Source organism: Pipra filicauda, unplaced genomic scaffold (genome assembly GCF_003945595.2).
Source record: "Pipra filicauda isolate LSUMZ 115617 unplaced genomic scaffold, ASM394559v2 scaffold344_size1527164_pilon, whole genome shotgun sequence".
NCBI classification, from domain to species: Eukaryota; Metazoa; Chordata; class Aves; order Passeriformes; family Pipridae; genus Pipra; species Pipra filicauda.
In genome coordinates this window covers 270994-338742 of record NW_024104470.1, presented here as the reverse complement: position 1 = coordinate 338742, position 67749 = coordinate 270994, and the positions used below count along the sequence as shown (strand labels likewise).

The 67749-nt window shown below is 45.1% G+C and overlaps 5 protein-coding genes and 1 long non-coding RNA gene across 20 annotated transcripts; 3 read left to right on the top strand and 3 right to left on the bottom strand.

Moving 5' to 3' along the window:
• The first annotated feature begins 7047 nt into the window (after positions 1 to 7047).
• Positions 7048 to 12376, top strand: LOC113989455 (leukotriene C4 synthase-like). Of its 2 annotated transcripts, none has more exons than XM_027724027.2 (6): positions 7048 to 7106; positions 8751 to 8922; positions 9727 to 9826; positions 10866 to 10936; positions 11168 to 11249; positions 11623 to 12376. In XM_027724027.2, the coding sequence occupies exons 2-6, from the start codon at positions 8865 to 8867 to the stop codon at positions 11747 to 11749; spliced, it is 438 nt and encodes a 145-aa protein (XP_027579828.1). In that variant the 5' UTR covers positions 7048 to 7106; positions 8751 to 8864; the 3' UTR covers positions 11750 to 12376. The 2 variants fall into 2 exon arrangements, with proteins under 2 accessions (XP_027579828.1, XP_027579833.1); XM_027724032.2 differs by lacking the exon at positions 7048 to 7106 and adding an exon at positions 7630 to 7688 and having other exon boundaries at positions 8848 to 8922.
• Positions 12377 to 19693: 7317 nt separating this feature from the next.
• On the bottom strand, positions 19694 to 21081 carry LOC113989476 (proline-rich protein 2-like). 3 transcript variants are annotated; one of them, XR_005564641.1, is made up of 2 exons: positions 20956 to 21081; positions 19694 to 19999 (listed from the first exon to the last, which is right to left on the bottom strand). XR_005564641.1 is itself a non-coding variant. In XM_039384287.1 (2 exons), exons 1-2 carry the CDS (start codon positions 20915 to 20917, stop codon positions 19992 to 19994), a joined length of 354 nt encoding a protein of 117 aa, XP_039240221.1. In that variant the 5' UTR covers positions 20918 to 20923; the 3' UTR covers positions 19694 to 19991. The 3 variants fall into 3 exon arrangements, 1 of the variants encoding a protein (XP_039240221.1); XR_003541280.2 differs by lacking the exon at positions 20956 to 21081 and adding an exon at positions 20380 to 20547; XM_039384287.1 differs by lacking the exon at positions 20956 to 21081 and adding an exon at positions 20572 to 20923.
• Positions 20741 to 36965, top strand: HNRNPH1 (heterogeneous nuclear ribonucleoprotein H1). 8 transcript variants are annotated; one of them, XM_039384282.1, is made up of 15 exons: positions 20741 to 20821; positions 21375 to 21506; positions 27675 to 27734; positions 28560 to 28697; positions 29563 to 29718; positions 29918 to 30061; positions 31564 to 31702; positions 32699 to 32877; positions 33125 to 33196; positions 33270 to 33409; positions 33588 to 33723; positions 33878 to 33961; positions 34095 to 34145; positions 35157 to 35249; positions 35835 to 36172. In XM_039384282.1, the coding sequence occupies exons 2-15, from the start codon at positions 21458 to 21460 to the stop codon at positions 35957 to 35959; spliced, it is 1566 nt and encodes a 521-aa protein (XP_039240216.1). In that variant the 5' UTR covers positions 20741 to 20821; positions 21375 to 21457; the 3' UTR covers positions 35960 to 36172. The 8 variants fall into 8 exon arrangements, with proteins under 8 accessions (XP_039240216.1, XP_039240217.1, XP_027579881.1 ...); XM_039384283.1 differs by lacking the exon at positions 20741 to 20821 and having other exon boundaries at positions 21211 to 21506; positions 35720 to 36965; XM_027724080.2 differs by lacking the exon at positions 20741 to 20821 and having other exon boundaries at positions 21214 to 21506; positions 33297 to 33409.
• On the bottom strand, positions 22075 to 27694 carry LOC113989475 (deoxycytidine kinase 2). Of its 2 annotated transcripts, XM_027724086.2 has the most exons (7): positions 26741 to 27694; positions 26075 to 26190; positions 25423 to 25616; positions 25057 to 25204; positions 24704 to 24819; positions 23179 to 23278; positions 22075 to 22368 (listed from the first exon to the last, which is right to left on the bottom strand). In XM_027724086.2, the coding sequence occupies exons 1-7, from the start codon at positions 26838 to 26840 to the stop codon at positions 22345 to 22347; spliced, it is 798 nt and encodes a 265-aa protein (XP_027579887.1). In that variant the 5' UTR covers positions 26841 to 27694; the 3' UTR covers positions 22075 to 22344. The 2 variants fall into 2 exon arrangements, with proteins under 2 accessions (XP_027579887.1, XP_027579886.1); XM_027724085.2 differs by lacking the exon at positions 22075 to 22368 and having other exon boundaries at positions 23008 to 23278.
• Positions 36966 to 37822: 857 nt separating the features above from the next.
• RUFY1 (RUN and FYVE domain containing 1) lies at positions 37823 to 53351 on the bottom strand. Of its 4 annotated transcripts, none has more exons than XM_027724072.2 (18): positions 53034 to 53351; positions 48296 to 48469; positions 47857 to 47974; positions 47064 to 47165; positions 46619 to 46742; positions 46151 to 46209; positions 45365 to 45430; positions 44682 to 44751; positions 43700 to 43801; positions 43342 to 43458; positions 42830 to 42997; positions 41998 to 42095; positions 41416 to 41535; positions 40494 to 40623; positions 39976 to 40070; positions 39476 to 39524; positions 39209 to 39286; positions 37823 to 38556 (listed from the first exon to the last, which is right to left on the bottom strand). In XM_027724072.2, the coding sequence occupies exons 1-18, from the start codon at positions 53299 to 53301 to the stop codon at positions 38413 to 38415; spliced, it is 2082 nt and encodes a 693-aa protein (XP_027579873.1). In that variant the 5' UTR covers positions 53302 to 53351; the 3' UTR covers positions 37823 to 38412. The 4 variants fall into 4 exon arrangements, with proteins under 4 accessions (XP_027579873.1, XP_027579879.1, XP_027579878.1 ...); XM_027724078.2 differs by having other exon boundaries at positions 38413 to 38556; positions 52976 to 53306; XM_027724077.2 differs by lacking the exon at positions 53034 to 53351 and adding an exon at positions 49187 to 49288 and having other exon boundaries at positions 38413 to 38556.
• Positions 53352 to 54758: 1407 nt separating this feature from the next.
• On the top strand, positions 54759 to 63354 carry LOC120323793. Its single transcript, XR_005564639.1, has 4 exons — positions 54759 to 54977; positions 61944 to 62020; positions 62867 to 62949; positions 63212 to 63354. It is a non-coding gene; the product is annotated as an uncharacterized LOC120323793 (long non-coding RNA).
• Positions 63355 to 67749: the final 4395 nt, after the last annotated feature.

Sequence of the window (67749 nt, the reverse complement as noted above, 5' to 3'; positions counted from 1 at the left end):
GCTCTATTCTCTGCCAGGAAGGAAGGGGATAAGCAAACCCTATGTTTTGAAGGATCCAACTGTGCCTCCGGGAATGAGACGTGTCTCCAACGCTTCTCAACAGTAGATCCCAGCTCCTGGCAGCCCTTTGCCAACATCCCCAAGAAGTGCAGGCACTTCTGAGACCCCGGATGCCCAGTGTTAGTTGGAAATGATGAAGAGATTTCCATCCCTGATTGCTGGGAGCAAAGCAGCCAGGAGTGAAGGACTTATGGGATTTGCTGCTGCTTGTATTTGTGATAAACATCTCCTAGGAAAGTATAAGTGCTGGGTCTGGAGGTGGTCCCGCGGCTGCCTGGCCTCTGGAGCTCAGCAGGAACAAAGGGTGTGCTGAGTACTTTGTCACCATGGAGTGCCCCGGCTACCAAGCCCTGCTGTGCCCAGGGATGGCAGTGAGTCCTCACAGATGTGGCAGTAGGATGAAGAGCAGGACCACGGCCAGCCCCTGCTTCCAGCCCATTGTATGAAGCTGTGTGCAGCAAAGGTGACCTCAGCAGGTCCAGCCTGGTTATCCTCCTGCATTTTCTTGCATTGCTGTGGCTGGTAAAACCAAAATAACATTACAGTGCTGTGTGCATTCCCTCCCTCGTTTGAGTGGTTACAGAGGAAAATTTCCTTTCATTAACTTGTTGTCAGTCTGAGCCCTTGCCTGAAAGCATCTGGTAACGGGCAGAAGGTGGGCACTGTGGAGATGTACTGGAGGTTTCTTTCATGGAAGTATCTATGTTTATATTGCATCTGACCCAGGAGGTCCCTGAAGTGTAGAGTGAACCTGAGACACAGACTGTGAGGTCCGTGTTATCTTTGTAGACATCTGAAAACCCTTTGGATGGGAAGCCGAGGCTGTCACATCACCGGCAAGTGCCCACAAGATCCCTGAAACCCTTCTTGGCATCAGACCAAGGGCTCTGCTTTGGAACTACTTGTTCATGACAAAGTGGAGACAAGGGACCTGATGACTGTATTAACACCAAGCATTTCTGCCCATCCTGACTTATTCCAAGAGAATAGCAGAGCCTTTCCTGGGCTTACCTACCAAGTGTGGGCCTTGCTGCCACTGCTGTCTGATTATAGGGGAGTGAAAGGAAACAATGCTTAGAGTTATTTTAGAAATCAAAGAACCTTTTTTGAAGCAGATCTAGGCAAGAACATGTCAACCAAAGAGGACTTCAGTGAGAATATGGGATCCACTGGGTTTTCTTCCAGTTCAGAGTAATGCCAATGATCAGCATAGCCCTAAGGGTGTGGTGTTCTTGCCGTTCTTTACTGTCCTGAGCTTAGCTTCACCCCAGTTTTCAGTTCAGCTGACTGGAAAGCTGGAAATTGTAAAAACCCCTAAACATGGTCATTCTAATAATGTTTCCAGGGGAAATGGTGAGTCAGGGGTTGAGGAGCAGCACTGTGGCTGTGTGCAAGTGCAGTAAGTGGTGTAGTATTTTCTGTAGTGATAGGAGATGCTGAAGCTGTCTAATGTAGAAACTCAAGGGAGTGCAGAGGTGGGGATTTATTTCAGAACTCTCTGGCTATTAAAGCATGCAGAATTTGGGGGATGAGAGGCTTCCTTTGATATATGGGCAGATAGGGAAATGAAGGTAGTCTAGTCAGTCATAGAAATGCTTGGCATGAGAGGGAAAGGAATGGTTAAGGTTACACAAGTGGAACGTGACAACCTTTGCTTTCATTTTCAAGTCAAATAGCTCAGTGTTCGATCTTATCACTCAAGGCTTGAATTAGTCATGTGGTATCATAACTGAAAGAAATAGATCAGATTATAAAGGCAAACTGCTACCAAGCTCAGTGAAAACTCAAAAGAATGAGGAGGAATGAAGAGATAGATCCGATTAAGATTAATAAAAACATCAACTGTGCCTTAGGGAATGTTGGTGTTCTCAAACACAAATTCCAGAGTCAAAAATATTGTGCTTTATTTTTTTCCATCAAGAAACTGGACTGTGCAAGAGCTTGAATTCTTTCAGAGTGTGCTAACTGTCCAAGATGAAGAGGCTGAGCTGCCCCTTTGCTTGCCTGCATATAGAAACTGTGTGTTACAACTATCTAGTGTCAAACAAACTATCCAGTGAGTATCAAACAAGCTCACTATTTTGATTTTACATTTCCAGTTCATTTCTTTCATTGATTCTAAATGTTTCCCCCATTAGACTCTCCTTTTCGCAAATGCATTTACATGGAACTGGAATCAGTCGCTGACTTATTTTGCACAAGCTCAGCATTTGCTTCCTTTATTATTTTAATCTAAGACTTTGTCCTTTGAACAGGTACATTTTTAATCTGTCCATCAATTCAGTGATGAGAGTCTTTCCTTTTGTTTCTGCTGGACAACCTTCATCCAAGGTAAAAGTGAGATGAGCTGTGAGCTTTCTGCAATTCTAGATAGATTTTTTGTTAGAGGATGTTTCCTGGTACTTTTTTACAAGGTAGCAAAAAGAATCAGAGATCCTCCTCTCTTTATGAATATAAAGATGTAAATCTGAGGCAAACTCAAAAATCTCCAGATGAAATTTGACATGGAACATGTTTCTAATTGTTTACTAAATTTTTTAAGCTGATTAAAGAGCAAGGTCTGCTTTACAGCTCTTCACAGATATATATGTGTGTGTGAGTATTTATATATTAAAAATCTGTATCTCTATAATAAAAAAATGAACTGATTTTCACTGGAGTAAAAAGAAGTGTTCTGCAGATAGTAACTGACCAGGTTAATCTATTGTAAATATTGTACCTCTGAAAATTATAGGTGGAGATTTTTCTGCTTGCTTAATAACCAAACACTGGTCCCTGATAAGTCCTGTAGCACTGGACTGGATCCATTCTGGATCTCTGCAGGTGCTGAGTGAAAGCACTAAATTGCAATGTAAAAGGGTGTCCTAGTTAGGACAACTGAGACCAGTTCATCATGGTATGGGTGTAACCCAAAACTGTGTATTCTATAGCCTTCCATGCCATTTCCCAGAAACTGTTGTCAATAGACTATTCGCACCCTCTGCCCACAGAGCCTGACTCCTCAGGCTATAAACGAGGTGTTAAGAGGCCTGTGAGATAGGAGGATGCTCTTGTCCTCACACCCTTTGTGGAACTCCCCGCCCTGAGGGAAGCACTGAACATTCCTGCCTGAACTGGGGGATATATAATCTTGGAGTTTTGGAACATTTTTAACCCATTCGTGGGATCCAGAGGAAGACTGCAGCTCATCGCTCTCAACCGGACTTAGACCACCACCCTATACTGGACTGCAATCACCCCTTTTGACCAGACTGCAACAGCTCTCCCACCAGCAGGTTCTTCCCCTCTCCCTTTACTTTGGACTCAAGCGGGGCCCAAGGAAAACCACTTTGTTCATGCCCCAGGGTACTGGGTTATACATTTGGGTTTTGTGGGTTAAGACCAATTGTTTGTTTGTATGATTGTACTTACTGTATTATTGTAATAAATTGTTATTCTGACTTATAATCTCTCCTTTGAGTTGAGTTCATTTCCCCTGCTGGTTAACTCTTAAACCAGCACAAAGGGCGATGACCAGCACTGTATCAGGGCTTTCAAATACCAAAGATCAGGCTCCTGTGTGCTGTGCTCAACTTGCTTTGCCACACCAGACCCCCAATAAAAGCCTGCTCCGATCCTGCAGAGGTAGGAGACAGGGAATGATGTCCTGAAGGCTGGAGCCTGTGTAGACAGGAGGCATCGAGCACTGACTTGGGCATTGAGAATTTTCTTAATGGAATTAAGAAAGGATTTTCTAACCTACAGCCTGTCTGTCTGTCTGTCTGTCTGTCCTGGCTTCCCACGAAACAGCTCCTCACTGCCTGCCTCTGTGGGCCAGCATCCTCATAGCTGGGGAAGCTGAAGTCGTTCAGAAGGTACTGGAAGAAGACTGGTGCTAGGATGGGTGCTTGGTCCCAGTGGCACCTCTGGGACTGCTCTTAGCCCGGCTTTGCAACCCAGGAGCTGGGACAGAAAAGGAAAGGCTCAGAAGGAGTCTTCACTTCTGGTACCTTAAATGGTGCCCCCTAACTTGAGTTAGGGTAGGAATTATCTGCCCTTGCTGGGGGACAGCACGGCTGGGGCAGCTTCACGCAGCGTCTGGGCTCCACGTGAGGCCAGAGGAGTCACATTCCTGTGCACCTCTCCCCAAGGACTGTCCCCAGCCCAGCTCTCCCTGCAGCTGCCACTACTGTCGAGTACTCACAGATGAGCTTGACCTCGGCCAGGCTCTGACGCACAAATGCTACAACAAAGGATAGTGAGCAGAAACCCATCTGCTCCCACACCCATATCTTGACCTTGAGACCCTTGGTCTGTCTCCCTGGTCCTGTGCCAGCAGGAGATGTGGGGGCTGGCTCTGTTTCATTTCTCCTTTGCAGATGGGAGAAGGAACAGAGCCTGTTTGTGTTCCTCTGGACTCAGTGATTTACGTGACCTGGGCAGCCTCTTCACTCTGCTTGCGCTGCACTTGCAGCCTCACAGTGTGTGTGCCCCTCGCCGGCACCATCCCCAGTACGGGGGCTCTGCTCCCTGCCCAGCACGTCACTCGGGGCACCTTCTGGGGGCATGACAGTGGAAGAATTAAAAGAAAAACAGTCCAAACGATGGTCTGCTCTCATCTGCAGCATTTGCCTTTGGTTCATTCCAAAGATACATTTCAAAACTTTTTGACACCTCTGACGTCAGAGGAGCTCTACAGAAGCATCCGTCTGTTTCCCAACACATCCAGCTGTGCTGCCTCCAGCACCTTCTGCCCTTGCATGAGCTCCTCCGTGGGTGTCATCCCTCGTCCCATGCTGATGGCTGGACACTCTGTGGTCTCACCCTCTGTGGTTGTCCAGCTGAGCTATGGCCCAGGGTTATGAACAGGGTGACACAAGGCAGGACACTCAGCAGGACTCAGGTTCCACTGGGTGCAGTCCTGCAGCACTAAGCAAGGAGAGAAGAGCAGGTCCATGAGGACCTACTGCAGACCTCCCTCCAAATCACCTCCTTTCCCTTAACCCCATGTGGGGCAGGACTCTGGTGTGAGAAGTCACCATAAGGCAGAGGGACCACTGCCCTCCTGATTGCCCCATCCCTGCAGATATGACCTTACACAGCAATACCTCCCCACTTCAGGTGAATTCCCCTGACTCTTTCTCTGTGTCTGGCAAGCCAAGGGTCTCTCCTTCACAGGAGACCTACCAGGAACTCCAGTCTCCTCCCTGGAAAATGTTTCCTTAGAGCTGCCTGCACTCTGCTCCTCTCCAATGCCCTGCCCAGTGCTCCCTCATAACCAGGTAGGGCTGGCCAGCATTTGGCTTTCTGTACAAACAAGATAGAAAAGCTAAATTGTTCTATTTCTTCCCCTCTATAATTTAGAAAAAGAGAAGCTCTGCTCCATGACCCCTCTTCAGACTTTGATACATTTTGATGTACTCTGTAGCCTTGTAATTTTTCCCCCACATCATTATAAGATAATACTAAGTGTGTGTTAACATAAGAGCTGCCAAAGATGTTTGAAAGGCTTGTTTGTCCCTCTGCAAAGGGAAATCCTCCCCCTCCCTGCTGTATGCATTTATCGCTCCAGAGATTTATTGTTCTTCGAACTACTCAGAAGTGCAGTTGCCTTTCTGGCATTGTTCTGTTTTGTTTATTTGCTATTTCTGACATTCTGCTGAACAGAGAGTAGGAAAATTGGCAAAACATATGAAGAAGACTTTCGTTGTGTGACAATAACACAAGGCAGGGCAAGAGAGGGATTTAATTAATATTTTTAACAGATGTTGATCATAAAAGAAGGAGAATTATTCATTTGCATGTATCAGTACTTTTGATGACGGGTTAAGTGGAGAATTTTGGCATTGCTTTTGTACTGATGTGTCCTCCAGTCAGATTTAATATGCACAGAGAAAGCTCACCAAACTCCATTAGAAGAAAGCTTTAAAAAAAAATGTCTCCAAACTATCCCTAACTTAATGAGTACATATACTCATTTATGTAGTTTTCCAAAGACTCAGCTTTTCATCTTGCTTTTTGGAAAATTACTTTTAATGTTTTTCCTGTTTAAAGTGAATCTTTTCACCTTTACTGGGATGAGAAGCTCTGTAAGTAGGTGCTTGGCAGTGGTCCTGCTCCATGTAGTAACATTCAAACTGCCCAGGGATTGGTTTAGCCCTCAGAAATTTTGCTATAACTAAATATTTGAGAACATTTGTTTGACCTCTTTGATATGCCACAGATATATAAATGTCAGGAATATCTGTCTGAAATCAGTCTGGATAAACAGCCTAAGGCACATCTCTGATACACACTGAGTTTGTATTCCAAGGGATAAGTTGCATATAATGCCAGGCAGGATGTTGGTGACAAAACCAACCACCTGCTCTTTTACTTTGTGAAAGGAGGAGCCTCCGTATAGATGCACATCTTAGGGAGGCATGGTAATTCTTGTCATGCCAAATTTTTATGGGAAACATCTCAAATCTCTCAGGAGATCTGAGCCAGCCTGCACCTTGCTGGGAGCCCTGGCAGGAACTGCAGAGCAGCAACTGTCCCCACTTCCTGGGAATGTGCAGTCAGCTGTGTCTTCCTAAGGGGTGAAATAATGAATTGGCTTTTTCTTGCTATGTTTTGAGCCTGTCCTTCCTTTTACGGCTGTAAAAGCCAAGAATTCTAGGAAAATCTCAACACGTGTTGGTCTGAGTTAACAGAAGCCTTCCTGGGTGTGGGGAGGTCAGGAGAGCACATCCCCAACCCCACCACCCTACCCTGAGGAGCTGTTACTTGAACAGACTGAGTTGCTTGAGGCTGAGCTCTCTTTATCTCTCTCAAACTAGAAAAACACTTCCTGTGAGAAGAAATTCTTTTGAATGAACCCTCCCATCTTTTTTTCTAATGTGCTGTTAGAAGGACAGTAATTATTCTTGCAAGCAAGTCCACAGTCACAGATTTGGATGTACTCAGTGGCTGCAAAAGAATTCGAAGGGAAAGGAAGCATAAGTACGACCTAGATTAGAAAATACTTCCATATTTGTACAATACGACTGGAAGGACGAGGCGCCTTCATGCTTCGCAGCTGAAGGGTAAGTTGCCCATCTGCAAAATATTCCCCCTTCCACTGTCAGGAAGCTCTTGGGCCATTTTACGCTCCTAAAATACATTTCTAGGGGATGTTACTGCAGATAACAGTGCTGAACTCAGCACTGCTGGCTTCTCCTTGCTCTGCTGCTCCTGGAGAGTAAGGGGTGCTGCAAACTCTGTGGATGTTTAAAACTCCTCTAAGCCTTTTGTGTTGATCATTTTTCTTCCCAAGGTTATTTTCTAATCCCTGTTGATGTTGCAGTCCAGCTCACAGTGTTTCCCTACGGTGGTAATTAATGAGGAGGCAGAAAGGATTATTGGCTGCAGGAAGAGGTGACATAAGCAACCATGGGCGCAGAGAAATGCCTCCAGGGACAACTCAGTGGGAGGTGCGAGGACTTTGGTCCACGCCAGTCCAGCCTCCCTGTGGCAGGGCCATATTCACACAGTGTAACTTCCAGTGCAGAGCTGGGAAGTGGGAGACAATGTTTCAGTAGCTCTTGCTCAGAAAATCCACCCCAAGGTGCACCTGGGACTTCAGGACTTGCCTTTGCTTAGGAGGAAATTTGGCCGTGTCAGCCTTGGTAGGTGAGGTTTTGCGATGTGCTGTTGTCTGCAGGGTGCTGAGGCTGTCCAACAGTGACAGTCCCCCCCTCGAAGGGCATTTGGCCCTGGGAGGAGGGTACTTGTGCAGGAGGTTTGCCTGTTCTTGCTAACACCAAGTGAGAATGGAAAATAAGCAAGTTCCGATGGTGACAACGAGGGACAAGAAAAATGTGCCCTTCGGGAGATTAAAACCAGCTTGAAAAATTATGCGTACAAGGGAGGGAGGAGGAGGGGAGAGACATCTGTGCTTGTTTATTCATTCATATTTCTGCTGACCTTTATTACACTTAGACTATGCTAGATGATGATAGTAGAAGTATTTTGTGTCTAATGATGATCTGGAGGGTGGGTGTGTTCTGTGTCACCTGTACAGCTCCTCCTGGCTCAAATTCCCTTACACTCCACTGTCATCTGATGGAGGTGTAAGCTCAGATCTTTTTAGTTCAGTTGTTTTGCTTTATATTTTCTTTTACTAGTGGGCTGTGATCAGACAGGAGTAGAGAGAAATCAAACATTATTAAGCACTTTGAGACCTTTTGCTCTTTTTGAGCTAACACACGGGAGTTCTTAATTTCTTTGACAACTAAGGGGTTTTATTCGACTCTGTCTCAGCGCTGTGGCCATAAGTTGTTCTCCGTGCCCAACACATGCTATCCAGAGTCTATCTAGGGATATATACACAGGGATACGTACCTTGGAACACTGCCTGTTCTGGTGCTCTGGTGAGGCACAACAGCCCAGTTGGTTCCTCATGCAACATCAAAGAGAGGGATGTGCCTTGGCCTGCATTTTAAAGCAGATGCCCCTGGGGGAGCAGATCACCGGCCTTTTGAAATTTGTCCATCCATTCAGCTCCCAGTTCCCTTATCTCTGCTCTCTGCTTTTCCACTTCGTCATAACTCATTCTGGGAAAAGGAGGGCAGGAACGGGAAATACTCCTTTAGACCTGTCTCCACTGATTTCCATTTCCACAGGGCAAGTCAGACTCCTCCTGGGTGTGAGTACCACAGACTAAATCTTCCCTTTGTTTGTTAAATTAGAGCAAACCTCTGCTGCCAGCTACCACAGCCAACTGCCACATCAGCAAAGACTAAACCTGGCCAGAGGAGCTTCTAAGCAAGAAATCACATTTTCTAGGGTTTGGAAGAGTCAGTATGTTGGATCAGATTCACCTGCTTGCTGCTGTGACAGTCCTGGGAGTCCTGGAGCAAGGTAGGGACTATCAGATGCACATGCTCAAATACTTGCTGGGTCAATCTACTGCAACTCCACTGATTTTCTTTCAGTTTCGTATTTAGTGTCTGCTATTGCACTGGCACTTTGCTGCTTTTCAGACAGTAAACTGATATCTTGTCTGGGTTTTGGAAAGTATTCAACCAAATGAGTGCCTGGGAAGCCCTTCCTCTGAAATGGCCTGCCTCCTTCATTCGGGAATTTCTTGGTTGATCTACAGACACGTAGAATTTCTTTCGTTGGGTTTACAGCAGTTCCTGAAGTGTGTGTAGATACAAGCATACAAAGAGCTCTGCAGTGTGGAAATGTGGAAGGAGGGGCTGTGATGGGCCACACGGAACCACCCAGCCATGGGTCCACATTGCATGACAATTTAATTCTGTGTCTGGGTGACTTATCTGTGGCATCAGTTCTGTCCCTCCTCGGTCAGAACTTGGAAAGAGGAAAAAGCTAAAAGATTGAAAAGAAAATTGTGAGTAACAAAGTGCATCAGAATTGTGTAATAGTTTCTATGGAACTGAGGATATCTTAATTACACAGGAGAGAAAGCAGATAACACTGGTGATACATGATTGCATACTCTTCACTTCACTGTTGCACTGGGTCATTCCTTTTCCATACCTAAAAAGCAACTGGGATTTTACTCTAACTTTCTCTGCTATGATGGGTTGTGGGGTCAGGAGGAGCATGCAGATCTTTTTCCCCCGACATCTGATCATCTCCTGACCCCACTGTGCCCAGCCACAGGACTGACCATGGCTACTTTTCTCTCTTTTGCTGCAGCCTACTTCTTCCTCCAGGTGATCTATGCTAGGAGGTTGTTTGGCATTTCACCTCCAAAGACCTCAGGCCCACCTGAATTTGAGAGGGTCTTTCGAGCACAGTAAGAACCTCCTTCTATCTGATGTTTGCCAGATCTCATGTGTAATGACACTGCTTTTCCCCTGCTTTGCCATTCCTTTCTCAGGACTGTAATTCAGCAGTTACTCACCTCCCTCGGGGTTAATTAGTGGGTTGAAGAGCCAACATCAAGACTGGACTGGCTCTCGAGTCCTGAATCAGCCATTGCTGATAGAAATCACGTAGGAATCTGCTGTACAGTGAAGGGCTGCTAAAGTCAGCTCTTGGTGCCTGAGACTTTGGCTGGTTTTAGCCAAGTGGTGTTCAAACCTCAGGCAGCTTCAGCCCTGCTCTGAATCCTGCTCACTGGGAAGGACAAGCTCCCAAAAAGATCTCATTGGGTCTGGGATGGGGATGTGGGGATTGTGGTGCCACTATCCATCATCTCTGCCTGACTTCTGTTCTAGGGCTGCAGTGGGGAGGGAGGCAGAGAGGGAGGAGCTTCCACTTTTGCTGGAAAACAAGCCACTGGGCAGCAGGAGCAGGATCCCCTCAGCCATTCCTTTCTCTGCTCCTTCACCAGCCTAAAGTCAGCCTCATCCAGCATCTTTTGGCCCTATTTTGTCTTCAGGAGGATGGGGAATGGTGTATGAGCAACCCAAACAGCCGTGTGCTCCCTCCCACTCCTGCATGAAGCCAAGCTGCTCTGGCCTTACCTGCTTGAGGGGCAGACCTTCCCTGCAGCTCTTCCCTGGGGCTTTGGGACATTGATAGAAGGGTTTGGGTTGTGGCATTTGGGAAGGGGGAGTGGGGGTGGTTCACAAAGCCTTTCTGTGCACAGTCTGACCTGGGCATCTTTTGCTTAATTTTTTGTGCCCTGGAAACCCAGTTCCTTCCACTGTCTAATTTCTGTGAATAAAGATGGGACAGGAACTGTGGGGAAATGTGCAAGCCTGGAGGCTTCTTATGGCAACATCTCTTCTAAAAAACAATAGCCTCCAGCATCTGGAAACTGCTAAGGGAACCAAAAAAGGAAGAGCTTCCTTCTTTCCCTTGTTTACGACCTTCCTCTTTCCCTCCAGGGTGAACTCCTCTGAGTATTTTCCAATTTTCCTGGCACTTCTGTGGCAGGCTGGACTCTTCTTCCACCAAGGTGAGAATATCCCATTACCTGTTTTGTCACTGGATCTGTTCCCAAGTACTGGCTCAGTCCTCAGGTCCTGCTCACCTTCTGAACAATAAGTTAAGCAGTAATTCTGTCTCTGAGGGAGGGTAAAGCCAGAGGACACAGAATCTCTATTCCTTTGCTTTGGGCTACCTCTGTAGATCCAAGTGGCTCCAAAAAGCTTTTGGAGCTGGTGACTGTGATCTCTCTTAACCACAGGTCTGGCTGCAGCTTTGGGTCTGCTCTATCTCTACTCCCGCTACTGCTACTTTACAGGATACAGGGCATCATCTTCAGAAAGGTAAACACCTCTGCTAGAGCCTGGAGTGCCTGGTAACCCCTGGGGAGTTGTATTTGGGAACATAATGTGCTTTCAGGAAACTCAGGACTCCCAGATGCTCCGTTTTGGGGTTCCTGCGTGGCTCAGCCTTGTCTATGATGCGTAATGAGGGCGTGGATGAAGGGCTGGGGGCAGCTACACACATACGGGGCAAGGCTGGAGCTGCACCGAGCCCTTTCAGGGTGTGCTCCCTGGAGGCAGGAGCAGTGCATGGCACCCCACAGAGGGGACAGGGGACAGCCAGGGGCTGCCTTCCCACCCCACTTCTGCAGAGAGGAAGGGACCATTCCCGGGCAGGATACTCGGTCTCAGCAGGCTGCCTCTCTCCCACCAGGCTCACCCCAATATACTTTTCTGCTGGAGTTCTCTGGATTCTCGTTGGAGCGTCAGCCCTGGGTATCCTGCATTCCTTGCTCTCTCACTACGTGGGGCTGAACCTCCTCCAACTTCTCACAGCGTGACCCAGTCCTCTGTCCCTCATCAGTGTCCTCACCTTGGAGTTCTGCTCCCTCCTGCACTCCGTTACAGACTGGCTGCAACTCACACAGCCCCCAGCAACAAATCCACCCGCATCTGAGCTTTTATCACCTCCCTTCTCCTGCCCAGCACCAGCACGAACTGCTGAGCTCTTCAGGAGGTATTTTTCCCCCGAGGCACTTCTGTGTGCCAAGTGCTCCATATCTGGCAGCTCCATCATGCGAAACACCAACGATCCAAAACAAGGAGAGTTTTAGGAAAGCTGGACACATAAAAGCAAACTCTTCTCAGTCTGAGTTTCACAGTGAGCTTCCCCAGGGAATGGCCATGTGTTCCCTGTTCTCCAACAGCCCTGCCTGCAGCCAGGGCACTGAACAGATTCATGCCAGTTTGCCGAGGCCCACACCTATTAAAGGCATTTGTTTGGAATTCAGTGTGGGCTGCGGCATAACAAAAGAGGTGAGGGGTAAACAGGAGCAGCCACCAACATGTTGTGCAAAGGTCTGTTAGTACCTTCATGCTGCTCATCAGCCATTGCCTATGAGACTGCACAAACTCATCACTGCTGCGTGTGTGACTTCCAACACTGCTTGGCAACAAGGTGCACAATTAAAAAGTCACTGAACTTGCTGTTCTAGGTGTCTCTTTGTGAGTCTTCAGCTAGCAGGGAACAGCAACATGAGTGTTTGAATGCAAGGTGGCTGCCTTGGTTTCCCTGATGTGCAGTCCAACACAGCCTGCAACCTTGTGTGCCACAAGAGGAGAGCTCTGAGGAGGGAGAAGCTGATTTTTGGAGATGCTGAGCTCACCGATTGGATGCTGAGCCGCTCAGCATCAAGAAGTGTTTTCCACTGGGTAGTTTGCACAGTGCTCAAGTCCCACCTGCATCAGGAAGGGCTGGATTTTCACAGGAGTCCACCATTCACAACACTGATGCTTTTGGCCATTGGTGCGTTTGGTGCCCTCCTGTTAGTGATACAGCTCAGGAAACACCAGCAGTGCTGTGTGTCGTCACAGGGGGAATTCACACCAAACCCAGAGAGCAAAAATAACTGCATGAGCATGCTGCCAGTCTAACCACACTGTAAAGCCTGCTGGTCACTCCTCCCTTCACCAGCAGCAGGCATATCTATACTGTAAGAACAAAAGGCAGGGGTTTTTTTGAGGAAGTGATTAATTCTTCACATTGTTTCATTTCCTTCCCTGCATTTTAAATTGGCTTACCCAGCAAAACCCCCAGTCTATTTTGCTTTTGAGCTCTCCCACCTTGGAGTCCTGCCACTGCACTGAGGCTGGCAAACACTGCAGGGGAAGGCTTAAAGCCAGACAAAAATAACTGTACAACACTTGTCTCTACAAAGTTTTTGGTGCAGCACAGCCCCATCCTCACAGGAACCCCTGAGTGTCACAGTGAGATAAACTTTTTTCCTGGCATCTTTGGTGACACACTTCCAAAAAGGTTGAGCATAGTTTAACCCTGGCTGTGCCTTAGCAAAGTCTGGGGCTAGCAAGGGAGGGACAGACATACCATCTGCCCCCAGGGAGATTTCACTTAGCCTTTACATTAACAGGTCCCACCATCTCCTGAAGTTCATCCCCAGTCTTCACCTTTTTACCAGTACAAGTCACCTCCCAGAGGGTTAATAGAGAAGGACCAGCCCCAGCTACTGGTGCAGGTCCTGACTCCATGTCAAAACCCCGCTGTTTGGGGTTAGTCCAAGTGGGTGCTCAGTGGTTCTGCAAACACAACCTCTGTCTTTTATCCTACAATCAATTTTCTAAGCCTGCTGTATCAACCTGGAGCCACTACCCACCTCAACCCCGCTTGTGTCCACTCTGTGTGTGACAGGGCTGCAGAATGACTCAGAGGAGGGAAATTAATGATTCAGCAGTGAGTTGCAGCCAGCTTCTCCCCTTGGATTCACGGAAGACCATTAAAAATCCTGTCATGTCGCAGTCAGGCTCTGGCCTTGGTATCTGCCATCGCTAGTTCTGCCATAGAAAACCTGCCAGGCTCATCATTGGCCCTTCAAGCCACTGTCAGAGGGGCCATTTCGGGTGCCCTGAGCAGAAGGAAAGCTGCTCCCCTCCACTAGGGCTGCTGTCATTGCTCTGCTTCTTCATCAAAGAAAACGGCTTTGCACTAGTCCATGGTTCAACCATGCAGGCCACGGTTTTGGCATTTACCCAGTTCACAGTCTGCTGCCCAGCACGGTGTGCTGGTGCTCTATGGCACCAGTTTGCCCACCTGCATCTGCTGCAGAGGTGCTGAGGGGCCAGTGGGCTGGCAGGGGCTGTGCTGGGGGGCTGCCCCTGCCACCCCGGGCCACCGTCCCGCTGGTGTGAAGGCCACCCCATGAGCTCCAGTTTAAGGGTGATCCAACCGCCACCAGCACTGCTGCACAGCCCGTGTCCAGCGCCAAGGGTGAGGGTGCCCCCGCTGCCCCGCGATGGGGGCCAGACCCGCGCAGCCAGACCCGCTCCCCCACGTGTTTGTGTCCCCGCTCTCCCCGGGATTCCTGTCCCCACTCCACCTGGGATTCGTGTCCCCACTCCCCCCCGTGTTTGTGTTCCCGCTCCCTCCGGAATTCCAGTCCCCGCTCCCCCGTGGAGTTTATGTCCCCACTCCCCCCGGGATTCGTGTCCCAGCTCCCTCCGGGATTTGTGTCTCCGCTCCTGCCGCCCCGGCCCCGCCGCTTCCTCCTGGGGCCGGGAGAGGGCGCTGGTGCCCCGCGGCTGCGGCGGCGGGCGGGGGGTCCAGGGGTGCCCCGGAGGTCCGGGGGGTCCAAGAGAACCGGCCACCGGCGGCTCCGGGCCCGCCGCCCGTGCCGGGGCACCTCCGGCCGCACCCGAGACATGCCCGGGGCAGCGCTCCCCGGGCAGCCGGCACGGCCGCTGGCACCCAGGCATGGCCCGCCTGCTTCGAGCTTGATCCGTGCTGGGCCAGGCTCTGGCATTAAGGTTATTGGATTGGGGGAGTCCTGGAGCCTCGCAAGAATCTCCTGGAGACGCTTACGACACGCATAAAGAGCCCCTGCAAGCGCTGTGCGGATTCCCGAGCTCCTTCCTGCTTCCTTCCCTTACAGCTGCCAGTTCATTGTCAGCAATAGAGGAGAGCAAAAGGTTTGGCGTGAGGTATTTGGAAGCAAATCCACCCTGATAGTGCCACAGGCTCCCAGGAGAAGCAACCAGCCGGATGGGAGGCCGGTAGAGAACAAAGGAAACCCGCAGAACCAGCGAGAACTGTTTTTTTAATCACGAGAAGCGCAGAGGCTGAACTTGTAAACAACTCTCCGTCCCCGTGGGGCTGCTTGCCACGCGAGGGGCGGTGAAGGCACAGCATTCCATCCGGGCTCCCGGCAAGTCTTGTATCCTGGTGCAGAACTTTGTAGCTTATTATCTTGAAAACTTCAAGGGCGCCCGCGTGTACTTTCCTACCCGTGACGTGTGGCCGGTGCCGGATAAGTGCACAGACAGGTCTGGTGCGAGCAGCAGCGGGTTTGCACGTGGCCACCAGCACCGAGATACTGTGCCCTGGGACTGGGGAAAAAAGCACCCGAGCCCATGGAAGAGTTCTCCAGTCCCTCCGTAGCACGGCGTGGTGGGATAGGTGGAATTTCCCTGGAATTTCCATGGGAAGCAGCACTGCTAACTTTCTTAGGGGAGGGAGGTGTTTGGGAGGGGAACTCCCGTGAGGCTGGGAATGGAGGGTGCAGCTGGTGGCCATGGCTTTGTGGCACTGGCATGTCACCCAGGTTTCCATAGCACCAGCATCCATAACACGGGGCCAAGGAGAGGGAGAGAAGTAGGTCAGACAGGGCTAACAATACCCAGACGTGTCTATCTGCGGCTCAGCCTGATCCAGGAAAGGGGGTGAAACGGACAAGAAAGGAAGAGAAAAAGAGGAGGGGGGGGGAAAAAGGAAAATACAAAGTATCCGCAGTTTGAGCAATGCTTTTCTTTTCCTCAGAAAAATAAAGACCTTTTAAAGCCACCTTTGTGTATCAGCGCTGAGCAACCGAGACTAGCACCCACCTCCTGCCCATCTGACAACAGACTACAAGGGAATTCAAATGCTAATTTGGAGCCAGGCTTCTCAATGGGCCTTTATTTCTGTAGCAGCACCAGGATCAGAGCTCTGGGGAGGCAACCGGCTGGAACTGTGAGGATGCAGACTCCAGAGAGGGACTGTGGGACACTTTCCTTTCCCCTCTCCATTCCTCACCCTCACTTTGTTACCCCTTGTCTTAGTTTTACTTGTTCACATGCAAGTGACTTCAAGGGAAAAAGAAAGGCAGGCACAGAGGAGCTGTTCAAGTGAAATACCCTCAGTAGTGACCCATTTTATGTGCTGAGTCTGCAGAGGCCTTGCCGTCAATGTCCCAGCATTTTGGGGATTGCCTGTTTACAGTACAGTCGTTTCGAGCTCTGTATCCATCAATGCCAAAACTAGGGAGAACATTATGGGCAGTAAGATCCAGAAGCCTGTTGATCCAAGTAAACATACGGACACACAGATCTGCTGGGGATGTAGCAGACCAAGATCAGAGGAAGGAGTGCTTTGCTCAGGGGGAACTGGGGGGTGGAAGTGCAAGAGCACAACCCTCGCTGGAGAGACAGAGAGGGACTGGGGTGGCTGTGGCTGACCCGTGTCATACCTGCGGTTTTGAGAGCACTGTGCTTGGCTCAAACACCATCACGGAGGAGCCACAGCAGTGGATGGAGCACAGGGTGTTTCAGACAGGCCAGTGAGAGCAGGCCCCTTGCCTGCAGGCACGTTTGCCCTTCACATTAACCACAGGCCACAGCCCTGTGCAGTGAAAAACATTCCTGCATTTGATAGTGGGGTAAAATCTAAGCAAACCCAAAGCTATCTGCCACTTCGTTAGCAGACTGGGAGGAAAATCCACACCTTGAGGATACAATTTGCCTCATCCTCATCAGTTTTCTACTTCCCAGCAATTACCACTTGTAGGAGAGCACCAAGAATTCACCTTTCGCGGGGTAAGGGCAGAGCCACGGTATATATAAGGTGAGCAGGCCTTAACATGCCCCTTTGAGAATGCCCTCCCTCCAAAGGAAAACTCACATTCCTGCTGTGGTAGCTTAGGGAAGAGCATGCCCAGCTCTAGCCCCTACCGATGCTGTACCAGACTCTGTGTTCAGGGACTAAAGGTAAAAGTCAGGTAGGGAGAGCAAAAGGGCAGCACTCAGGAGGACTCACTTGTGGAGTGAGAGAATAAAAGATCAGTGCCTGAGCATGTGCATCAGCCACGTTGCTTTGACATTACACTGCTTGACAAGAGAAAGCTGGATGACCCCTAACTAAGGCAACATTGCCTGCAAGGAGTGGAAAGTCAGGGATCATCATGCCAGCGAGGATAAAACAGTGAGCTGCTGTGGTCAGTGCTTCTGAGCCTGCAGTTGGTGAGGGGCTAAAATAGGCTGTATTTCATGGATGTGGGTGGCCAAGATAACAAGAGCTCTGGACTGTTATCTGCCCTGATACAGCTCCAACAGCACACTCTCAGGACACCGGACTGAGTCACCCCAATATGAAGTTTTTACAGCTTTGCAGCTCGTTCTCCTTCTGGGAGGGTGTGAGGAAATGCAGGCAAGGCTTGTTGGGAGGAATGGAAATGGCCACTTGCCCACCACTCCCCTGGCAGCACACGGATTGAACTGCTGTGAATGTTCTGCCTGAGCGAAGAAACCTTTCCCGGGAGCAGCCTGATGAGCTCAGCACGGAGCTGCACGGCCAGATGGCTCCCGGGCCAGAGCTGACTCACGGCCACACAGCCCAGGCAGGCAAAACACCCCGGTACCTGCAGGAGTCACCGCAGCACTGCTGCACCCGCGCTCACAGCCAGGCAGCCCCATCGGGAGAAACCAAAGGTGTCCTGCCAACTGCCATAATTACGATGTTGCAGAACCGAAACGGTGACGGCCCGAGTTACAGGAACAAGCAGAAAAGCACCAGCCTGATGAACTCCCAACCCAGCCCCGAGAAGGCATGACCACCGAGGGAGCAGAACAGAGGCAACTCTTCCATTCTTGCAATGGCAAAAGATGGTGAGCACAAGCTGTGGATATGAAGGGAAGGGTGATGGATTCAAACAGTGCAGCAGTGGCCTCACAGAGAACTAGGGACTTGGGTATCTGCTTTTCACTAAAGCAGTGTTTATCAGCCTCTCCAACTGTTTTCCAGACTGGCTGGGCTTCTTAGTGAACTACAGATCGGGAAACAAGAGCTCTGTCCACTCTCTGCTGGGACCACCATTTTCAGAGTAGTGAATAAAGGTAAAAAAAAAAGAAAAAAAAAAAAGAAGTGAAAAGAAAGAAAGGTGAAGTGTAGCCAAAAATCCACTTAAATTGTCCAAAGCAAATGTGGGAGGGAGGCTGCACTGGCAAAGCTGTGAACTGGCAGCATTAGTGGGTGATAAACATGGCCATGTTATCTAATGTGGCAGAACACACATCATGCATTTTTAATAGCATTGTTTAGCTTCTATTTGTCACAGCATCACAGCTAGAGGCTGTTTCTAAAGCCATGGGAAATAACAGAAAGGTTATAATTGAATTGTAGGGCTTTTGACTGGAAGTCATGCACACAGAAACCCACAAAGCATTGGTATAAGATTTCCGTGTATTCCCTGTTTTCAGATCTCAAATGAAAAGCAAGTCAGCTGCAGCAGTATTTATTGAGGGTTAATCAGGTCTGCAGATTAACTGTAAGATCCCGAATTCTAGGTGCTCATATGCAAACACGAGGCACATGCAACACATGTAGCTGAGACATGAAAAATGAAGTTTATGATGGATGCAGAACACATGGATAACATTAGCTATGGAAGAAAGGGAAGGTGCATGCAGTGATGATGGATAAGGGGTTCTGTCATCTCTTCAGAGCAGGTCTTTAAGCTCTGATCACTTCTCCCTGAAATGGCAAATGCTGACTCACAAAGAAAACGTTGGTAATTATTTTTGCATTGCAATAATGTCTCCAAAACCTACTCAGAAATGAGCATCTGCTTCACTCCCAGACATGCAAAGTGTCTCCATATGGTTGGATGCCTATGGAAACCTTGAACCAGAGCTGCAGATTCTCTCCACTCTTTTCTCTCCGAGGAAAGAAACATAATCAAGCTAACAAAGAGAGCCTGGTGCCTGAGCAGGTAGAAGGCTTCAAGAGCTTTACTTTGGTACAGCTTAACACTTCACATGCACCCTGAGCTTTGTGCATACATCTCTCTGCAGGTTGGACTGGGCCCCCTGCTGTGGGTCAGTGTTTCCAGCCCCACGCTCCATGAACCTGAAGGAAGTCGGGGATGTTGCATGGGGGCTGTGTGACTACCTGGCACATCATTTCTCCAGCAGTTTCGAATCAGGAGGCCACGTCTTGGCCATTTTCTCCCAGATGGACTACAACACCCAGCAGGCTGAGCTCGGCTTGGATTACAGCCCTCCCTCCCCGGAGGTTGAAAGAGGCGAAATGTATCTTTTGGGAACGCGAATGGGAAAATGAGAGCAGCTCCCCTCCCCTGCTGTCTGGATGGCAGGTGTGCCTTTCCCCTTCGCAGGAATGAACCAAGGAAATTCTGAAGTAGAACAAAGCCCTCTCAGAGAAAAACACGTCCCCAGAGCTGCGGCGTGAGCTGAGACAGACACACTGGAGTTCAACTGGGTCTGCTGGAGAGGAAGGTGGAGGTGTCAGGCTGGCACCATAAAAAGCTGGGTAAACATGATGCCCAAGAAGAAATCGTGGAAGCAATAAACCTAATAAAATCCTGTATCAGTGTTTCCAGCAGGATTTTTATCTCCTGTCCCATTCTCTACAAGTGCTCACATGCCATGGGACCACCCCCACTTGCAAAAGCACTTACCATTCAGGGCCTCTGAGGAAAAGGGCTTCTGTTCTTAGCAGTAACTGCACTTGAATTGTTATTTATTTTCATTTTTCAAACACTGCATATACATTGGCTAATTATATCTCTTTGATGACTATTTATGTCTTTGCTTGCCTCTGCTGTTCACAGTCACGTTCTTCCCCTGGAAGTGCTTATACCAAACTTCCTGTTGGATGTGTCAAAGGCTGGCTGGATTTTGCCTAAGCTTCAAAACAGCTACATACTTGCAAAAAAGAAAACCCCTCATATGACCTTTCTTCTAACACTAGGAGGATATTCATGCAGCAGAACTCCTTGTCAGTGTGAACACAGGATGACTTTAATTTCCTAAGAGAAAATTAAAGAGAAAACTTACATCAGAATGCTCTTTGACTACAACAAACATAAGATCAAGAAAATATTGGGCAAACCAGGCTTTATTTATCACTGAAAATTAGATAGCAAGTCAGCCAATACAGTCCTCTTAAAGCCATTTAGCCGTTTGGATCATGATGCATAAACAACAGAAAACCCATTTTCTGTCCTTTTCCAAATGCAGTAATGGGGACTAAACAGTCCAGTCAAAACTAACAAAATGACACATAGTAAATGTACCCCAGCGTATGGTTATTAACAGACATTATAAGAAGCCAAAAAAAAAAACACCAGCATTTTCTTACTATTGAGGCTTCAGAGGGGATTAGCAAAGGGATTTTCTTCACACTAACCACTAAACAAAGCTGTGAGCAGACGCCACACCTCCACAGTCCTAAGGTCACCTCTTATCTGCTCAACCGCTCCCTTGCAGTTATTTTAACCTGAAGCCGTTCCAGCTCATGATTCCTTGTGGAGGGTTTCAGTCAGGTTGTGAGGGAGCGCACTGAGGGTGCAGAGGCCATGTGGGAAGTGGCCATTCCCACCTGCCACCCGGGGATTCCCAGCGGCAGCTCCAGCGCCGGAACTCCGCTCCAAACCCAGCCCCGCCACCCGCAGCCCCTGAGCGCGGCCCGGGGGTTCCTGTGGCACCCACACTCCCGTCCGGCCCGGCCCGGCCCGCGCAGGCCCGGCGGCGGCGGGAGGCGGGGCCGGCCCAGCTGACACGGGCGGCGGGCGGGGCCGCAGTGCGCGGAGCCGTCGATCGCCGCCGCAGCCCCGCGGCCGCAGCTCGCCGTGAGCGGGGGCTCCCAGGGGGGAGCGGGGACGAAGCGGGGCAAGGGGGGTGGATCGGCGGGGCGGACGGGGAGGGAGGGACAAGGCCACCGCCATGTCCGGGGGAGCGGGACGGGCGGGGGCGGGACTCGAACCGGCGGCTAGACGAGGGGTTCAGACTCGAACTGGGGCAGGCGGGACTCGCAGGCGAGTCCCCGGGGAGGGGGACTCGCGGGACCCCCGCGGCGGCCGCGCTTCCCCCCCCATCCGCCACTCCCCCCCCCGCCGCGCGCGCGGGGCCGGACGTGACTGGCCGTGTTCAATTTGTCACGCGGCCATTGGCTGGCGGGGGCGGGCGGCGTGTGACGTCAGCGCGCGGCGCGGCGCGGCCGGCGGCCATTTATAGGCGCGGAGCGGGCGCTGCGCATTCGGAGCTGAGCGAACGGCATCGAGAGCGCTCTGCGGTCGCATCGTCCCCCATCCCCGCCGGGAGCGCCCAGAAACCACCTAGGCCGCCACGAGCCACCTTCCCCGGCCGCCGCTGAGCTTTTTTTTGTTTCCGTTTGTCGCGCAGCGCCTGAGCGCCCCCCCCTTCCTCTCCCCACCTCCGCCCAGCTTTGTTCTTCTCACGGGCCCTGCGGGGAAGGCGCGGCCAAGATGGACCCTTGTCACACCGAGGAGACCGAGGGCGAGATCCCCGGCTTGGGTAAGGCCCGGCGGCGGCGGGGGGGGGAGAGGGGCCGGGAGGGAAGGACTGGGGGGGAGGGAGGGGAGGCCGGTCTCTCCCGGAGGTGCCGCGGAGGCCCCGCGATGGCGGCGGGGCCGCTGAGGGGGCTCGGCCCGGCCGCGTGCGCAGCTCAACCCCCAGCGTGCGTCGTGCGGGCGGGGCCGGGCCGGGGGGTGCTCTCCGGGGTCGCTGTCCCGCCTCCGCCGCGCCCTCCCTGCGCTGGGGGGGGGTTGGGTTGGGGGGAATTCGTGTGCGGGGGGGATTGGGGGAGGTGAGATCGTAAACGAGATAAGCGCAAATTACAGTTTATTACAGGTCTAACGTCCAGTCTTAAGTAGCGTTAAAGCCGGTGGGAACGGCCACGCGATTAAGCAGAAGTTGAAAGTAAAGGTTTTTCTGGACGCCATAACAGTCTCGTCTTAAAATGGTGAACCCGTGCCAGTTATTGCAAAACAACCCAGCTCAGCGCCTGCTATCTGTTTACTGGGTGTCAGCCATTGACAACCGCTGAGCTCCCCCGCGGGGACAAACAGCTCATAGGCAGTAGAACTTTTAAATCTTTATTAAACAGTGGAGAATACACAGGAAAAACATTATCGAAGCGCCCCATATTTGTTCGTTTTAGCTATACAGAAAACTATCAAACTCACACAAGTCAGACAAGGGAAAAAAACCCAAATGATATTTTTACGTTTTGGTCTTGCTTTAAAATAAGCTATACAGGTAATGCATTTGGTTAAAGTAAATTCTTGAACACACTGATTGTTAAGTCTAAATCTGGAACTTCAGGGACTTGTTTGAATTAATTTTCATCTTCTTAAGAAGTCAGGAAAGACTTGACCTGTCAAAACCAAAAAAGTATATAAAATATTTGATGTATTAAAAGCTGAAATACCAGGCTTTTCCCTTTGTTTGGAAACAAATAGTTTGTTACTATACAGTTTCCAAGGATGTTTTGCCCCTACATTTTTAATTCGTGGCCTGAAATGCTAGTGGCCTTTCAGAGGGGCAAGGTTAAAGGTGGCATGTCTGAGTGTAGTCTGTACAAAACTCTAAGCTGTTAATTGCTGGTTTCTATGAGGGTATAATAAGAAATACCTCCACAACTGAACATTGCACTCCCCTTCCTGGTTTATTTTGAGCTATTTAATGGGGGGGATTAGGTTTGGCTTGAAGGAGTCATTCTGCAGTAATCTCAAATTGATGACCCAGAACAAGATGGAGGAGGGTTTGGTAGAAGAGCACATCCCCATGCTTTTAAGGAGTTTTGGTTATTTATTTTTTTTTTGCCACAGCCTGGGCACACAACACACTGCTCCAGCATTTACTCCCTAAGGCTTGCCTTTCCTTGGAACTGGTAAACACCATTTTAACTCAAGTGACCTCTTTACTGCCACCTTGTTTCCTCAAATGGCTGTTTACTTTTCTTCCCAACTCTACTTGGAAGTCTCATTTCATGCATTTGGAACTCTTCAGGAAACTGAGCCCTGTGTATAACCTTTGTCAGATGTGTTGTGTGAGGGGGCAGAAAGATCTCGAAGGAGAATGATTTTTACAAGCCTCAAACAAGCATTTCATCACAAATTTTAAGCATGTAAATTGATAACTACAGAAGAAAAGCAGATACAGAGAAACAATATTTGCTACTTACCTTATCGATCAGGTACTCCTGTTTAATCTCATCATTTTTAAAATCTTCATTAACATCCAAAACTAGAATAGGAATCTCTTTAAGGTTCTCAAAATCAACTCTGTTAAATGGAAGAACATGGCATAAAGTATTGTGCATAAGACTTCAGCTCTTTAGTTGCTTTCCAAGGGTGCAGCATTAGTCAGATTACTACGTGCACCTGAGATGTTAATGCTGATGGCCATGACTTAAGTGTAAAGCCCAAGTCAAGTTTGTCCTTAATTGCTCTTGTGTAACCTAGTCAACATGGTATCACCACAACTTCCATAGATTTCACAAATCTGGGCTCTTAGTATCTATTTGTTATGTACAAGTGAGAGGAAAAGATAGTTCATTTTTTACTTTAGCTTTCTTTATCTCATTCTTTTTGTCACAGAATCAATCATCAGGAATTGATTCTGTAAGAGTGAGTACTTTTTTTTAAAGTATCACTTTCCCTGAGTCTTCCCCCACGTAATCCATTTACTAATATGCATTTTTAAAGCTCCCTTGCATGGGGATGGCCTCTTTAACAGGTTACAAGACAGATATTTAAAATGTCTTAGAGATAAGCAAGACCATCTTGGCTTCAGTTTAAGAACAGATGGGAGCAGTAGTTGTGCAACTGGATGTATTTTTCTCTTCAAGCAGTAGTTATTCTTTTAAGTGTGGAAATGGAGTAAGTGTGCTGAACAGCATTCTAACTTGTGCTTGCAGACTTCAAGTGATTCTGTGAAAAACACAGGAAATGCTTGCTTACAAGTTTGGAATGAGTACACAACATACGCATTCCCAAAATTCCCCACTATGTGCTGCCTTCTGTCTCCAAAGCATTTGGGTAATCCTACATCAAACTTAGGAAAGTAGATGTGACTGATAATGTACTTTTCCTAGAATTGTAGTGCTTCTCAGTCAGTAGAGTATTTTGGGCTCCTTTAGGGGAAAACTTGAAGTCTGCTTTCACGTTTAGAGATCCCTTAGATGGGAAAGCTGGTAAGAATAAGGAAGTTGGTGTGCAGAGATCACTCAGTTGCTGATTGGATTTCTTGTGTGTAACAGTGTCTGCCAAAAGCCTTTCTGATTAAATATTAATCCTGGCTTCAAAATAAACTAAACTTTGTTGAAATATAGTCCTGCAAGTTTAAAGGTAGTTGGGACCTTGCCCCCCCATGCACTGGAACACAAAGCTGCTTAGTAAGTGACTTCTGTGATTGGCCATTGAACACTTATTTTATCTGCCCTATTCCTGTGCCCTTTCAATTAGCAAAATCCATATCCTTGCTGGAGTTACAGCTATAAAGCTTCCTAGTTGGAGCTAATGCTTAACAAAGGTTTCAAATTAGATGAAGTGTTCCATCTTTGAAAACTGAGAAGTGGGTCTAAAAATAAATCCTTTCATGCGTGCCTGAGTGAAGCTAGACTTAAACTTTGGTTTTATCAACTTTAGTATAAAGCTGGAAGAACCTTGCCTGCAAGTTGAAACTTGCTACAGAAAATGGGTTCCTACCTCATAGTCCTTTCATGGAGCCAGGTTTCGTGTTTATAGTGGAGGTTTTCCAAATACTCAAGCTCAATTCCTTGTTCCTCTTCTCTTCCCCTCATCTGTAGCCTTTCCATGCATTTCTGGAAAATGAAAAAGAAGTATAAATGTGGTCATTAATCATGTGTTGTAGGTTAAATCAGCTCAAAGGATCAAGTGGTCCTTAACTCAGGAGGACTAATGCTGGACATTAGTGAGCATTAATTTTAAATGCTTGGCTGAACATAAACAAGTTAAGTCTGTAATAACTTTTTTGTACCCTCTTAAGCCCCTGGAAAATGAAGTTGGAACTGAAAAACTTTCACCTTCAGTGAGCATACCTGGGGTGTGGTTCTGAGGTAGATCATGCCATCCAGTTCTATATCTGATTGAAACTGATTCAAGAGCCATGTGTGCCAGTCCTGATAAATAGACCACTCTGTTTCATTAATGTTCCCAGACTCAAACAGGTTAGAAGCAAATACATATCTGCAATGAAAGACATCAGTCTCATGCCAGGAATGACAAAAATGAACTACCAAAACACTTGTCACTAGAACAGAAATCATGGTACTGAAAAAATGTCTGCCCTTAATCAAGCCTGCTCCCTGCAGGTATTATTTTAATATCAAGTGTTCTCCAGCTCTATGTCTTTAAAGACCTGGAGCTATTAATGTGAGTTCTTGCTGTGCTATGAGAATAATTACCTGTCACTGTACACAGATCTCTCAAAAAATTGCACTGGATGTTCTGCTTCCTGTAGCTTTGCTGAGACTGGTTTTAACTGTGCTCTTACTCGGCTCAAGCAAGCATAAGTCTGAAAGGTGTAAGCCCATCTTGTGGGTTTGTCGTACAGCATTTGAAGCAGATTTCCTCCGCTCTTCTGAGACGTTGAAAGTTCCTAGAAGGCAAGAGAAAAAAATTCAGTACCAGCATATTTGCAGGATTTTTATTCCCTTTTCTCAATCTGGAATTCTGGTTTGTTAAAGTGAGAATTCATACACTTGTGTTTTTTGTGTGTAGGGTAGTGGTTTTTTTTTTTTTTTTTTTTTGTAAGGAAAATGCTTAGGCATAGGATCAGACTTTTTTGTCAGGTGATTGTAGTAGTCATAACTGCTTCTTTAAGTAGGTTGTTTGTCGAGTTCCACATTTTAGTGTGATTCTGTGGAGTAGGGATATGATTTGGAATATACATTCAGTAGTATCTTGCCTTAACATTTCTGAGTGCCTGACCACCTGGTGTGATAGTGGGGACGACTCTGGCTACTGCAGACTAAGTACGGTTGGATTTGGCCAGAGCTCCCTCATCACAGAATTCCTTGCAGTTTGGTTGTCCTGACCCACATCCCGCACACCTACCTGATACTCATCCTCGGTTGTCTGGACATTGCACCACTTGGCGATGGGCTCGGGAATGATCTCCCACTCATCGCTGTGCTTCTCCAGCAGGCTCACAAACGTTGACTTCCCTGCAGCTGCAGGAGATATGAGAAGTTCACTGGGGGTTGATTAGAGCGGTGGTAGGTGACGGGTACAGGTGCAGCGGTGAGGTTTGTGAGGGGCAGTCGGTGCGGCATTCGGGGCGCGGGGCTCCCGGGGCGAAAACAGCGCTAATCTGCGGCACCAGAAGGGCCGCGCCCGGGCCAGGCGGGCGATAAGACACCGAGCCGACATTTTAGGAGTTTGGCGGCGGGCGGAGCTCGGCGCGGCCGGCGGGGGGAGCGCGGGAGCGGCCGCGCAGGCGCCGGGAATTGGCGCGGGCGGGAGCGAACGGGCAGCGCATCGCGGCGCAGCTCATCTCCACAGTCTCCCTGCGCCTCGGGGGCACCGACGGGCACCCGGCCGTGGCGGTGGTTTCCCGACGTGGTCCCGACCCCGTTCTCCCTGCAGAGCCCCTCGCTGCCCGCAGAGCCGGGCGGACAAGCCCCGCATTGCCCTCTCCCCTCCTCCTCCGCCATCCCAGCCCCTCGGCGCGCTCCTGTGCTGACCCCCCGGCCGGCCCCTATCCCGCGCCGCCGAGCTCACCGATGTTCCCCTCGATGGAAACTTTCCTGAGGCGCTTCTGGAAGCTGGAGTCGAGGGAGCCGGCCGGGCTCTGGCGGTGCCGCTTGGCGGGGGTGGACATGGCTTTTCGGAGCGGGAGCCCAGGGGGTTACTAGCAGCTCCCGCGCAGTTTTAAGTATCCCGCCCGCCGGTGGGCGGGATGGCCGCTCCCCGGGAAGAGGCGGAGGCGCTGCCCCCTCCCGCCGCCCCTTGTACCCCGCTCCTGCCGCCGCGGGATTCCGAAATGGGCGTTTGGCGGCTGAAATGGGGCAGGGCAGCTTTGTGCGGGAAGTGACTAACGCGGTTCCACTCACTGAGCAGATTTGCATTAGTGCAAACGACTGCGCCGTGTGCTCGATTTACAGAAGTATCCTGAGTATGCGGGGGTTTTTTGTTTTGGTTTGGTTTTTTTCACTTTTCAAAATTTTCCTCCAGCTGTGGCAGTTCGGTAGTTGTTAGTGGTCCAGATCGGTGTTTTTAAAGTAAATACCTCAAGGACTTACATGAGAGATGAGGCTGTGTAGGTTTGCAGTCCTTTTTGGTACTGACTGGAGAAGAAATATGCATGGATGAATGATGTTCATCCAGAGGCAGCTCTGAGCAGCTTCTGGGCTCCAAATAACCCGTGTCAGGGGCTTTATGGAGCCTGCTCACCTCTGGGCACGGGCCCCCTACTCCCCTGCGTGGGCAAGTTGAAACATGAGCTGCTTGTTCTTTCCAGTGGAAGGAGAGGGCATGGAGGATTCTTAGATGGTGAGTTACTCCTGTAACTCCTGCCTCTAACTATGAGATTCAGGGTGAAATCTAGCCAGGTCTGGTGTGTTTGGAGGAGACGGGAGGGAGTAAACTTTTCCTTTCTTTTATGATAATTGTGACCCATTGTCTCTTCTCTCCCCATCTCCTCCAAACACACCAGGCTTCAGTGACCGAAGCGAGCAGATTGTTTCACGTGGGGTAGCGTCAGCATTTGAAGCTGGTAAGTGCTAGTTCCCACACACCTCTCTGTGCAGCCAGAGCCCCCTCGCTGTCGGTGCGGGCCGAGTGTCGGCACCGGGACCGGCCCGGGCGGGCGGTGTGAGGGTGAGGGGAGGGCTGAGGGCGTGCGGGGCATGCGCAGAGCGGCGCTCGGGGCACGCGGGGCCGGGGCTTTGTTCGGCGCGCGGGCGGGCGGGCGGCGCGTGCGCACAGGCGCGGACAGGCGGCGGCGCGCGCGGGGTGTCCCGGGGGCGGGGCCGGGCCCAGCGCGCACGCGCACGATCCGGCCACGCTGCAGCCGCTCCTCCCGTGAGCGTGACTGGCGCGAGGCTCTCGGTACCCTGTGCTCTGTGCCCGCTCCACGCACGCGCACACACGTCGCTCTCCCCGAACCCGCCGCGGGCGCTGCGCCATCGCCGGGGGCCCGCGGGCCCGCCAGGGCGGCGTCCGGGCCCGCACTCTTTGTGCGGCGGAAGGCCCGGCCCAGCGGAAGCGGGAGCACCCGCCGCCATTTCCTAGCGCGCTCTCGCCACAGGCTCGCCCGCTCGCTGCCGCCTGACCGGGACTAGGCGCTCTCCGGACAGCGGATCAGGCTCGGAGCCCTAGAACCAGCGCGGAGCCCCACCATGTGTGCGTGCGGGGAAGGGGCAGGGCGCGGGCCGGGGGCGGGAGCGGCGCCGTGAGAGTGAGGCGGCAGCACCCGAGGCAGAGGAGGCTCGGGGAGGGCCAGGGCACAGGCCAGGGGGGCCGCCGGGCGCTCTGAGGGGGTGCGGGTGGCGGCCGTGCTGAGCACGAGTCTCAAAGGGCCCGTTCTGGTCTTCTCCAGCAACCACAGAAGCCGAGACAGAGCAGAGCCTCACCCCCAATGTGATGCTCAACACGGAGAGCAGCGAGGGATACGTGGTGAAAGTCCGGGGGCTGCCTTGGTCCTGCTCCACCGAGGAGGTGCAGAGGTTCTTCTCTGGTAAGTGGGACCGGGGAGGATGGGGGTGTCAGAGAGGGGCCGGGCTCTGTTGTCTGGATCCTGCATCCCTCCCGGGGACTCTGTGCCGGTGGGAACGCTGCAGGGAGCAGCAGCAGGAATCATTCAGGAGCCAATGAAGTTTGTAATGCAACAAGTACTTCAGGCAGGGCCCGGTATGCAAAGCCGTGCTTGTGTGAGCAGGAACTCCACACAAAGGGGCTTAGTCTGCACGTTGCTGGGATGGCCACAGTTGGCTTAGCTGCTTGAGCAACCAGGAAAGAGAAGCTTCAATTTTAAAGAAAACTTCAAAATTCTTGCTTGAGATTAAACTAAATCAGTTTAATTCTCTGTGTTGTCCTAACAGGCTCTCTTGTGTTCACCGTGTGTGTCCTTGCCCCGAATTAGTAGCATTCTGCAGTAATGAATTGTAGTGAGAAACACATGCTTTCTGCGGTGGCTGTGGATTTTAAAGCTGCTTCAGGAATTTGATGAATTGGACTTGGTTCTGCTTTAGTTTATTACACTTGCACTGATTGCTATTATTGCTTATTTGTTTTAAGCTGATGAGAAAGTTAAGATCAAAAGCAGATAGTGCATTTAACTTGAGGCAGAGAAGCCTTGAAAATGGATAGATAATTTGTAGTTGCCAATCTGTAGGTTTGACTAGAAGAGTAACTTAATTTTAGTTAGTCTCTTTGGTCCTTGTAAGGTTGTAACAAGAATACTGCTGGTTTTGTGGTTTTGTCATCTTGGTACAACTTGATAGTTGTTGCTACATTTTTCTCTTTAGAATATATGCAACTTGTAAAGTCACAATGTTCCTGTTATAACTAAATTAATTCTGACCTTTCTATTTTGTTTTCAGATTGCAAAATTCTGAACGGGGCTCTGGGTATCCGTTTCATCTACACCAGGGAGGGCAGGCCAAGTGGAGAAGCATTTGCTGAACTTGAATCAGAGGAGGATGTGAAATTGGCCCTGAAAAAAGACAGAGAAACAATGGGACACAGATACGTTGAAGGTTTGACTCAGTTGGTCTAGTAACTGACTTACATGTGTTTGTGCTTGATGGGTTTTTGGTTGATCGTTTCTTTATCTCTTTAAAATGCATGTGGAAGGACAAATGGACTTGTATATCATAAGTTGACTAGTTTCAAGGCAAATGACTTTTAAAACCGTTGCTTTTTCCAGAATGCATTAATTCTAAGTGCCTTTTACAGTTTTCAAGTCAAACAACGTTGAAATGGATTGGGTTCTGAAGCATACTGGTCCCAACAGCCCTGATACAGCTAATGATGGTTTTGTACGTCTTAGAGGACTCCCATTTGGCTGTAGTAAAGAAGAAATTGTACAGTTTTTTTCAGGTATGTGGGATAAAAGTAGTAGCTATAGCACTATTGGTTTATGCTAAAAAAAAAACCCCGACAAACCAAAGAAACGTGGATTGCCCTGTAGTCCTTCCAACAGTATTTATGGGTATTAAAACTAGATAAACCAATTTTTTATTAGTTATATGTGCTTGAGGGATCCATTGGATCAATTCCTGAAGTACCTGATCATAATTTAGGGAATGCCAAAGAGCTACTGGAATATATACTTAGTGGGACATATTGTTCCATGTAAGCATTGCAGAAAACAAGTGTCTTGCCTTCCGAATTAAAGTGAACAATTCAGGTGAGAGGATATTTCCACCCCCAGTCTCTGCTGCTTTACCCTGTCAGTGAAGGATGTACAACACCCCCACCTCCGGACTCTGTGTGAGGAGCAGGATCTGAGAAAGGGCAGGCATTGAGCCCATGGCTTCTTCCAAGCATAGATTTAGTACTGAATGAAATTCCAGAGAAAAACAACCTGTTGAACTCTACCCAAGTACAGATTTGCCCCCTTCTCTTTCTATGGGGAAAGAAAGAAACCCTTGATGTTGCCTAGCTCAAAGTTTTTGTGGATGAAGAGATAATGTCTTATTTTGACTAATTTTTTACTTTTTTTGCAGCTACCGTATGTTTTAGAAACTGGAATTACAAACTATTAAAAATGCCTAAGAATAAAAGCTATTGATTTCTTTAGGATTTCATTTTGATAGTATTTTCAAAATAGTAGATTTCTAAATGTTTTGCTATAACAAGATATAATTGAACTTAGTGTTTTGCTTTAAAATACAGTAGAAATATTTCCAATTTTACAACTTCAGGACTTGTTTTTTGTTTTCTGAATCGGTGATATGAACAAGCAATTTCTAAGCATGTACATTTTAAGCTGTTTTTTTCTTACTTGGTGAAGTAATTCAAGCTTTAAAAACTGTTAATGCTTAATATACAAAATGTGCCTCTTCTGTTCAGGAACTAATACTTTAAAATTACTTCATGATTTTTTTCTTAATTAAGCACTCCTAAAGATAAAAAAAATCAATGCTGAAACTTGATGTTTGCATAAGACTAATTATTTTATTTGAGTGACTTCTAGTAAAATTACCTGTTCTATATAAAGCTGTTTAATTTGCTGTGTTTGAATTTAAGTTCTCTTAAAAAGTTCATCTTAAATACTTTCACAGAATTGAAGAGGTTTGTAATAATATGTGAGGTTCTTAATGCACCCTGCATTAGATGCTTTCTCTGAGGAGTTGTTCCTGACTCTCAGAGCATTTCTGTGCTCTGCAGGGTGGGTTAAGAACCTGAACTGAATGGTATGTGATCGTGGAGCTCTTTGTTGACGTGCCTTTTTTTCTTCTGGTGTTCTAGAATCAACATACCATTCACTTAAAAGTGTTTAAATTCTGGTGTTTTTAAAGCTATAAGAAAAAACTCATGACTGGGCTTGTGATGTTAATATTGCCCCCCTACTGGGGTTATTTGTCCTTGGGTTGAAGGGTTGGAAATCGTGCCAAATGGGATAACATTGCCGGTGGACTTCCAGGGGAGGAGTACGGGGGAGGCCTTCGTGCAGTTTGCTTCACAGGAAATAGCTGAAAAGGCTCTAAAGAAACACAAGGAAAGAATAGGGCACAGGTGGGGATGGATGGTTGGTTGGCTCTGTCACTTTTCTTATGGTAAACAATTAAATCCATATTCTCTCTTCTGAAAGTGTTGACATCCAAATCAAAACAGCGTTTTGGTCCCTAACTCAGTGATGAGTGAAGCCATTGATTGCTATGTCTGTGGCACAGACTGTTTGGATCTACCCAAAACGTGCAAGATAAAATTGGGCTAAACTAAATTGTGCTTTGAAACCTGAGTAATAACAGGAGTGCAAAACTGATAGCTTGGAAGTGACAAAGTTGAGAGACTATGGCTTTAACTTCTCAAATAGCACCAATTCTGCCTTTAGCTCTAAAGACATGCACAGTACTCTTACTACCATAAGAAAATGTGATACTTTCTAAACTTGTTTTATAAGTTGAAATGTAACAAATTTACTTACTGTATTAATCTTCAATGTAATAAGCATAGCTTTCAAGAAATTGTCACAAAGGGTTTTTATTCTATTTTACTTGTGACTATTTTTCATTGAAGCATGCACCTTTTGCCTACGCTGAATCACTGAAGCATAGGCTGGGTTCACTAGTACGTGCAGAGCTTTTTGTGGCATCCTGATGGGTTAAACTCTTGGTGGAGACCAGGTTTTTAACCCTCTGTTTCCATTGCCTCAAGCAAAATGGTGCTGAGTTGAGTGGACGCCAGTCCCTCCTACGTTTTTTGACTAACACCTTAAATTGGGGGGAGGTGGGTGGGGAATCAGTATTGCTCCCCCACCCTTAAGGCTGGGATACTGCCAAGTATGAGGAGCACATAAACCCTTCAGTAATTTTAATTTCTTGAAAATACACTGATTTGATTGTAATGTAGCGTAAAATAGAATGTCATTGCCTACATAATGTAAGGAAACCTGGCTTAAAATTACCGCCAGTGTCAAGGCTATGACTAAATGGCTTGTTGTAATGTGAAGTTGTGAGGTGTTTGTGGAAGGAATCAAAGACTGACTTGTTCCTGTGGAAACACTCGTAGGTACATTGAGATCTTCAAGAGTAGCCGAGCAGAAGTGCGCACTCACTACGACCCTCCTCGCAAGCTGTTGGCAATGCAGAGGCCTGGTCCGTACGACAGGCCCGGTCTTACGCGCGGATACAACAGCCTGGGTAGAGGAAGTAGCTTGGAGAGAATGAGGCGTGGAGCCTACGGAGGAGGTAAGTGCACAGAGTCCGAGGGAGCTGCTCGTATGAAAAGCAGCAACACTTGGACCTGGTAGTGTCTTCCCTGCTTTGTAACTGCTGGTTTGTATGTGTCCTTGGCTTTAGTTCTTGTAGAAGAAATGAAACTTTGTAAGCTGTTGTTTGCAGTGTGTACGTGTGTATTTGGATCTTTCTGTAGTCGAAATGAACGTTTATTTGGATCTTTGTGTAGTTGAAATGAACATGTCCAATCTGTTTCTAGGTTATGGAGGTTATGATGACTACAATGGGTATAATGATGGCTATGGGTTTGGTTCTGATAGATTTGGAAGAGGTAAGAGATCTCTAATAGGAACAGTAACTGAACTTACGACATGTGTCAAAAGAAACTAAAATACATCTGAAAGACCTAGAATGGACTCTTTTCTCTGCAGGGATGTCGGACCACAGGTACGGCGACGGATCGTCCACCTTCCAGAGCACCACTGGCCACTGCGTCCACATGCGAGGTCTGCCCTACAGAGCCACGGAGAACGACATCTACAACGTGAGTCCCAAATGCTGCTCCCTTCCCTTCCTTTGTGCATGCCTTCGGGTCCTGTGGTCCTCGTTGGACATGCCAACTGCACTGCAGCTGGAGAGTGTTCCTTTGGAGAACAGGGCTGCTTGTAAACCCCAGCTGTTGCATCGGTGCGTTTTAATCTGTGTGACTGTTCTGTGTGTAGTTCTTCTCACCTCTGAACCCTGTAAGAGTACACATTGAAATTGGACCAGATGGCAGAGTAACTGGAGAGGCAGACGTTGAATTTGCTACTCACGAGGATGCAGTGGCTGCTATGTCCAAAGACAAAGCAAATATGCGTAAGTCTGGCTGCTTGGAATAGGTGGATTTAGGGAAATGACAGCAGTGCAGCTGTAGGGCGTGTGCTGTCACTGGAATGCCAAAGATTTTACTGCAGCTTCACTTGCAGTGAGACAAGCTGCATGGTCTCATGGCAAAACTTTCTTCTTTCAGAACACAGATACGTAGAACTCTTCCTGAATTCTACAGCAGGAGGAACTGGTGGTGCCTACGGCAGTCAGATGATGGGAGCAATGGGTATGTGTGACGATCTCGCTGCACTTTTAAACAGGTGCTTGCTATTGAAGGAAGCTGGCGCATTTTGTGCAGCTCCTGCTTATTCTGTGCCTGGATCAAAACTGAAATTCAACATTCTGTCTTAATCACACAGTCAAGGAATCGGAAGGGGTAGTCCAAGATTGGAACACTAGCACACTGGCAGGTATGTAAACCTTTTGGGAATATATTTGACAATTATTAGGTTAAATAAAATGTGGTGTGGTGTGGCTGGTGGGATGAGTGGCTTCTGGGAATGTGGGTGGTGCAAAAGTGGAAGCTTCCTCCTGTCCTTTTATTCTCTTTCCACCTCCCTTCTTGGGACATAGTCTGGTGATGGAGGATGTATCTGTGGCACGTGACCTGCCACTCAAGCTTGTTCTTGGTGGTGAGGGAGAAATGTATTTGGAATTGGGGAGAAACTGTCTGAATTGCTCTATCAAACCCCAAAATTGTTTAAAAATCTAAAATGTCTGTTAGTAACACAAGTCTATTGCTGTTGTGTCTATAAGGCAGATACCCTCTTGACACCCAGCTGGGCTGGTTTCTTAGAGGTGAAGGTGGGGTTGGTTTCTGGGGGGGCTCCTTTCTCGAGGGTGTGGGGGTGTGGGTACACTGCTGCTGTTGTAGTACTCTGATCACAAAATGTTTGAAGTCTAATATTGATACTTGAACTACAGAAGAGCTTTGTAGGGGTGATTTACAAACGATGAGGTGAAGAGCAGTTGTTAGTGAGCTTAAGTGAGCCACAGCAGTGCTGTGGTGCACAACCAGTGTGGAGCAGGAATAAGTCTGTTGGGACCATATACGAACTCCAGTTAATGAGCTGGTGCTCTTCTGGACAGGCAGCAGCAGTCCTGTGTGAGGTCACTTAAAGCCAAGCTTAAGTCTTTTGGGGTGTCTTGTGTATAATGCAGACCAATAGAACACCACACTGTTCTGTACAGTCCAGAGAAACTTCAAAAGTAAAAGCAATTTTTGAAGTCCTGTTTGACTGGAGGGGTGTCTTTAGAAACTCAGTCACTTTCCTTGAGTTTGTTACCTTGTATACTTAAGTTCCCTGGGTGTGAGAGAGGCTGTGGCAGAATGCTGGGGCTGTTGGGTGAGGGATGGGTTTGTTGATGATGAGCAGACTTTGACAGCCAAGTTCTTAACGTTTTTATCCTTGACTTGGAAGGAAGCCAATCCAGTTATGGTGCTCCAGGCAGCCAGCAGCTGAGTGGGGGTTATGGAGGAGGATATGGAGGTCAAAGCAGCATGAGTGGCTATGGTAAGAGCATTTCTTTGCTGGTTTCAGGTGGGCTGGGTGCTGCTGGCTGAACATGCCCTTCACTGGTGTTGAAGGGTTGTGCTACAGCCTGGGCAGCACAAGCCCTGGAAGACGTGGCTGTTGTGAATGTTAAAAATTATGGATAACTGGGGGGGGAATCTATTCAAAAGAGAAATGGGAAGGTGAGGGAGGAAATGTGGAAACTTACTCTGAAAGGAGTAGGAAATGCCAGTCTCCAGACTTGCATTGCTCTGATCACTTCCTTTCTTAGTCTAAAAGCTGGAGACCAGCTTTGTTTCAACACAGTACAAACGGGGGGGGGGGAGGGGATGTGGGAGGCTGGGTCCTCCCCATGCCCCCAGAGCGGTGCTAAAGCTCTGGATTGGGAAGGGGGTGATGCAGAGCTCATGCTGTCATTGAACAACCGGTGACTGACTTTGGGTACGGAGCTGTAAACTGACACTTTGCAGCGTTGGGCACGGTAGACGGTATTTACGAGGTGGCCCAGCAAGGACAGGCGTTGGGGCAAGGATGCTTCGAGTCGGCCTGAGGCAGCTGTGAACCTGCTGTCGGTTTCCCCCTCAGACCCCGGGAGCCAGGGCGCCATGAACAGCAGCTACTACAGCAGTGGGAACCGCGCATCCATGGGAGTGAACGGCATGGGCGGCATGTCCAACATGTCCAACATGAGTGGTGGCTGGGGAATGTAACCAATCGCTGACTTTTGGTCGCATCTTTTTTAAAAAACAAAAAAACAAAAAACTAAGTTTAACAGTTTTGCAATACGAGCTTGTGATTTATGCTTTACTGTAAGTGAATTCAGGATTGTTTTAAAACCCTTCAGGTTCAGTATTTTTGAACATACAGAAATGAACATTCATCTAGGATGTAATAACCAAGTAAAGACTTTAACTGTTAAATGATTTGGAGCGTTTCTCAAGTTAGTTTTGTTGTAGGAGTGTATTTAAGCAGTAAGCGTATTTAGGTTAAAGCTGTTTGAATTATGTTAAATGTTGCTCTTATACCATATTACATCCGACACTGTTTTGAATACATGTTGAAAGAGACATGCTTTTTTGTAAAGAACCAATATAGAAGCTGTGTCTGAAAATCAAAGTGAACATTTGGCATGTTAGTTCTAGTTTATTTCTTTTAATATCCTGTAAGGCATGTTAAAGCTTTTTTTTTTTTTTTTTTAAGTTAATGGGGGAAACATGTTGAGACGCAATACGGCTACTTTAGGATTTTGGTCTTGGTGTTCGTATAAAATTCTGAGGCCTTGATTTAATCTTTCATTGTATTGTGATTTCCTTTTTAGGTGTATTGCGCTAAGTGAAACTTGTTAAATAAATCTTCCTTTTAAAAACTGGAACTCACTCCTTTTTGACCTCCAGCTTCTTGTAACTACACTTGCATCTGTGTCCTGTGTGACTGTAGTGCTCTTGCCATGCAGCTGCCCTGAGCAGCCACTCCTCTTGCTGAGCGCTGGCCTTTAGTGTTACAGTGACAACTGGGGGTAGCAAAGGAGGCCACCCCGCTGCTGGGGGCACCCAGTGTGTGTTGGGTCAAAGTGCTGCACGGCTGTGCCCTGAGCAGGGGCTCTGGGCCCTAAAGCTGCTGGGGGTGGGGTGAGAGGTGATTCTGTACTTTCTTGTAGGCATCAGTGGACTCAGCAGCTTCTGCAACCATGTTTCAATAAATGCAACTTGTAAAACATCCTGCTTAAAGATGTGGTTTTGTAACTTAGTTACAGATTTTGAGCACTGCAACTTTCCCTGAAATAATACAGCATCTGCTTCCCTGCCTTTGCTGTAGTACCTGTGCTTGCCCTTAGTAATGAACCCTTTGTCCTAAAGGGTTACAAACCTGAGGTCCCTTTCTACAGTGAAGAAGATACTTCTTCTCCAGGGGGAGCTGTAAAGGTTGACTCCTGAGCACTGTGTGCTGCAGCCACAGCTGTGTCTGCTGTGGTAAAACCCTGCTTCCTGAGGGGGGATGGCTGAGGTCAGAACTGGCAGCTGGAGCCCAGCTCAGTGGGCTCTGCTGAGCCTCTGGCAGAGCTGGGGGATCACACCTGGGTTTGCACTGTTCTACATGGAGCCTCAAGGAGCTCTTCTGGAACCTGTGGCTCTCACGACATTCCTGGTGGAGGGTGCACATCTCCACGAGGGTGCTGTTGGGGACAGTGGTGCCTTCACCCTGTAGTTCCTGGGGTGAGGCAACAGCCCAGTGTGCTGGTGCTCCATAACACAAACTGCTCTGGGACCCGGCTGCAGCTGTGCCCAGGCCTGACAGAATGAACACCCCTGGGCTGGGGCAGAGCTGCCCTGCTGTGTCACAAGGGTGGGCACATCGAGCTGGAGTCACTGCCCCCTTTCTTCCAGGGAAGGGGGTGGAAGCTGCTGCAGAGCAGGGGCTTCATCTCGCACCTTCTAGAATACCACAGTGTCGGTCAGGTATCCCAGACTCGTTCTGGAGTCTTTAGCTTAAGCCCTGGATGTGCATGGCTGGATAAGAACATTCTCTTCTGGCATCTGTGACCAACAGCTGTTTAAAATCAGAACGTCTCTTGCTTTCAGTTTTTGCAAAAGGCTTTATTGTGTAACTACCACACCGTGGTCACAGCGACTTCCAGAACAAGTACAATGTGCAGGTTTTGACTCCGCAGTGAACTGAAGGCACATTCATCGACACTCCCCATAAAGCTCTTTCTATAGACAATTCATAAACTGACCTTTTCCTCTCTGACTTAGAGCAAATACAAAACTGTACATGAGCCAGGAGACACACAGGAGCACCTACAGTGAAGGTACAGAGGAACTGAAGTTCATGTGCAGAGACAGGGACGTCTACAGGGATGAAATAAATGTAGAAATGCCATATACAAATTTTAATACAAATACCTATAAAAATCAGAAAAGTGATTTTAGTTTCAAATAGAACTTTAAGGGAAATTACAGTCGATATAAGTTTCTTAATTATTCCAGTTGGGAGAAGCATTAGCTTGCAGAGTTCCTACAAATTATTTTACACTGCTCTGTCCCACAGAGGAAATTATCAGAGACCAGCCAGTCTGCTGCACAGAGGACACTTGCAATTCAGAATTAAAAAAATAATGGCTACTTTCCAATGTTAAAGCGCTTCTGTCAAGGGTGGGAGGGCCTTAGGAGGAGTTGGAGGAACACCGCTGGAGCAGCAACGTGTGACAGGTGTCGCAGACACGGACGGGTTTAGGGTACGACGGCAGCGCGAGTTCGTTACTGGAACAAGTGTTGCAGAAGATGTCCCCACAGTTCCTGCAGTGGTGCTGCAAACAGAGTCAGAGTGAGCACAGCTGCCTAAAAGCAGCACCAGGAAGAGAGAAGTCAGACCTCGGGAAGGGTTTCTGAGGACACTGACATCCCCCTTCACTCCCCACCAGGCCCAGCCCTCCCGGCAGCACTTCCTCCTGTGCAGGGCCCAACACCGGGCACGATCCTGCGCAGCCGATCCCGGCGCAGCCGCCCGCCCTCCACAGCCGGGTACTGGGCTCGCCCTGGCTCGGGGCGGAGCGGGAGCGGGAGCAGGCCCGGGCCTGGACTGATGGAGCTCTCTCCAGATCACCCCTCCCGCAGCCAGGCCTTGCTCTCCGGCCGGCTCTACAGGGAGGAGATCCGGCCCCTGGGCTGCCGCGTGCCCCGCGCGCTGTCCCAAAGCACGGCCCAGGACCCCGCAGCACCCCCTGCTCAGCCGGGAGGGGAGACTGAACACAGCCCACAGCAGCTCTCACCAAGGAGAGCACGCAAAAGCAGGAGGAAACATTATGTTTAGGATGGGAAATGCCAAATTAATCCCTGTGTAGCTATCATGCCAACAAAATCTGGAATTGAAGCAGAGTCAGTCTTCCCTTGCAAACTAGGCAACAGCACCGTTTTTGTTTGCCACAGATTGTTTAAAAATAATCCACCGAGCAACATTACCTTCCTTCTTGAGATGGAGAATTCCTTTTCACATTGCTTGCAGTGTGTTGCTTCATCATCCTTCAGCCAAGTATGACCCTGGAAAATTTGAATGAAAACCACACTGGAGATACAAATAAACTTACAAAACAAAATTCAAAGGCATTTTAACAATGTTGTTGGTATTTTTCAAAAGCCACCTTTTAGAGCAGAATAACTGTGGTGAAATTTAAAGGTGTTAAATGAAATTTGTATGTACAGTCAAAATACCCATGAGATGTAGAGTACCTTTAGTGCTTTATTGACTTCTTTAATGTCTTCCATCTTCAACTTTGATCTGGAAAAAAAAATATGCCCTCTGCATGACTTTATATTTAGTTGTGTTTGGTTTTCCCTCCCATTCCATTGTCCAGCCACTGAATCTACACCTCAATTCTCAATTCTTCAGCCAGCCCCCCATTATGCCTCTGAACCACTCACTATCACCAGGAAACTTTGTCACCTTGGAAACTTTGTCACCCCTTTTCAGTATAACCAGGAGAATGTGGGAAAAGCACAGTTCCACTGTAAGAACTAAACATTTCCTGCAGTGTTTCATCTCTCAGCCAGCTCACTCTTACAAGGATCTCATTTTTATTTCATGGCTCTTTAGTTTCCCATGCCTAGTAACTACCTCCTAAAATTCTTACATCAATTGATTTTTGTAACTGGATGAGGTTTAAAATTCTTGGTATTAGTTTGATACTCCAGGTTATGTCACTTACAGGAGTTCAGTTCCTAGAACTTACTGGCTGAGATGAAGTCCCATTTCCTGAAGAGCTTGTTCCTGTTCCTCACAGACTTTCTCCAACTGCTGCTTCTCGTCTTGCAGTTTTCTCAGTTCCTATAAAATCAAGCATGAAATCAACGTTTTTGTTCACTGTTTGACCAATAACCTTGATCAGTCTACCCAAACTACCCAAGCAGTTCACAAGAATCAGCTTCTTTACAAACTTATTTCTGAAGCTTGATGTTTAGAATTACATGGCTGAGCTACCCATTGGTTCTGCACAAATGATGAAATCATTTAACCGTATTTACCAGAAAGAGGAAGATTTTCAGGCTTTGAACATTGTTGAGCAGAGCTAGAACATATCAGTCCTGTGCCCACCCATGAGCACACAGACAGATACAGATGTGCAATTGTGCCCTCAGAATCTAAACTGCTCCATACACAGGAGCAAATCTTCTTCAGGTTAACAAGAATGTTCATGCTTAAAAAATAAATCACATTCAGTTGTTCTGAACACTTGAAGCTTGTGCATACCTTTTTCAGTCCTTCCATCTGTTGCAATTCTGTTTTAAGCAGAGTGGTTGCATCTTTCTCTTGGTGCAGTTCTTTTTGCAAAGTTTGCCTCTGTTCCTTTTCAGATTTTAACTCCTTTTCCAGAGTTGAGCTATTGAAAAATAATTCATTCTAAAAAACCCTATAGCAGAAAAATATTCCATAGAACTTAAGGATAGCAACAGTATGAGGAGAAGAAATCTTGCCCAAAAGAGGGTAAAACTAGAGTGGTGTTCTGGGAAAGGAAAGAATGGGCAGCAGATATCAAACTGTAATGACAACAGACATCAAAAACTATATTAACATCTTCAGGTCACAGGAAACAAGCAGCAATGAACAGCTAGAAGAAAAACAAACAACTAAAAGGTCCAACCCCCCCCAAACCCAATCCCCACAAGTACATATTTCACTACCTACGTTTAAACTGTTTAAAAGGGACACTCTACCCTGACGTCTGAACAGTGAAAGAAATATTTTCTGTTGGTATTAGAAATCTTCAGAGGATTAACATTCCCTAAGAACAAGCCCCCAACCCCCCTTTAAAAACCCCAATCCCTTTGGATGACAGTCACTTCTCTGCTCAGCCTGCAAGTGTGACCATACCTATCTCCTGATTTATTAAAAAAGCAATTGAAAGCTTCATTGCTGGTTGGAATGGCCAGATTTCTGCTGGCACTCTGTGATCTCAATTGGATATTCTGGAAAAAAACATGTGAAAATCCTCATGCTCACTGTGCACTGCACAGAAATGCTGTGCTTCCCTAGATCCTGCCTACTTCTGTCAATGCTCAGGCCAAGACAATTCGAACCTACCCCTCCTTAGACCCGAGCACGAAAGGAGTAGAAAGTACTTCTGAGAGGAATGGCAAAGGGGAAGGAAAAAAAATTCCATCAGATTAAATACCATTTGCTGTCCAGCTGGGACATCTGCTGTCGACATGTGTCCAGCTTGCCAGCAAGCTCCTGCTTCATCTTGGTGCACCGTTCCTCGGCAGCCTGCCTTGCCTTCTCTGCCTGCTGCAGCCTACGAGGCAAGGAACACGTGCATTTGTTGTCAATTCACTCCTTAACTACACCCTCTCATCCTCTTCTTTTAGATTTACCAGAACAGGTCTTTATAAAAGCTTGAACTGAAAATGCAAGTGGAGAAAAAAAAGAAAAAGACTTTTGAAAGTAATTATTTCTGAAAAAAACCCCCAAACAACAAAAGCTAGAGTCATACTAGTTCTTAAGCTGAAGTTAACTTGTTTTTAAATGGCCTGCCTATGGAAAGAGCTATGGCTTTTCAATGGGTCAATTATGGGCACCTTTGCCTGGGATAAGAGAACAGCAAGCACAGAGAGATAAGGAGGAGAAAGTAAAAAAGATCATGCTGGCACGTGTGCCCAAATGTCTATAGGGGCATAGGGAAGGTCATCCTGTAAAGGTTTACACTGGAAAGTTTTTACTGACTTCAGTGTTAACTTTCTGAGCTGGTAATTATTACCTCTCTTCCATTTGTTTCATAGAGGACATCATCTCATTTGTTTTTCCTTCAAAAGAGGATATTGCTTCTGTTTTCTGTTGTAATGAACACTCTGCATTCTATAGGAAACAGTGAACACAGTGTTTAAAGTCTGCCACCACATCAAGAATGTTCAGCTTGCTAAAGGCCAGGCCTGGGTCTAACTGGAATGTACAAACAAAATGCTGATAATGCCAGAGCAGACATTGCTCCACTTGTTTTGTTAAGACCTCAGAAAAAAATCCCAACCCTTAACTAAGTTTTTACCTAAGAGATCAGCTCCAAGCCAAAAATCCTCTCTTTGGAAAAAAGCTTGAAGAAAGAAGTTATCAGATTAAATGGACAGGATAAGATCATCAGTGATGATTTGAATGCAACAACTGCACTCAGTGGGCATGGAATCAGGAAGCCAAAAACCCCCCAAATAAATACTGCTTTCAAAAGCAAAGGCCCACCTCAGCACTGGGGCTTCACTGGGCTGTGCCTTGCAAGTATCTGTGAAAGGGCAAAGGCCTGGGTAAAGCCTGAACAGGTATCAGGAAACAGCCCATAAAAATTGAGAGGAATCCCCTCTGGTACCACGTATGGGAGGGAAAGGCTTGCTAAACTCTTATTTGATGGTTAGTTAAACTTTTATTTCATTAACAGCAACAAGCTCTGTGTATTTTGTGTGAGCACTACTACTCTGTGGCTTCCTTGGAGAAATGCTTATCAGTTTATTTTTTGTCCAGTTGAAAAAAAACATGACATAACACCACAAACCCACCCAAACAACAGAAACCCCACAAACCCATCCCCAACCCCCTGCACATACCTGAGATTTGTGAAACATCTGCAAGTTAATGGCCTTCACTTCTTCTAACTGTTGGCGAAGTGCAACTAAAGTATCTTGTTTTTCATGAGTATCTTTCTCCAGAAGTTTCATGGCAATTTCCATTTCTGTTTTCATTCCAATTTGTAGCTCCAACTCTTTTTCTAGTTCCTTACAAAGAGATTTCCTAGTTACTGCAGCGTAGTCATACATCAGGGATAAGCATTTCCAAAACCCATATAACCCTATACACAAAACTATGTGTCTCTGCTGTAATGTTGGTAGTTTCTTAAACACAGAAACACCTTTAATTTCCAACATTCCAAAAGCCCCAATTCCCAGTTTTTCACAGACACTGTTAATGACCAATGCCCATCTGGCATCTTGCTTGCAATTCCTTCATGAATTCTGAATAGCTGCAAAAGGTGCACAGCAGATGTATTTTATTTGTAATGTTACAGTTTAGGCTGAATCCTGTGTCTTTTACTTCACTTTCTATAGTTAAGTTTCCTTACCAGCCTGATTTTTTTTTCTTCTTTCAACTGCTTCCAAACATCACTGTACATTTCATCAAGACCCTGTCGGGACTGCTTGTAAGTATCCAATTCTACTTTTGTATCCTCTTTTGTTACCTACAAGAAACATCAGCAGAAAAGCCACATAATATCACAAAGTATTTAAAGTATCCCTAAGTATGCCTAAAATAATTAAAATGCCTGAGCATACAACACCCAAACTCAGTGATCTGCACTGCAGCCTGCTCAGCTTGGCTGAGCATTCCAGTTCCCAGTGGGTTGGAGAGCACTAACTACAGCTGATTAAAGGAGATCTCTTATTTTAAAGCTCCTCATCATCTTTAAATCGGTGGCCCACCTCTACGCTCTTTTCACTCCGTTCACGAATCAATTCATTCTGTTGTTTTAACTGCTGCTGCTCTTCCTGCAGTGATCCAATTCGGTCGGTAGCTGCTGCAAGCTGTTTATAAAGAGAACAGATCTATATTTAATCACTGTGCAAGCAGGCAACATCTGGAGCAATTCTAAGGTCAGCAGCTCAGTCTCTGTAGCAGGTGTGCTGCTCACTTCCCCTTTCAGGAGCTGCCTGACCCTCCTGCAGCCGAACCCACTGTACAGCCAAAATTAATAACCCCACACACGTTTGTTCACTGCCTTCTGCTTCACACCCTCATCAATTATTATTAAACTGCCCAAAGAAATGCATCCAAGTGTAAAAGGCTAAAATCCACCCTGGATCTGTGGTATTAACTAGAAGTCACACAGCAGGTCAGGGCTGGCATTCACTGGTAGAATTGTACAGCATTTTTGAGTGGGGATACCAAAAATACACTGGAAATTGGACTACACAGATCCACTCTGAAAGACAGATATATTTTTTGTGTGGTGGTGGGTTTATATATATATATATATATATTCATATATACACACATAAAGCATGCTGCTGGATTCTATTTTACTTCCCAGCTGGGAAAGATTTTTTAACTTCTGTTTTTCCAGGATCACTCACATGACAAATACACACGTGTATGTGCAGAAGGAAGAGGGACAAGTCATGTCCATGTCAGTGGTTTGATTACTTTTGGGTAGAGACACCATTGCAAAACAAAAAACTTGATTAAGGAAATCCATCTACCAAATAGGTGCCCAAAAGCATTTTAACCACTAATGCAGAAGCTTCCCAGAAAGCTTTCTCCATGTGCCAACCCATGCCAGTCTGCCCAGTCCCCCACATCTCACCAGTACCTACTCAAATGTTTTAGGTCTAAGGTACATTCTTGGGGATTTTTGCCTCTGATGGAAAAGAGCTGTGAGAAATATTTAACAGACCAGACACAAACCTCTTCCTGGAGTTTTGAATTGGTCTTTTCCAAACAGTCTATTTTGTTCTGAAGATCTGCAACCGTGCAACTGCAGCAAGGAAGAGAGACACATAACAATGGTAAAAAAAGTGCCAACATTTAGCATTTATTCCTGTCCTCAACAGTATTGTTTTTAACCATCTTGCATTTCTTAATAACTAAATACTTTGGTGAACTGAAAAATACCCCTGAGGAAGGACAACTGTCCCTGTTAAGCACTAAGAGGACCATGCCCTTCCATACAACTGGTAGCCCTGTTCTGGCTCAGCTGTTGCAGTGCTAACACCTCTCCTGCTCAAGAAGGGAAGTGAGGTCCTCTCTTCCCACTGAACAACCTATGGGGGGAAGAGCAGAGACTCCTCCTCTGAGGAATGAACTTCCAGATGCACTTGTAATAGTTTCTCTTGAAAACATACCTCCACAGTGTTATGTTAATCAGTCTTAAAAAAGTAAACTACTATTACATGACTTGTTTTCTGCATTGCATGTGCCTGCAGAAGAGCAAGACTATAAAATGAAACTAAGATTTTTGGAAAATAATCAGGAAAGGCATTTCAATATCAGACAAAAATCTCTAAGACTGATGGCAGAGACATTCAAAGCCATACTGGAAAAGCTAAACAGGACAAGTGTTTGTATATGAGAATAGATGAAAATCCCACCTTAGGTGTCGGTTCAGTTCTTCCACATAATGCTTCTGGTCAAGGACAGCTGTAATCCCTCCATCTCTAGTTGTAAAAGTGAAAATTTACTGACTGAGAAGAAACTCCTTCATTCTAAAGTGTTAGTTTGTACTAGGGCTTTCAGCACAGACTTGTAAACTGAGTTGAAACCTTTTATCGTCTCCTTATAAAATACTTGTGCCTGAGTTACATGAGAAGCACCAGGGAGGTGAAGCAGCTGTTTGGCTGCTTTTCAGCAGCTCCACAGTGAAGAGCTCTGAAGTGACAGAAGCACATAAAATATGAAATCCCCTTCATTTACTACAGGTATTCTAGATTCAGTGCTGTCAACAGCTGTGATCTCAATTCACCCAACATTTCACCTCAAATTACATTTTTTCCTCCATAACTGATCTCTTCCACAGAGAGAGCTACTTAACTGAGAGTGTTTCTGAAACAGTGCTTAGAAACAAAGCAGTGATTTAGCAGTGGGTGTCCTGGCAGATCATCTCTTCTAAAATCAAAACAAAGCCCAATCTAATATTTTGGGTGCTTTTAATTTGGTCCCAGCTCAAGACACAAACTCTCCACATTGTATTCTTGTTCAAACCACCACAGGCTCAATCTTTGAAAGTCAGTATTAGCTAACAAAATCTGTTTTGGATTCTCCTTTTAGGATGATTAATAGTTTGAGGTCTCCAGCACTCATGTCCTCCCACAGACTGTCTGACAGGTTTGTTCTACAAAACCCGTAACAGTTTAGAATTATTAATTCACCATACGTACTGTTTGTCATCACTGTCCTGTGTTTCCTTAAGGTACAAGGAAAAATCAATCACTCCAACCTGAAAAATACATTTAAGATATTAATACACCTTCATGGTGCAATTCTGCATAGGAGCAGAATTGGAAAATGATAAAATGTGTATTTGGAAAATGATAAAAACATGAAGTTTAAGTTTACAGAGACAAATAATACCTATATTATTCCTAGCTGATGCAAACATGGAAGCTAGTGTTTGTCATAAAAGCATATTTTAGTGTGAACAGTTTCCTAGGAGTTATTAGTTGTGAGAGTATTTCCATAAACTACTACTTATGTACTTTCTTTTTATTCGCTGAGGGAAACATGATAAGCGTGAACTCAGGACATGCTGGAAAGAACTCTGGACCCATCTCAGTAAAGTATTTATAGATGTACTTAATTCTACGAGAATCTTATACCAACTGATCCTACTTAAGTTTAATCTTCACCTGGGAATCCAAGTCTTCTCCTTTCAAGCAAAGGTTTGCATCAATAACATTCAGTCCAACCAGCAGACCCACAATAACTGCTCCTTCCTCCTCCATCATCAATGCATCAGGTTCATAAAATTCACTGGAAGAAATATTATCAGGCATCACTGCACATCAAACAATTATAGTGGCACTTCCATCACTGAAATCATATAAACAGTAACACAGCCTTTATAAAGCTCAGCTGAGCAGCCCTTTCCCACCAATTTATTGCACAAGGCTGAGGATTCAGAACTCTCAGAAAACACTTGACTAAGTTCCTCTGTAGCTTCACTGAGAAACAATTAACCACTTGCTCCTCTGCAGGCTGCAAGAACAAGCTTGAAGTGGTCAAGGAATTACTCTCTCTGGAGCAACACGTGTCAGTGATTTGGGAAACACAACCTACACCATATGCTCTTACCTTAACAGGTGCTTATGGTCCAAGAGTACCTTGAGATAATCTGCCAGTTTCTTCTGCATGAGCGCTAAATAAAGCCAAGCCCTTCCTCTGCCCACAGCAGTCCTAAGATGAAAAGTGTCATGTTTTGGTAAAAACAAAGCTTCTTTTTAAGTAGATTTGTGCAACTCAAAATTCTCAGTTTACAAAGTGAGATGAAGGATATTATTTGTTAAAAAAAAAAAAAAAAGCACCCCCCCCAGCTCCAAAACCCCAACAACTGAAAAAAAAATTATCCCTGGGGGAATGAACTGCTGCCTCCAGAACACAAAAGCATTTAAGTATATCCCATTCTTTGGTGAAGGAAAAGTATTTTGTAAAGTTTTCCTAACTTGAAAAGATACATATTGTCAGCTACCATCATAACCCAACCACTGATGCACCCTAGCACTGAAAACAGTTTCTTTCCATTATCCTGAATTACCCAAATTAAATACTACTAGTGCACTCACAAAATGACACAAAGTTATAAAAGTGGGGAAAAGAAGAGGAGAGAAAATAACTGTGAAGGGTTTGGTTATTTTTAGCAAGGTTAAAAAGTTTCCAAATACTGTTTTTAATCTGACAGTATTGTTTCAATCAGAAACTCTGAATATTTTGAGGTATTCTCCTTATCTCTTGGAGAAGTCAATGCCTCCTACAGGCTGTATTTTTGCCTTTGGGAATAAGATCTCATTAAGGAAGCTGAGAGACTATACAAAGGATTCCTTTTCCCAGCAGTATGAGTGAAATGCATCACCTCCAACAACCAACTTACTTCAACTCTGGCAGATTTTTAACACTAGTTGCTATATCTGATGCTTCAGGACATAGTTTTTCCACTAGCTCCAAAGGACCAAAAAACGATTTGTTCTGTCCAATAAAAGTCTTCTTCACTAAAGGGAGCACACAGAGAAGTTTGTGAGGAAAAGTAACAGGCTACCAACTCCAGAATTAAAAATTTTAGTCTATGTGTTACTTTGTCTTACCAGCTTCTAACATGTCAATGAAAAGGGGGCATTAAAAATACCTTGACAGTATAGGAGGCACAAAATACAGGGTGTACAGGGGTAACCACATAGTTATATCTGTAATGCCGATTAGCACTGTACATTTATGCAATTAACAATGTCATTCAGAGGTCAAACTGGAGACACAGCAGGACTCAACAGCGACTCATTGACCTGCCTCTTCTCAGCCCGGTATCCAGAGCCCACCTTTCAGCCCGTGCTTGAGGCAGTGCTCCAGCACCACGAAGAACTGCTGCAGCGGGGGGAAGTCGGAGTCCAGGGTCCGGCCCAGGCTCAGGGCTGACTGGATCAGGATTTTGATGCTGAGCTTCATCATGTTCATGAGGTTGGCACGTTCCTCCATGGTGTGGCCCCGCGCACCTGCGGGCACATAGGCGGGGAAAGAAAAGCTGCTTTAGAAAAGACCTCTGAGATCATCATGTCCAATCAGCATCAGGTCAACTAGACCATGGCACTGAGTGCCACATTCAATCTCTCCTTAAACACATCCAGGGATAGTGACCCCATCACCTCCACTCCAATGTCTAATCACCCATCCTGTGAAGAAATTCTTCCTAATGTCCAACATGAACCTTCCCTGGCACAGCTTAAGACTATGTCCTCTTGTACTGTCACTGGCTGCCTGAGAGAAGAGGCCAACCTGGCTACAACCTCCTGTCAGGGAGCTGTAGAGAACAATAAGGTCACCCCTGAGCCTCCTTTTCTCCAGCCTGAGCCCCCCCAGCTCCCTCAGCCTCTCCTCATCAGATCTGTGCTGCAGACACTTCCCCAGCTCCATTCCCTTCTCTGGACCCACTCCAGCCCCTCAGTGACGTTCCTGAATTGAGGGGCCCAGACCTGGACACAGCACTTGAGGTGCCTCACCAGCGCCGAGTACAGGGGGAGAATCCGCGCGGAGACGCTGCCCAGCTTTCGGAGCCCCCTCCCCGCGGTGCCCCCCACCCATCCCGCGCAGGGGGCGGCCTGGGGGTGCAGCCCCGGGGGAGCCTCCCGCGCCGACACCGCGGGGAGCGGGGCCACCGCTCCCGGCACCCGGGTGGGACACGGCCCCAGCCCCCCGGCCCGGGGGGTCCCTACCTGAGCGGCGGGGCCGGGCCAGGGAGACCCGCCGGGGCTGAGGGACCCCGGCCCGCCGCGTTACCACGGCGACAGCGCGCGGGGCGGGGCGGGCGCCATCTTAGAGCGGTGTGAGGGGCGCGGGGCGGGCTCGTCGCAGCCGGGTGTGTGTGTGTGTGTGTGTTGCAAAATGTGGGATATGTACAAATTTTCCCAATAAAGGATGTTATTTGATATTTGGTCTTTGTATATTTTCAAGCCTAACCAACAGGAAGGGAGATTTAACCCGTGAAACAGATAGCAACTCTAAGTGATGCCCAGGCACTAGAAAGACAAATTACTTGTCTGTAGAATTGCCCTGTTAAAGTTTAGGGCTCGACATGTTTCAATAACCTCAGACCTAGGGGGAGGTTAACAAGGCTTGGGGAGAAGGATGTACCGCTGAGAGTGGACACAGAGAATGCAGAATTTATGGACCGCAAGGACGGCATGAAGCTGAGTCAGGGGAGGTTTAGGCTGGATATTAGGAAAGCTTCTTCCCCCAGAGGCTGGTCGGGCACTGAAAAGGCTCCCCAGGGCAGGGGTCACAGCACCAGAGCTCAAGGAGCATTTGGACAATGCTCTGAGGCACATGGTGGCAGTCTTGGGGTGTTCTGTGCAGGGCCAGGAGCTGGACTCGATGATCCTTGTGCATCCCTTTCAACTCAGCATATGCTATGATTCTATGACATTCGGCAGAACCTCCAAGACAAGGAAAAAACTAATAAAGCCAACTCAGCAACTGTGCTGAATCAGCTCCAACTGGGTAAAAGGTAATTGCGGCAGGGACTGATCGTGACCACTGACCCAATAAACCCACTGATGCAAAAGAAGTGAAAGACTGAGCATGTGGACTAATTAGCATGAGAAGCGAGAGAATCATTAACCAATAGAAGAATACTAATTAATAATAGAACTAGGTAACTTGTAGCAAATGAACATTAATGCCTCTGTTTGCTAAAATATTGAAAAGTTTTGGTGGTCATCGTGCTGTTTTTGTGGATTTGCCACCCAGTGCCCCTTTCATTGCAGAACTGTAAATAAATCTAATACCTGCACTCTGTGTGTGTATCAGCCTCTTGCATACCCAGGGAAAAAAACTATTTTGGGACAAAACGGGGAGCAGGACAGGGATTGGCTTCAGCCCCTCTGCTTCTTCAGGCATCCACAGTCTCCAACAGGTGCTGCCAACCACAGGCCAGTGGTCATTGAAATCCTCTTTTAAGCCACGGCTGTTGCAGTAGGACAGTCCTGCTGTCACCTGTGGGTCAGACACGGTCACACTCCCCTGTGTCAGTCACACTCAAGATTGTCAACACTATTCCTAAGACTGTGCAAAAGTCTCTTCAGTACTAATTTTACCTTCCTTTTTTGTGCACACATTGTTAATTTAGGATTAAAAATGAGCAAAATGCTTCCTTGTCTCAGAAGAGGGAAAACAGGGAGTCATTCTAATCAAATTGATCTTAATAACCACAAAGCAGACAAAGTTTTGTCATCTCAGTAGGTTACTGTACAGTATATTGTATTATACTATAATATATATAGTTAATATGCAATATACTATATGTAGAGTATACTGTATATTGACTATAGCCAATGGATGCCTCAAAACTGCATATAATGAGATATGAGACTGAGGATTAAAAGGGCTGTAATATTTTGAATGTCAATATTGTCAGGTTACACACTAGAAACAGAAAATCAGTGATTTTTTTGGGATGTTTTCAATATTAACCATTTGGATGGTTTTCTGAATTAAAATTTTTACATATCAGGCATACTTTTCTTGTAAGACTGGCTCAATATACGTGTATTACCCACAAGATTTTAAAAAAATAAAATAATGTGAATGAAATGTTCTTTATGAACACAAACTTAAAGTGTCTTAATAATGGCTTGCATTAAGTTAAATAATTACTTGAACATTCCTTTTTAGACTTTTTAGTTGCAAGTTTACATAGTCAAGTACATCTTTTGCAAAACTGTGCAAGTTGGTACATGCAAAATAAACAGGTATTAGACACATTACCAAAGCCAAGCCTCAAAGATTAGGAATCAGGTTACCCAAGTGCAAAAGATCACAGACATGATGCTGCAATCTTTAAGAATGCAGTCACAGTTTTGTCTCTCATCTAATTCAAGAGATTTGTTCCAACATCTTTTTGAAGCCACATGCCTTGTTTACTGTAATTATTCAGCACACTTTGAAGTCAGAAAACACTGAAGCACAAAGGAAAGCTCACAGTTCTCCATCTCTTGGTTTTTGGGACTGCAAGTCTTTCTTGATTTGTTTTCTTTAGATTTGTAGCTCCCGGCCTCTCTGCAAGGCAGGACATAGTTTCTTCAGTGGCACACCCTAGTTTAGAATGGGGTTTGTGTGTTTAAAACATGTGATCAACAGATGTGAAGCACCAGATAGAGGTTATAAAATCTCAGGAAAAGGAGGATACAGGGAACAAGCTCCGAATTTTCCACAAGTGGTCTTGCAGGTCTTAGCTTATTTCTTAAAAATACCTGCTTTAAATTAAATTTATAGTGCTCGGTCAAAGGTAATATTGAACAGGTAGAACAGGTGACTTAGTGCCTGTTCACATTTTATATTTAAATTATGATCAGATTTTTCATATGGAATTTTCCATAAAACTCATCAACATATCCAAATCTGTTGAACAATCTGGGGACGTGGTGCTGTATTCCTTTACTTTACAAAGAAGAAGCTGAAAGACTATGGTAAAAGTTCCATTAAGTGTGGGAGCTCTTAAGAGGACAAGAGGACATCACATTCCCTGTCCCTTGCCAAAAGCTGTATGTTCTTGTGAATTACCTGTATTCACAGCATTATTCCAAATGCAAACGAAGAAAATGGGATATTCTGCCCCGTTTGTCAGGTTAAATCCCAGGTGCTCAAGATGGGCACCCAGGAAACAAATCCATTAGAAGTTTGGTGTGAGACTTTGAGATGCAGGGAAAGACAAGAGTCTATTTTTTTCAGGACAATTAAACTCTGACTATCCAACACTGAGGAATTTTCACAAAAAATGAATAAGTCCATTAGCGGTAATTGGCTTTCCCATCCTGTCTCTGCTCAGCCCCACAGAACGCTGCCTTGAACACTCAGTACCATTAAAAACAAAAAGGTAGCACAAGGGAGCAAATCTGATCTCCACTGCTCCAGACTTAAGCACCATTATGAGACACTGGAGTACAAGGCTCCAGTCCCAATTTCTGCTGCATTTGAATGGGGTTTTTTCCACACTATGAGTATCACTGAGATTTATTTTCCATATGATTCAACTAAAGTCCTTTTCATTCAGTTCTAGGAGACCTGTTCCATAAAACTGTATGGTTGCTAGATCCTTGAATGCAGATGTTCAACAAAGCAAGTTGCGGTTAAACTTTTAGCGTAGTTAAAAAGTAACTTGTAACAAATCCGTATCTTAGTTTGCTTGTCCACTCTCTGACATGACAGATACAGCGAGTTCCTGCTCTGAACCAGCACATTAGGGAGGACATGGAATTGGGAGATCCCTCAGTGCAGCCGAGGGGAGCTTTAAAAAGAGGGAGAAGAGCCAGCAAATAAAAGCTTACTGCATAAAACTAAAGTCAATTTTCCCAAATATATTAGTTTTCTTTTTGTTATAATACACTTCTTAAGTTCTACATCTGTGTCGATCGTTTAATTTTGCTCCAATACAAAACCGCAGCATCTTAAAAAAGAAAATTCAAAGTAACACCCATGCACCACTGACGCGAACCAGCAGCACTTACGGGAGCGAACTGATTTGCGCACCACAAAAGCGAGTTTACTAAAGAAGCGGAGCCGTACTTGTCTTTGCCGGGCTGTCACTGCTGACGGGCTTGGACACGAACCCCACCAGGGACGCGGACTTCAGGGCGCTGCCATAGCTCAGTGCCAAGTTTTCCGAGGCTTTCTTGGCCAGCGACAAGATCGGAGCGGACCACCTCCCTTCCTCCGGCTTCGCCTTCTCCTCGTTTCTCAGCTCGGCCGCATCAGGGAGCTGTTTTTTGTCAATAATCTCGAAATCCTCCTCCCTGCCCGCGGCGGGCGCGGCGCGGCGCTCGCCGGCAGCCATCTTGGACGGGTCACATGACCGCGGACAGCGGCGGCGGGGCCGCCCAAGCCCCCGGCGCGGGGCGGGAACCGGGAATGCGGGCAGGGACCGGGAATTCCGGCAGAGACTGGGAATTCCGGCAGGAACAAAGGAATTGGGGCAGGGACTGGGGATGCGGGCAGGTGCCGGGAGCCCGAGCAGGTCATGGATCCCGGGCAGGTACGGGGAATCCGGGCAGGTACTGAAGCCCGGATAGGCACCGGGAATCCGTGAAGGTACCGGGAGCCCGGGTAGGCACCGGAGCCCTCGCAGGGACCAGAGCCCGATCAGGTTACAGAGCCCGGGTGGGTACTGTGGAAGCCTGGGCAGGTCATGGAGCTCAGGCAGATCATAGAGCCTGGGCAGGTACCGGAGCTGGGGCAGGACATGGAGCCCGGCTGGGTACCGGGAATCCCGACAGGTACCGGTGCCCGGGCAGGTACTGGAGCCAAGGTGAAGCATCTGTCTGCATTGGCAGGGCTGCGAGACAGGCCTGGCCAGGACTGAGCACTTCCCTTGGTGTTCTGAGTTATGGACTCGTAGGGGCGTGGAAGATGAAGAAAGGGTTTACCTTTAAACAAGTTAGGAAAGTTTAACAAAAGTACAGGTTTTTATTGCTATCTGTATCCCCAGACATCATTTTCAATTAGGAAATTAATGCCTTTTGGCATCTCAGATTTACACGGTTAAGCTGTGACAGATGAAAGAGACCTTTATGACTCTGCCTGTGGTTAAAATGGAGGCTTGGTGTGACAGATGCACTGCTGTGATGAGGGCTTGCCTGCTTCATTCACATGAAAACCCAACTAGCCAGTAAGGCCACCTCACTAATTTATTTGAGCTGTGTTTGGTAGAAAAGTTCTACCATGAAGGGGAACTGAAATTATCCTAGCATGAAAATTTGATTTTACTGGGTGCCTCAACTATTGGTGTAGCCCACTGATGTGTGGCTTGTTTTCTGTTTTTCCGTGCAGCAACTGCCTGTGCTTGAGATACGCCACTTATTTAGCCACGTGATAGTAGATGCTGTATATCAGCTTTTTTGCTACATAGATGGAAGTCTTCTGGAAGGAGAATAGGAGAGTTGAAAATCAATTTCAGTAGTCTTGCAGCAATATAAATCTTCAGGCCTATACCTTGTTTATTCTACTATAAGCTACTTTAAGATTGATTCTGTCATCTTGGGGTCTCAGACACTGAAAATTTAACAACTTTTGTTCCTCAAAACACTGGGAAATGCTTATATTTTTGTTGAGAATTCAGAGATCAGCAGCCTCTTATTCACCCATGATTCATATGAGCTAAGTATAGGCTTTAATCTACTTTTGCTAAAGGGTGATAGAGGTAAGTTTTACTCCATCTTGTGGACTGCAGCAGTATTGGGCTGTGTTTATAAGGAAATAATGTCTCATAGCTCTGTAAGTTGCTATCTTGCAGTTGACTATATGAATATACCTCTTGACTTGAGTAGGAGTTGACATTGATTTTTTGTTAGAGTTGGGGTGGAGAGGTTAGTCTTAGCTAGAAGCAGGATTCTAAGCATTAAATGAATGTTTCTTTTCCAGTACATGTGAAGAAAAAGACATAAAAGTTTTGTGACTGAGAAAATAAGAGCAAAGCCAAGACTCCTATTTACCTCATTATGTTACTCTCTTAAGGTAACAATGACCCAGACTCCCCTTTATAGCCTCACAATTATCTACTTTGTAAAAATATTAAGTGAAACTATCACATAGTCTGTGATCATCTTTTCTTACTGTTAAAGACACATTTGATCATTTTATTTCAAGTGTCTGTTGAGGAAACTTCATACTGTGCATAAAATTTAATTGTGCTTCACTTGTAACTAGTTGGTCAAAATGACTTAAATGTTATGAAGTCAGTCACTGATTGCTTTAAATGCCCTCTGTCTTCACACTTCTCATTTTAAAGCAGGCGAGAAGTCTTGTGACGCTGTGAGTCCTAAAATAGAGATTTGTTTTGTTTACAGATTACAATTTCCTAAGTAGTCATTTGGGGCAGTCAAGGAGGGTGTAATTTATACAGAATAAAGCTTTAAGCACATAAAATAATAAAAAAAAAGCTATAAAATTTTTTTTAAAATAAAAATAAATTTTAAAAGGGGAAAAACATAAGTGATGTTAATTTGGTTTTGGTTCACAGATTTATCAAGGAGGGGCACTATGCATGAATAACACTACTCACTTTTAGCTTTGAAAGTGGGCTTACTTTTATTTGTCTTCTGCAGATGATATTTCACCACTGTTGTCACTTTACAGACCACTGGTCCAGCTCTTGCTAGTCATGTGAAGATGAACAATATTTTCTTTTGAAAACCCGTTTTGTGGCTACTCTAGGTCTGCCACACTACATAAATGTCAGTGGAATGTCATGTGGAAATGTGTGTCATTATAGTAAATAAAGGAGAAGATAGAGTAAAATGTGGAGGAGAAACTTGCACTAAAATACTGGCATGGAATCAAAAGAACAGCAACTCGCTCAATATAGATTTAAATCAGCCAGTTAAGACCAAATACTCACCAGGTATATGTTGAATGACAGTCTTAGGAAAAGTCCAGTATATTTATTGTTCTGCTCTGAACTGTTTCCTGTTTTTTAGAAAAAGGAAAAAAAAGCTTTTAATAGGAGTATAGTGGCCTGGAATGTGAAGTATCAGAAACCAGGTAAAACCAACACACGGATTTTCCTTTTTGTTCTTTATCGTTTTTGGCACTGTAAGAAGAAAGGCAGAGGCAGAACTTCCCAGTAGGTGACACTGTGGCACTACTTTATTTGCAGAGCAGCCTCTAACATCCAGCAAGGACAGCCCCAGAACAAATACCACCTTGTGCAGCTACCTGAGAAAATACCAGAGAGCCCCCAAGAAAAAGAAAAGAAACAAGCTGAGCTGCTCTCCTGAGCAACCCCTGAAGCTGCTCTGTGACATAACCTGTGCTCACAGAGACCATGTAGGGAAAAGGAAGTAGTTTCTTGGCTCACTTTTATAGGAGCTTCAACTTGTGACTGTTAAATAAGCATCCAGGAATATTCCCTAATGGAATCCTAGATGTTAATCAGCCAGGGTCCTTTACCAGTTCTAGAATTTCATGTGGGATTATGAAATTATTAGTATTTTACAACAGGTTTTTTTTCTCTGTTAAAAGTTGTTACATAATGTTCCAAGCACTTTATATGTAGGGAAGTTTGGATAAATGGTATAATTTGGTCCAGTCTACAGACCAAATCAGAAATCAGAGCACATCTATTTGAATAATGTGATTTACAGAAGTTGTGACCTGTGTGGTTTTGGGTTACATTTTTCATGGCTTATCTGTTTTGTTTGTTTTTTTTTCCCTTGGTTCTTACTAGCTTGGCTTCTCCCCCCCCCCATTATTGCATGCACACAGTTTAGTATCAAGTATAATTTTGAAGGTTTTATAAAAGTGATGTAAATTGAGGGGCATAGGGTAAAAGGAATTACAAATGTTATTACAGACTGAATCCTAGCAGGATAGGAACATGGTATCTTTGAAATGTGCTGACATTTCTGGTACTTAAAGCAGTTTTCAACTAACACACATGAGAATACTTATATGTGACTTAATTAGCTGAAGAAATGGGCTCATATTTTGCTATTAGTGTAACAGAAATTTTGCAAATTGCAGAAATAAACGTTGTTAGATATTATATAAGTCAGCGAAATACATTATATACTCCCTAGACAAGTTTAGAAAAAGACTTATGCTACACAAAAACATTGTTAGTTATTTTAGTAATATATTTTATATAAATATATAAAATTTTGCCAGGTACTGCACATATCAGATGAAAGTGTTTTGCTGCTCCAGCCAAACAGATAAATTATGCAAAAGGTATTTGGTTTCCTAAAACATATTTAAATGGTAAGTTTCTTCTTCAATAGGAATACTAAACAAATCTTTCTGTTTAAGATACTAGAGAATATTTAGGTGCTTGTATGCAAGTCTGGTGACATTGCACTTGTGCACCTGAGGGCACAATGTAGCACAGACTGGCTCAGATCTCTCCACAAAGAATTCAGGTCTCATAACTCAGTCCCCTCTGTGAGGTGCAGTAGACCAAGAGTTGGAAAAGGTTGCAACAAGTAGTGTGAGAAGTGCAATTCCCAGCTTTTCTCTTGCCTTTGATTTTCTCATTTTCTGATTGCTCTGTGAGTGACACTGCATATTAATTAGGAAGATATCTAGAGAGCTTAAACCAAAAGTGAAGTCAATAAATCTTTAGCTAGATTTTTTCTTTGTTTTAAATAGGAACAATATCTTCTCTCCCTCCTTTCTTTCCTCAGAGCATTTTTCCTTGCAGAGCTGTAACCAATACTTGGTTTGCCCCACTTAGGGATAGCTCCCAGACACTTTGATTCAATAGGAATTTTTATGGGGGGAAAAAGGGAAAATATGAACTAGGTGTTTTACAGATGTGCAAAAGCACCTTTGTTATTGACAGGATCAAAGGGAAACCTAATCTTTTGGATAATGCAGGTGTGCAGCTCAGTCAGCTTCTCTGTGTCTCTGTTACCAGTTCCCCACTTTACAAGTTAGGCTAAGTTGTCTTCAGGTCTTTCAGAGTAAGAGAGAAGCTGGAGCAGGCAGGTTAGATGTTAACAGTGAGGTTGCTGAGTGATCTCTCACCAACAGTCCTTTAGAAATATCTTCACCAATCCATTTGAGGGAGTTAATCGTATGTAATGATGTGACCTTTGGAAACAGAACTGAGAAACGTAGGGCACCAGTCACTCTAAGGCTTAAATTAGTTTAAAGGGCCACTGGAGTGCTGCTGTTCTCCTTTTCCTCCAGCTGTGCGTTCCCGTTTCCTTACAACAGCACAGCTCCCCATCTGACCTCTCGACAAGCCAGTCACGGGTAAAACTGGCTGGAAATGCAGGCTGTAGCTCTCTAGCACCCTAAGGCAATTGAACTGCTGGCTGCCTTGTTCCATCTCTTGCCTCTGGGCAAGCCCTTTCCTCAGGTCCCTTGGTCATTGGGTTGCTGAGCCATTTCAATGCACTGAGTTGGCAGAAAATTAATACCACAAAAGTGAATAGTTTTTCTGCTGATTTAATGCACTGAAACAGTTCGTATTTTCCAAATTGTGTGTTGGAAGGATTGCTCACTATATGGGTGTCCTGTTCAACCCCCAGTTTTCTGCCTGCCCTGGATTCTTCACAGAGACTCCACATGGCAGATTAGCAAAACAGATGACAGTGTTATCACTGGAGTATTTTATCTTAAACATCCTTCTTTCCATCTTTTGTCAATCATAGGGACTCCTGGTATCATCCCAGCAGTAAATGCATAGGGGAAAAAAAGGACCAGAATTAGAAAGAGAAATCATTGCCCTGCTAAATTCCAAAAGCTTCTAGTAACCAATGGATTAGGGAATTTGTGATTAGGAGTTGCTTCTGAAGTAGCCATCTTTAGATAAAGAGAATACAGAGAAAACAAGATGTGGGTATAGACTGAAGGCTTGGACACCCAATAGCAGAACCTCCCCAGAAGCCTCCAAATGATTATTCTTTCAGATTTGTTCAGTTTAAATCCTCAGTTTACCCTGTTCCTGAATTATACATTTAATCTTGAATGCTGATGATGTTGTCATATGGGCATATGTAATTTCCTTCCTCAGATACTGAGAAACAGAGCAATCAAGGAACCATGACAAATTTTTCAGCAAGGAAAAAGAAATTAGAAGGGTCTAATAATGTCAAATGCATTTAGTGTGCTACAGGTGGCATTACTAGAAGTGCACACCATGGCAAATTTCTGTTGACACCTCACCTGATGTAATACAGATCTCTTTAAACTATCTCACGTGATCAAGAGAATTCCTTTTTCTACAGCAGATCTTCTTAGGGGTCAACCTTAAAAGCATGCAAAGATGAAAGCTACAGAATTGTGAAAGAGCCATAATTTATAATAACTTGGATGCCAATAAAGGAGTGTAATGATGGCTTCAATGAAATGAAGTGGAGGTCAATAATCTTTTTAGGTGAAACTTGTTTAAAATTTCGAGCTGTGTGGAAGGAAGAGATGTCTAATTGAATTGCCACTTTGTGCAAGTGGGGAGGCAAAGACACCTCTAGTAAATGGCTGTGGTTTGTTAACAGAGAGTGGTAATTGGCATCCAGCTGTTAAGATACAGTGTGTTGCCATCTTTCCTTTTCCTCTTTGGTCTATTAATTCCAGAAGATTTTACACATTGCCCTGACTGCTGTTGGAAATATGATATTAGTAACTGTAGCAAAATTTTCTAGACCTCAAATTTGAATAATTGTTCTCTTTTCAAAAGCAAAACAAACCCCCAAACCCTCAACTGAAAGTGGCCCTATTGACTGAAATGAGGAAGAAAAATGTGAGACCCAAATATAGTAATAAAGGCTGAAGTTTAAGAGTTAAGGAGTTTGTTGTTTTTCTAATCAACATAAACCACACATGTTTGGTTTTCAACTACAATAAGAGCAATAAAAAATCCTGTCATTCTCTGCCAATTACCATTTCAGGCTATGATCTTGTCAGAATTCATAAGCTCCCAACTCCAGTGCTGCCAGGATATGTTGGTATTGATCTTCCCTGAGTCAATGCTTTATAATAGTTGAGGGCATGAGGCCACCCAAGGCACTGTCACATAATCCTGAGGCCCTACTTTGGTCTTTAACTGTTTCAGGGTTGCCATATGCAGTCTGTAAATACAGAAGGAAAAGATCTTTTTTCTTCCACTGTATTGTGTTGGTGTGTCACCACTGCTGTCTTGGAACTCTCAAAACAGGTTGTTATTCCAGGTGCATCTCCAAATGTTCCAATTAGAATGGTTCTTGCCAGTCAGGCATCCACTCCCAGGATGAGCAGATCTCAGTTTTACTATTAATGTTTGGTTTCTGAAAAATCCGCAAGTAGTTTCAGGTAAAGGAGGAATCTGGAGATGCTGCTGAAAAAGATGAGTAAATGGAATGTAAAGGCAGGTACAGCTGGTTGTATATTAGTTGTAAATTGAAAAGTCATTGGGAGTTGCATGGTGACAGAAAAATAGTTGGTTTTGCTTTCTGGAGAAAATGTTATGTTTATATGTAAGGGAAATATTGCTTGATTAAAAAACCTGCACAGTTCAATACTAAGTGATACTGCATTTTACTCAGAAGGAGAAGCCTTATGGCTGAGACACTTCAGGGAGACTTAGATCTTTGTTCTATTCCCATACCTGTGGTAGATTATTTATGTCCTAATGCTTACATGGTTTATGATTCTGATCTTTGCCTTAGTTTTCTTTCTACAAGATTGTCACTATCTTCCTTAATTTTGTCCACATAGACTGCAGGCTGTTTGGAACAGGGTCTTCTTATTGTATTACTAAATGCATGTATCATGCTTGGCACAATCAGAGCTAATGTGGTTTGAGTATATATTTGATGTTATTATATATATGTTTAATGCTACTATTTAAAAAAAAATATTGCAAAATGCTGCTGTTGAATTGGAGTACTTCCAGGTAAGGTTACTTTTATGTCTGGTTGTAGAGAAAATGTTTCACAGTGAAAGCTATAAATTTTCATTAACAAAATCAACCAGATTTGCCCCAGGCTTCTAACATCAGCTCATTACATGTCTTTGAAAGTAAAGTATCTTAGTTATTTGTAGAGGCTGAGCTGCATAATCCATATGTGCTTGAGAAATTACTTAGGTATGATGAATCCCAGAATCAGAAAGATGAAGGAAAGACAGCAAAATTTTGTCCTGAACAGACTGGATGTTAGAGGATTTTGAACATATTTCAACTTTTTGGTAGTGCAGTTGTAGAGGACTGGGACTGTATGATAGTAGAGGAAAGTTCTAATATTTTTCTTTATATGACTGACTTATGTTTTCTCACCATTGTGCCCATATTTTATAAAATCCAATGAAAGAAAAATCAGTTTGATTCCTAATATAGGCATTGCCATTATTTTAACATAAACCCACCTGTTTTTCAAACTAGTCTCTTAGTGCAGATACAAAAAAATAATGGAACTATGGATCTAGATGCAAGTTAACTGTTTTTCAAAATAATTTCTGATACAGATCTCTTTTCATTTGACTGTGACACTCTATAGAGATTCCTAATTAGCCAGCTTCTTTTTAAATTCAATTTTAGATGAGAATCAGAGCAGTCAGTTGTTTGATTTCCTGCTGGTGGGGGAGTTAGTGAGCAGCTGCCTGGTGCTTAGTTGCCAGCTGGGGTTAAACTGTGACAACTCATTATGTGAAATTTTACTTCTAGAGCAGCTCTGAGATGCACTGAGCAGAGTCCAGAGGAAAATACTTGCTTTGTGGCTAAAATACCTATGAAATTTATTAAAACCAGTTTTGTGATAGACTGCAGGTAATGCATATCTGAACTTCGGGCCTTAAAATACTCCATTCTCAATTCTGCTTTTTATATTTGTCTTCCTTCTTTATGTTCCCTAAGTGAGCACAGTTGATGGTGTCATGATCACATTGCTTTCTTAACTAATATTTATATTGCTTTATCAAGAGGAGCTTCACTGGCATTAATTAAAGAGAAGGAAACAAAAAAGTGATTTTAGTCCTTGCTAATCAAAATTTCAATCTCTGCAGTGAATAATTAATAGGAGATCTGAACCTCTGTGAAGTAACTTTATACTTATGAGCAGAAGAGGAGCCACTGAAAGCTGGTAAGAATTTTCACGGGGAAGGTTCCTCAGTATAGGGAACTTCATGATCATAGTTGTGAGGCTTACTGTTACTTTTATTTAAAGTTCCTGAAAACCTTTATTTTCTAGGGCGGATGTGGAGCCCATAGACAGTAGTAGTGGAAAAGTGGGATGTGTGCAAATACAACATGCATTGTCCTTAGGGATCATAGGAAGAAGAGATGGAATTGGGACTGATAACTAATTGTAGCAAAACCCCAAATGCTCAGGTGTTTTCCTGCCCAGGTCAGGAGGAGTTCATCTTTGGTATTAAATCTTGCATTATGTCTGAGCCAGTGCAGGAGCTCACAACCTCCAAGAGGACAATGTCACCTCTTACTTCTTTTTTTTCTGCTTGTTTGTCATCAGCATGTTCCTCCCTTCATCTTCCTTTGTTGGCTCAGGGGCTCATGTGACACTGACCATGAGCTGATTCAGCTGACTAAATGAGCAGAAAACTACACCCTCCCAAAAAAAAACCCACCACAAAACAAAACAAAAAATATCCCTCAGTATTTTTTCTGCTAATTTGGAGAGTTGAATGAACTCACTAAGAGTCAAAGGAGTCACAGAGACAGTGCAAGGATGAAAACATGTGATTGGGAAAGGAACCTTTCCTCTCTGTGGGAAATGACATATCACTTCAGCTACTTCAGGGCAGGAACTTTTGTTATTAAATTGAAAATCTAAGTGCAATGCTTTTGATTTTTTAGCAAGTCTCTTCCTCTCACAATTTAAAAACATTTTCAATGTTACAATATGCATTATTTTTAAAACATGTCAAATATGAATTAGTTGGAATTTTACATTTTTCTTCTTTTTTTTTAGAAGAATATCAATACAGAGATCTAATCTTTGCGAATCATGCAAGCTGACAAGGACGTCTGTATCTGCTTCAGTCTGAGAAATAGGTCTGTTCTATAGGTGGCACTTAACAATCTACTTCACTTTAGCATGTGCTTAATTTTGCTGATTTGAGTGACCTTGCTTAGGATTTAAACAGGCGGGATTTGATCCTTGACAAGACAAGAAATTAGGCAGCTCAGGAAGTTCCATGTTCCCCGTTTTTTGATTAGTTGGTTAGCCCTGTTAATTAACACTTTCATTTCCATTGCACTGTCCACACAGTCTTTTTCCTTTGACTGTGATAGTTTCCTACCTGCTATTCTGCAGAGTTTGATGAAAATTCAGCTGCTGTGAGGAACATGTGGCACCAACAGTCTGTGATGACTCAACAGCTGGCAGATGGCCCTATGCTTTTACTGAGTAAGCTGTTATTCCTGAGTTTGCAATTTAATGGCTTATATTTTGCTGGAAAAATTTATACCATGATGTGACAAGTAAAGAGAAGTCACAATAACTCTCACATTTCTCCTACCCGTGGTTTTCTTTTTCCTGGTTTTGTACCAGACTAAAATAAGACTTTAAAGCAGTGGTCTCTTTTTCAGCATCTGAGAATCTCTCATACATCTGTTTCTTTGAGGTATTTCTAACTAATACATTGAATTATAAAGGACAAAAGAAAGAACCTGATGTTATTTTTAAAAATGATTATGATAGAAAATATTATGAACAAGGAGCTATGCCTTTGTAGAAGTAGCAATTTTTGCTGGACTGAATTTCTGTCTCAGAATTCTCAGACCTTTCAGTCTGAGACCTTTTTTTTACTATCAGTAGAAACACTGCATTGTACAATAGGAAATAAAATAAAGATTTCACAAGGTTTTACATTTTTCTTTACCCAGATACACTAAATTTTTATCTTAATCTTGAAATATTGTAACAAGGCATGGGATTATCTTAAGAAGAGCTTAGTCTGCTGCTACCTCTATATTTGCAAAGACACTTAGAAAACCCAGCCTGGGAAACCTTATTTTAATATAGTTCTGAGTATACAGTTCATTACTGTCACTAAGACACTCAGATTTAGCTTGACTTAAATGTCAGAAAATATTATTCAGGTGTGGAAGACACCAAAGATCACAGCTAACTGGTATATTGAATCTTAATTAGCAGGGAGACCATATCAAACTCAGAAGCTTCTATGAACTAAGAAAACAACCCTGACATTCTCTGCTCAGCTCTGGATATTTGTTACTGACTTTGATCTCCAGTGATAATCTCCAAAGACTCAGGATTCTGGCTTGCTTAAAAATTGGGTTTACTTTCAAACTTTGCCGTGAAGACATTATTACCAAATAACTGGAGGGACTGGAACCTCATAAAAAGCGCTTTATTTCCCATTATGAGAGTTAGAGTTTAGGCAACACCATTACATAAAGCAAAGCTTGTTTGTTCTCTGCAGCTCAGTTTACTTAGTATTTAATATATTCTGTGCATTGACACTGTGTCCTGTTTGGGTTTTTTTTTAACCTGTTTTGGTTTTTTGGTCCCATTATGTTGAGAAAATATCACAATATTTTTAAAAGATATAATAAACAAATAGTTGTGAAATGGCCTAGTGCATTATTCTTTGCCTGAGTTAAGACCACAGTTCACATCAAAGTTAATGGACTCATCTGACAACTAGAAAAAAAAGTAATTTTTTCTTTTAGGTTTTCTTCTTGGATATTTGTTCTTGGCAGGATTATTTCTTATTAAATTGTTCTTTTTCCTAATCTCAGAAGGGACACATGCAGTGAGTGAACAAGCAGACTTTGTAGCTCATGCATCTGAACTGCAGCTAATAAAATGCAGACTCTCTTGCTGAAACTGCAGCTAAATTTGCATTTTTAAGAAGTCTGTTGTCATGACTAATTACATAATTTCACTTTTTTAAATGAGAACATTATGGGAACAACCTGTGCAAGACTGCCTCAAACTTCAGATTATTTGGACTCTTATTATGGCAAAGTTTATGAATTTACAATGTGATCTTGAAAAATACTTTAGATGCTCAGAAGCCTGAGGTGAGTTTAGCTTTTATTTGAGATGGCCACATTAAATGTTATCTCATACTTCTGTTGTAATTTTATTGGCATCACATCACCTGTGTTATAAAAAAATTATTGGGGTATCAGAATCTATTTCTTTCTTCCTGACATTTCCATTGTTATGAAAACCAAAGTTGAAATCTCACATCAAAGAAGGTGGAAAATACACTTGTGTTCATATTTGAACACAAGCAAAGCCCATTTTCTCATTTCATGGGTAAGTAAGAAAACATTACTGGTATTTTCTAGGCAAGATACCTACCAAAATCAATGAACTAGTACACAGGTTTACATGAAGTGCTGCAAAAAAAAAAATGCCCCAGGGAACCTTTGTGAATATTTGTCTAAAGCCCCTGTGGAAATGTTCTGCTAGGACAAATGGGATCAACACTTGGATGCTGCAAGTGATACTTGGAGAGGTTGAGATCAACTCATCATTCTGAGGTCAGTCAGGTAACCTTTGGGTTGGCTGTAGCACACAAAACCTGATTGCTTTGTGTTACTGAAGCTCATGTTGATCATGATGCAGGAACAGTTGTGGGAGGTTTCAGTCAGTGCTCAACTGGCATTTTTTTGGTGCAGAATGGAGTCGATACAAAATTGTAATTTCAGTTTGTAGAAAGTTCTGAATTCCACAGTTTGTTTTCATCTCAGGCTAGGAAGCAATGCGCTTTCCCAAGCAAGTTCTTAATGCAGCTTTGTTTCAACTGACACGTTGCTGACAAAAATTGTCCGTCAGAGTGCAACATAATTTCTCCCATGGCTGCTTGGCTGTTAAACTTCATTCTGGTGTATTCTGGGAACCTTCAGATATGTAACCATGTGTCCTCTGTCCTCTGGGAAACAAAGTGATACCATTGTCACAAAACATACAGGACATGAGAATACTGTTAGTTTTACTTCTCAGGTTTAGCAACAAGGTTACAAATAGTGCTTTTACCTTGGATTATTTATCACTTTCTACATTTTGGAATGTAGACTGCATTTAGTGGCCAAATTCCTTTGTGGCTATTGATTATTTTCTGATTCTTGTTGATAGATATTAGGGGAATGGAAATAGTAGTTGTTCATCTGGTGTGCAGAAAGTGTGATTTGACACATCCAAGTGGCTTTTGGGTGGTAGATCCTTATAAATAATTACACAAGAGTTGCTTGGACTTAATTTTGCTTTATTTAAGAAACAATATTGAATGTAAATACTTTGTCAGCTGACTCCCAAGGAAAGGAAATGTAGGGCATGTAATAATATGTTAAATTTAGAAATTCATAGAAACATGGCTTTTCATTACAGGCTTTGTCTTCCTACTATTGCATATATTAATTTTTTATCTTATAATTTCTCCTTTTTATTCTGTCTATAGAAGAGGTCATTCACTTGTAGTGTGTGACTGTCAACTGTTCAAGTACAGAATATTGACCATTTTATGAGTTTACTGTTGGTGAATAAGCCATTCAAAAATAATTTTAGTAGTGTTGGCTGAAGCCCGTAAGTCACATGCTATTTTGGCTTTTTATCTTATTGAATTTGGGAGTTGAAAGTGACATAGTAATGAAAAGTCAGAAGGGGGAGAAGTGGATCAATATATTGCTAAATTCTTATTGAAATTCTCATGCTTAGACTGTTCTGGGCGGTTTTATTTCTGCTTAACATTTGCTGAGTAAAAGTCATTGCCCTAGAGATGCAAGATTTATTGACACACAGAGATGAAAATGATTAGCTAAAAGGTTTCTGCACAAAGAGAATCAGAATCAGCCGAAACACTACAGGGTGGCTCATATACAGGAGGCTGAGCTATTTCAAATAAGTTATTAATGTTAAAAGCTAAAAGCCTAGGTTGTTAATATTATACCAATTGTTTATTCTTTGCTTCCTTTGTAAGGATCATAAAATTCTGAAAAAAAAAAAGCTTTCAGTTATATATATAGGCTTATATATTCTATATACACACACACTTTGCTTGTTAGAGTTCATAAAGGCTTTATCATGTTTTCACAGATTTATTTTCCAATTAAGTACATGGTGGTTTATTTGCAGATTCCAGCTTTTCAAGAATTGGCTCTATGGCACGTTCCTGCAGTCCTGACAAAGTTAAAGCTCTGTGACAATATATTCTGATTCATTAGGAATCACGAGCACTCGTTTTTTATTTGCTTTCATATGCCACACACTCGGTGTCTTGGTGTACCCTATTTAGCTTTTCAGACATCTGAAAGGTGTCAGCATGATTTTGGCTTACAGAGCACATGAGCCTGCCAGGAGCACTGGGCAGAACCTCTGCCTTCCGGCCTAATGAAGAGCAGGTTTTGTCCTCATACTTGACTTTCTCTTGACTTTGTACAGGCAGTGTATAGCAAAACCTGGAAAGTTTAATTGTCAGACAGATCAAGTTGAATTACAGTGTGGTTCAGTGCTCTCAGAAGTCAGATATAGGGAAAAATTAATCTTCTAAGTAGGTGGCATTTAACAGAATTTACTGATCTTACTAATGCTGCTGACCATCCCAGCGTCACTACATTTGTGATGAACTCCAGCAGGCCACATCTTTGCTTCCTTCATCCAGTTGCTGAATGGACAATCATCCTGTAGGAAGTTTGTGACACTCTGTAAGAACCCCCTGTGTCCCTACCCTGCCATCCCAGCACAAATGCTGCAAGGGCACTTCTTCCTGTTGCAGAGACTGAGATAAGCACAGAAGGTGCCTGAAGCTCTGCCAGTGCCTTGATGTTCCTCAGTCAGAGCTGGGTTTGAGGAAGGAGACAGCTTTCTATTGAGCTTGT

Bases quoted from the DNA above. Each gene is read 5' to 3' on its own strand.
- LOC113989455 (XM_027724027.2), top strand. From the start codon at position 8,865: ATGTTGGATCAGATTCACCTGCTTGCTGCTGTGACAGTCCTGGGAGTC. The intron at 8,923-9,726 runs GTAGGGACTATC...CTTTTGCTGCAG, and splicing joins CCTGGGAGTCCTGGAGCAAG to CCTACTTCTTCCTCCAGGTG. The intron at 11,250-11,622 runs GTAAACACCTCT...CTCTCCCACCAG, and splicing joins AGGGCATCATCTTCAGAAAG to GCTCACCCCAATATACTTTT.
- LOC113989476 (XM_039384287.1), bottom strand. From the start codon at position 20,917: ATGGCGGTGGCCTTGTCCCTCCCTCCCCGTCCGCCCCGCCGATCCACC.
- HNRNPH1 (XM_039384282.1), top strand. From the start codon at position 21,458: ATGGACCCTTGTCACACCGAGGAGACCGAGGGCGAGATCCCCGGCTTG. The intron at 21,507-27,674 runs GTAAGGCCCGGC...CAAACACACCAG, and splicing joins GGGCGAGATCCCCGGCTTGG to GCTTCAGTGACCGAAGCGAG. The intron at 35,250-35,834 runs GTAAGAGCATTT...TTTCCCCCTCAG, and splicing joins AAGCAGCATGAGTGGCTATG to ACCCCGGGAGCCAGGGCGCC.
- LOC113989475 (XM_027724085.2), bottom strand. From the start codon at position 26,840: ATGTCCACCCCCGCCAAGCGGCACCGCCAGAGCCCGGCCGGCTCCCTC. The intron at 26,191-26,740 runs GTGAGCTCGGCG...TATCTCCTGCAG, and splicing joins TTCCATCGAGGGGAACATCG to CTGCAGGGAAGTCAACGTTT. The intron at 24,820-25,056 runs GTATGCTCACTG...TTCATTTTCCAG, and splicing joins ACCTCAGAACCACACCCCAG to AAATGCATGGAAAGGCTACA.
- RUFY1 (XM_027724072.2), bottom strand. From the start codon at position 53,301: ATGGCTGCCGGCGAGCGCCGCGCCGCGCCCGCCGCGGGCAGGGAGGAG. The intron at 47,975-48,295 runs GTGGGCTCTGGA...TGCTCCCTTTAG, and splicing joins CCTCAAGCACGGGCTGAAAG to TGAAGAAGACTTTTATTGGA. The intron at 46,210-46,618 runs GTGAAGATTAAA...TGTATTTTTCAG, and splicing joins GAGAAGACTTGGATTCCCAG to GTTGGAGTGATTGATTTTTC.